This window comes from Phyllostomus discolor, chromosome 5, assembly GCF_004126475.2.
Source record: "Phyllostomus discolor isolate MPI-MPIP mPhyDis1 chromosome 5, mPhyDis1.pri.v3, whole genome shotgun sequence".
In the NCBI taxonomy this organism is placed as follows: domain Eukaryota; kingdom Metazoa; phylum Chordata; class Mammalia; order Chiroptera; family Phyllostomidae; genus Phyllostomus; species Phyllostomus discolor.
The window spans coordinates 65,448,853-65,509,800 of record NC_040907.2 but is presented as its reverse complement, the minus strand read 5'-3'; the positions used below and the strand labels follow the sequence as shown (position 1 = coordinate 65,509,800).

The 60,948-nt window shown below is 38.4% G+C and overlaps 1 protein-coding gene across 1 annotated transcript; it reads right to left on the bottom strand.

Annotated features, from left to right (window-relative positions):
- Positions 1 to 6,542: 6,542 nt before the first annotated feature.
- LOC114497386 (calcium-activated chloride channel regulator 4-like) lies at positions 6,543 to 41,576 on the bottom strand. Its single transcript, XM_028513109.2, has 14 exons — positions 41,355 to 41,576; positions 31,978 to 32,118; positions 31,689 to 31,836; positions 28,222 to 28,330; positions 23,556 to 23,733; positions 23,001 to 23,219; positions 20,812 to 21,036; positions 16,188 to 16,365; positions 14,640 to 14,746; positions 11,993 to 12,208; positions 11,129 to 11,396; positions 9,061 to 9,231; positions 7,699 to 7,932; positions 6,543 to 7,336 (listed from the first exon to the last, which is right to left on the bottom strand). Exons 1-14 carry the CDS (start codon positions 41,511 to 41,513, stop codon positions 6,900 to 6,902), a joined length of 2,790 nt encoding a protein of 929 aa, XP_028368910.1. The 5' UTR covers positions 41,514 to 41,576; the 3' UTR covers positions 6,543 to 6,899.
- Between the last annotated feature and the right edge of the window lie 19,372 nt (positions 41,577 to 60,948).

Sequence of the window (60,948 nt, the reverse complement as noted above, 5' to 3'; positions counted from 1 at the left end):
TATGTTGACTTATGAATAACACTGCAGTGAACATAGGGGTACATATATTCTTTTGAATTAGTGTTTTGGGTTTCTTTACGTATATACACAGAAGTAGAATTGCTGGGTCATGAGGCAGTTTCATTTAAAAAATATATATATATTATTGATTATGCTATTACAATTGTCCTGATTTTCCCCTCTTTGCCCAACTCCACCTTTCTCCCACTTCCTCAGGCAATCCCCCCTCCATTGTTCATGTCCATGGGTCATGCATGTAAGTTCTTTGGCTACTCCATTTCCTATACTGTACTTTACATCCCCATGGCTATTCTGTAACTACCTGTTTGTACTTCTTAACCCCCTCACCTCTTCACCCATTCTCCCCCTGCCACCTCCCATCTGGCAACCATCTGGTAACTAACTTCTTTTCTCTTGATGCTTTTAAGAATCTCTCTTTATCTTTAACAATTGGCATTTTAATTATGATGTGTCTTGGAGTGGGTCTCTTTGCATCCATCTTGTCTGGGACTCTCTGTGCCTCCTGGACTTGCATGCCTATTTCCTTCACCACATTAGGGAAATTTTCTTTCATTATTCTTTCAGATTGATTTCCAATATCTTGCTCTTTCTTTTCTCCTTGTGGCACCCCATGAGGTGAATGTTGGACGACTTAAAGTTGTCACAGAGGTTGTTTAGATTACCCTCATATTTTTTTTGGATTCTTGTTTCTTCTTGTTGTTCTGAATGGTTGTTTTTTCTTCCTCATGTTCAAAACCATTGATTTAATTCTTGGCTTTAACCAGACTACTGTTGTTTCCCTGTAAATTGTTCTTTATTTCATTTAGCATGTCTTTCTTTTCTGACTGGGTCTTTATGCTACTGAGGTCCTCACTATGTTCCTTGAGCATACTTATAACCAGTGGTTTGAACTCTGCATCTGATAGATCGCTTATCTCCACATCATTTAGCTCTTTTTCTGGAGTTTTGATCTGTTCTTTCACTTGGGCCATGTTTCTTTGTTTCCTCGTTTTGACAGCCTCCCTGTGTTTGTTTCTATGTATTGGGCACAGCTACTTTGACTCCGTGTCTTGGTAGTGTGGGCTAATGTAGTAGGTGTCTTGTGGGGTCCAGTGGCATGCTTCCCCTATCACCTAAGCTGGGTACTCCAGGTGTGTCCTTCTTGTGAGCTGAGTATAGCCTCCACTTGTACTGAGCCTTGGTTCCTGTTGGCAGATCAATGGGTCGGATTTACCCAGGCCAGTCAGCTGTAATCATTGGCTGTGACCAGTCACCACAAACCTCTGCTCTCTGTGGAGGATCAGCTGTGCAGGGGCAGTGTGGTGGTGCTCTGACATGGTCTGTAGCTGTCCACTGGGTGTGCTGGTCCTGGGGTTTCCAGGATGGTACAGGTCAAGTTCAGCCCCCACCTGTGTTTTGCCTGGGGCACACTGCCTGAGCTATAAAGCAATCTGAAATGGCTGCTACTTGTGCTGGGTTTAGAGATTCCCAGGTGAAGCTAAGCCGTGACTCTGATTTAGAGGCCACTAGGGCTCAGTGAAGCCAGCTGTTGCTTGCTTGATAGGATTTAGGAGCCAAGACCAGCCATTCTTATGGAAAAGTAGCTTGGGTTGGGCCTGTAAATTGGGTGGGGTGGAGTCTCCTTGGATATCCAAGGTGGGTCACACAATGTTAGTCAGGTTGATGGAGCCTACTAGCTCTCTGGTACGTAAGGGTCAGCAAAGGGACAATGGCCTCTGCTCACCTTGGTGCCAGACACTTCAGTCTCTCCCTATATGCCACTGGTGCCCTTCAAGCTACCATCCTGGTGCTGGAGCTCAGCGGCAGCCAGTCTGAGTAGGTAAATCCATGTGTGCATTTCCTAATAGAGGAACTCTTTAGGACTGTAGCAGCTTCCTCCACCCACTAAATCCCTGCTTATTTTTGCAGCCAGAAGTTGTGGGGACTTATCTTCCTGGAACTCAAATCCTGGTCTGAGGGGCCTGGTATTGGTCTGGGACTCCTTGCTCCTGGGATATCCCTCCTAAATTTTTATCCCATTTTTATGTGATGTGGGGTCAGCCCATTTTGTGTCAGCACCCCTCTTACCAGTCTGGATGGATGTGGTTTCTTCAATTCCAAAGTTGTCAGACTTTCATTCTACTGGAGTTTGTAGTTGTCAGACTTCCATTCAACTAGATTTCTGATGTTCCTGAGTGATGGTGGTTCTATATTTTAGTTGAATTTTGATGTCACTGTGTGAAGAGGTGAGCCATGTCTGCTTACATTACCATATTGACCAGAAGCTCTGAGAATTTATTTTTAGAGTAATGAATTGGTTAAAAATATAAATTAAGACTTAGCTATAAGAATGTCCATCTCAGACAACATTTTTTAAAAGGGTGCAAAATTGGAAAGATTCTACATTTCTTTATATAAATTCTGTTACATTCATATATGATGCATGTATATATCCATTCACATGTCAATGTTAATGATAGAATGTTGAATTCAAATAGCTTGTATGTCATGGAATCAACAAAATACAACTACCCCCAATATGGATGAATCTCACATACATATCTGAGTAAATGCAGTCAGTTACAAAAATATGTCGTATATGATTGTATTCGTATAGAGTACCTAAATAGCTAAAACAATCTATTCTGTGAGAAGTCAATATAATGTTTATCTTTTGCGGAGATAGTGACTGAAAGAGAGCAGAAAGGGGATATCTGGGAGGCTGGTAATGTGTTTGTCCTGATAATGGTTCTGATTACGTGAATATATTGGTGAAAACATCTAGCACATGACAGAGCCAAGGTTTCCCTGTGCTATGCTCTAGGGAGGGACAGGAAAAGATATAAATAAGGTGTTAAATAATATAAATACTTTAAATAACTCTCCTTGGCCTGATTTTATGTTCTCATACTAGAGAAAATACATAAAATAACCAGTTTATTATCCCTTATCTCTTCATTCAACAGTCAATAATTGAGAATTTACTATGTAGCAGGACGAGTTTTAGTTCATAAAGTGAGAAAACCAGCAGGTCACTGCTGTCACGGAACTTATATTCCACAGGGAAAATAAACAACAAACATCCTAACTGTCCATTAAAAATTAAAACATATCAGGTAGTGTTAAAAGCTATAAGAGAATTTTGTAAAGAAAGATATGGTGAGAGTGAGTTGCTGCTTAAGGCTGGGTTGACAGGGATAGCTGAAGTGATATTTAAACAGATCTGAAAAAGAGTCAGCCATGAAAAATCAGGTAGAGGAGACAGAAATGTCAAATAAAAAGAAAATGACTTCTGGCTTTGAAAGCAGGCAGCTGGGTGGGTCAGTGTTGCTGTTTGTGTAGGAGAGCAGGAAGAGTGGCAGGCTGACAGAGCAGGGCAGGGAGGGGCTGCATTTCTCAAGTGGGAAATAAGTTTTTAGCTGCTTTTGATGAGTAAAGCCTGATAGTTTTGAAACTGATTTGAAGGATAAAAGTAAAGCCTGTGCAGGTGTAAACAGGGCCATAGAGGAAAATGGGATTGGAGAAGTATGCTAGGCAGAAGTAAATTCATATAAAATTTGAATCAACCTAAATAGAGGCTGAAGGCTAATTGGGAGTTTAATTAAGAGGACATGTTAAGCCAAACTTTGTTATTGCAATAAAAATGAGGATATAGTTCAAGATGCTTTTTCCTCACTAGATGGGATAACTCAGCATTCTTATCAAGAGGTATATTATTATATTCCTGTGATTTAAACTCATAAAGTAAGGTTGTTACTGGTACTTTTTTGGTGGTCCTTTTGTCAGCTCTGGGGTTGATACCTTAGGACTGATACTCTGGGGAAGACACAATTCATGCTTTCATTTAACAAATATTCACTGAGCAATATGATAGGCATTGGTAATATGATGGTAGGAGATTGTCTCCTGCCCTCAGGAAGCTCACTATCTGGGGGGAGATAAGTAGAATAAGTTGTCAATTGAAATGCAGAAGTTTGTGTTACCCCAGAGGTAAGAATGAGGTGATGTTGTTAGTATAGGTAGCTGGATATTAATAAAGGAAGGGAGCAAAGGGGGTCAGACATTATTAAACATAATAAACTTGGGGCCTGAATTAGATAGTAAGCTTGCTTCACTAGAAAGTTACAGCTTCGCACATTTCCCAGGGCATCCTCCATCCTTAGGACCTAATTACCCAAGGCAGGCAGGAAGGATCATTCCAGGGAGGAATAAAAACAGCAGGGGACACTCCTCTGCTGGGCACATGCCAAGTGGAAGTCAAGACAGTGCCGGGGGAGGTAATTTTACTTTCAGGCATGAGCAGTAGGAACTAAGATGGCAACTACAGAAGCCTGTCCATCTAGCCTGGGAAAAGGATTGGATTGGATAAGGGACACAGAACCCCAGAAGGTCAGGGAAATAGATTGGTTAGGGGTGACTATGTCAGAAGCCCATGAAAGATTGGGAAGTTGACTGGTTAGCTTGAAATGACACTTGCTTCTTCCCAATCCCAAGATAATACAACCCAAACTTAACAAAGCTCTCTTCTGTCTTTCTCTGTCTTACACACGCTTACCACACTCCTCCCATTTGCTTCTGTGTTTTCTCTCCATAGCAGCCATGTGGCCCTGGAGCCCAGGTCCGACTACCTTGGGCACATAGCCAGCCAGAGTATAGCTGGGAGCACAGACAGCTACCTGCATGAGGACAGAGACATAGACAGAGGCCCTATTTCTCAGACTGATGAAGACAGGTCTGAACTTTTTCCATGGTGGGGTGGATGGAGATGGAATAGTGGGAACCCGTGGGCAGTCCTTTGATTTTGCTTCTACAATGAGTCTTACCATATAACCTCAACCTCCCACATGTTAGTCTCCCAAAATGCATTCCCTGTTACCCTCTTAAAGCACCCCTTTTCCACCAGCAGCATAGTGCAAGGAATTTAATCCCGTCAGAGGGGGACTGGGAGAGTTAAGAAATACTTCCCAGGGAAGTGACACCTCTTCTAAGAGCTGAAGGATGAGCATGAATCATCCATGTGACTGCAGGATTTGACAGTGGAGGGGGTGGTGGCAAGAGGCTTTCCTGGAAATGAAAATCACCTCACAGCCTAAGAACGAGTGATCCTGTGTCATAGTGAGAGAGGCTGGCTTAGTGGGCATGAGATCTATGCATTTGTACAGAACCCCATGCTTAGAGGGTCCCTATAGTTGGATTAATACTTGGCTGTTGCCATCTTGAAATTCTTATTAATTTTGAACATGGAGTGTCATTTCAACACTGACTATAGCAATGATAATCATTCAGTTATTTTTCTGAATCTTACTAATTCACTATTAACTACTAGATGCAGTCCTGGAAATGGGTCTAAACCAATGCCTGACCTGGAGGGGAGAGCCCATTACTGAGACCCACCTGAGCATTGCAGTAAAGTATCTGGGAGGGTAATTATAACCAGGCTGGTAGGCTTTAGTAGAGCTGGGGTTGAGGGTGGGGTGGTAAGGACACGAGGAAAATCTAGCTGTTGTGAATTATTTCTATTGCCAACACCCAATTTCAGGCATTTATTTCCTTCTCAGTAAAAGGCCAGGTGTCCTACACTTACCCCTTTTCTTCATGTTCCCCATGTTCACCTGTCACTAAAGGAATTCATGTGCAAATAGACCTTCTACAGCACTGTGTCCAAATGCCCTACTGCACAGCTTGTTTTCCAAAGATTGCTATGAGAATACTCAACCACACCAGTAGTTGGCGGTCTCCTACTTATTTCCTCTTCCCTTGCTTCTTTACTGCTTCCAACTTCAAACACAGGGCCCTTTTTGTCAATCCTGCTAATCATACAAAATTAATTATGTCAGGTCAAAAAGTCTGTTCTATGTTTAGGTGGTAAAAGTGCCTTATGTTTAGGTGGTAAAAGGACTTGGTTTATATGGCTTTCATTTTGATTTACTTCCAAACCTTTAAATAATTCCTGCTAAGGTTATAATAGATAAGGAAGCAAATGATGGATGCTGATCTTGTGCCTCTCAGGTTCCTCAGGGATTTGAATTATGGTGGTGAAACTCTCTGTGCAAAGTGAGATGACCACTAATTGGAAGAGCAGGTAACCATATGCTGGTAATCTTGGACTCCTAAGTCCACCCACTGCATGAATCAAAATTCTCTGGGCGCCATGCTCTGTGTTTCATTTTGTTTGCATCTTTAGGGTCTCTGTAGGCCTGGCCCTGGCTGACCATGTGAACCTGCTCTTCCCAACCTACTTTCTCTCTTTAATTGATCTCATTCATAACTATGGTTGTGACTTGTAGACTATGACTCAGTGATAATTAAATATTTTTAAAATTTTAGTTTTCTTTTTTATCTGACATATATGTGATTATACTGAACTGGAGTAAGAGAGATAGGTTTGACAGGTGGTAGCTGATTTTTTTGCTAGTAGTTCCATGTCAATGAATTGCAGTGAACTTGACCTTGTTTATATTACACATAGTAGTGCATAACTGGAAACTTTGGATGAATACAGTAACATTAAATTACACCTAAAACTTCTAAGACCAAATTCATTTTTATTCAAGTAGAGTTTATTTGCTTTCTTACACTTGTATTTGACTATTCACGTAGATAATTTTTAACATTTTTATGAAATTTGAAGTACTACTGTAGACACCTGTTCTACCAGATAATACACAACCTGATATTAATGTAAAAGGTTTTTATTCATCACTTTTTCTGATGAACAAAACAATGAGTAAATAAACTGATTAAACTTTAGTACTGACTTACAATTTTTCAAATACCCTGGATGTTTGTACTTACAGTATCCCCTCTAGAACTCCTACAATTATTTGTATGACTTCATGATCACACAAGGATAAATTTAAAAATTCAGAAATATTCTTCACTTCTGCTGTTGATGTGTTCTAGAAACTTGTTCTAGGTCTGCTTGAATTTTTTTTCTTGTTTAAGATACAAATGGTGACACTTAAAATAATACTAACAATTACTACAGACCCAACCACTAACAACACCAAAGAAGAAATGTTAATTCCAGAATTAGGATGATTTCCATCGGGGCCTGGATTTGGAGGAATGTCATCAGGGTTTGCCTGAGGAATAAACAAAGCTACTTGTGCAATGTTGGATACTTTTGATGTCAAATTGCTTTTATCCACACTTTGAATGGCAATGAATATGTGGGTTGCATTTTCTTCTGAGATATTTCCTGGTTTAAATGCAAAGTTTTCCTGGGAGTTGGCCTCATTTGGTGACAGCTCAGTAGTGTTTACTTGCAGGGCATCATCAAAATTGTCTCTTAGTTCCAGGATATTTCCACTTATTCTTATGATATACTGTTGAACTGAGAAAAAAACATGCAAATGAAGTTTAGAAACTAGAGCGCACCATGTTAAATTCCTTTTTTATTCACTTTCCTCAAAATATTGTTTAGTGAGGCCAAGTCTGTACTCATATCCAAAGGCTTACTAATGTTTCAATATAAGCAGAATTATCATTTTAAACTTTGCCATTGCTACCTTCTTTGTTTGAAAGTGAGGCCAGTTAAATGTGTCATATTTGATTGATTGAAGAATATGCTATTATAAAATTAATAGATGACTGAATTATCAATCCAAAATTGTTCTCCTCCCATCCACCCTTTTACCGCTGCTTTTGCATGAACATCTTCCACTTAGTCAACGCCACATAACACTTCATCCTTACCTTTTCCAACATCTAAATCATCTCCTGGTGCTGTCCATGTCAGCCTGATCACAGCCCCATCAAGTGTGGCCTCCAGGTCTGTGATTTGACTTGGTGGGTATATGTCAGGCAAAGGAGTTGCTGGAACATCTGAAAGCACAAATGCACCTCCAGATGCTGTTCTGGCGAAACTCTCCAAGTTTGTCTGAGTATCCTCATCAATTTCAGGTCTTGGTGGATTCTTTTCAATTTCCCCTGCATTAAAAGTTTCCTTCATTACAACGAGCACAACCTATTAGTATTTTCAAATTAATTCTCATCCCACTTGTCCTCTGCTTTTATATATGTGTGTATAGTATATATATACTACATATAATATATAGTATATGGCATGTATTATATATATATTAAATATAGTATATATAATATATACAAAGAATGAGGCAAAAGTAAGTTTACAGTTTTATGTGAAACAAATTTATTCTTGTAGTATTTATTAATTATTATATTATTTCCCATATGAAGAACTGTAACCCTACTTTAGCCCCTCCATATATATATTTATGTAACATTTTACTAAGTTTGGTAACAAAGTTATAAGCATCCCTTTGGTGGGAGAATTTGTTTTCTTTAGCATCCTGACTAGGATATTGTGGAATATAAATGGATAAGGACCAGGCTTCCCTGAATGGGAACAATGTTATACAATTCAATATATGCTTTTTTTTTTTAAAAGGAGTTTCTTTATTTCTCAACTTCTCTTTAAGCTGGGAATAAGCCTGGGGAAATTACTACCCACTCGCTTCTAAACACATGTGCCAGATTCTTCCTTCCTTCCTGTTGCAAGTGCTAAGGAAGAAATACTTCAGGTTATATTCCAAATGTCAACAGAAAACCCCTAAAAGTCACAAGATAAGAGAAAAGACAAGGGAAAATTAACAAGAATTGCATTGTTAATCATTATCGCCACTTTGCTCAACATGTATTTTCTTTTGACTTAGTAAATATATTCAAAATAAATGTTTACCCATTTATGTATTTTTCATGTAATCTGAAGGATAAATTCTGCCACTGGTATATGCTTAGGTACATAACAAATTAGCCTATCTTCTTTACCCTTAGTTGGAAATCTGGCATGCCATTATTGCCATAGGTAAGGAGCTCCAAAAGAATACAATGGCTGACATTTATTGAATGCTTACCGGATAACAGACATTGTACCACAGCATAGGTTAATTTGAAGGCAAATCCCAGTATGACAGACCTTCATTCTGGAAGTGGGTAAAGCTATATACTTTCAGTTGTAAAATGTTTGAAGTCTTAATCATATCAACTCACGATATTCCAGCCAGCACTGGGTTTCAGAGATCATGAGTTACTCACCATCCACTACCCAGCCTGGTATATATGCGGCTCTGTTTGGCGGATGCCTTAAGTTTCGTGTGACGGCGTTTGCTCCTCCATGAGCCCGTACCTTTAAGCTATATCTGCCATTTACTGAATAAGCTGTAAAATATCTGGAGTAGACGCCATCATTCTTGAAAGTATCAGCACCTTGTTATAGAAATTAAGGAGTAAATTATTAGTGTAAAGAAAGAGACATGTATTCATTTTTAGAGTCAAACACACAGCCTTTGTAAGCCTATTGCCTAGATTGGGCTCCCCATTTTGTGATTGACCCCTTGGGGAATATTTCCATTACGCTCTATCAACCAGTATATTGTTAAATTGATATCCTTGAGTTATGATCTATAGATTTACATATAACACATGCATAATATTATATATTATTTTGTAATATACATACTATACAAATATACACACTGATACTGATGTGTGCATAATAAATACCTTCACTTTATCAATGTATATGCAGATTATTGTAGTACTCTTAGGGTTTCTCAGTCAAGTGGTTGGTTTGCAGCTCTTACTTTATCTAAACACAATTATGCCATCTCTGTTCAAATCAGAAGGCTCTCCACTAGAGAGAAAGTATATTAGCATAAGACTTAATTCCCACTATAATCACCTATAAATTACTAATTTTGACATAATCTTCTACTACTCCTTTTTTTTAATCCTCGCTTCTTGCTCTTTGATCCATGAACTTCCTGGTTCCTGATAGTGGAAAGACCCATCTTTTATTAGAATAAACTATTGGAGGAATTTAGGAGAACTGTATGTATCACAAGTATATTTCCTGGTATTACAAATACTGAATTTATTCGTTAAATTGCAAACACAGTCCTCAGGGCATTTAACATTCTAAGACAGAGGTTCTTAAAAAGAGGTCCTTGGACCCACAGCATCTGCATCTCTCTGGATTGTATTAGAAATGCAAATTTGTTAGACTTTCTAGAAAAAGGCCCAGCATGATGTGTTATAACAAACCCCCAGGTGGTTCCTTTGTTAGCTGAAGTTTAAAAGCCCTGCTTCAACTCATTGACAATGACCAATATATCCTTAGGTAAAGGCATTCCAAATTAGCTGAGTAACCACCTGGTAAAACCTTGAGAAATCACAAGATACCTGTAAGTTTTAAGCAGCATGGAAGGGGTGGGGGAAAGGGAGGAATTAGAGGAGAGTTGAGGAAAATACTGTCATATCAGATGAAGTCACTGAGGTGAACCAAAGAATAATTTTACCTTCTAAGTTTTCCAAAGGGCCAACTCTTGTTGATGGTAGGATTATTAATTGACTGAATTAATTACGTTGTGCATGACACTGATAGAAATTCTGTGATAATTTAGATGTCTATCAGACTGGTTTTTCCCTTACTCACTGACCTCTCAAAAGATGGTTCAGTTGCCAGAATAAGCCAGAGTCTATGAAAAAGGTCTTCAAACACCACTCATCCATAGAGACCATGGAGACAGCATGGCCAGTGCTGTGTCTTGTTTCTTGCCAGTCATACCTGGCAGGAAAGGGTATCTGATGCCCTTGTGGTGTCCCCTCTTCCTTTGTGGCAGTTCTCCCTGCCCTTGGGCCTCAGTTTCCAGGATTATATTTGCAGTTTTGGAATTACTCTTGCCTGTCCTTCCTTCTTTGCTGGCGACCCAGGTTCTACCACTTAACCACTTATGGCTGCTGAGCTTCACTCTCTCTGGCCAGACTTGATGATGTGCCCCTAAGAAACACTTGTTCAGAATTCTTGATGCTGTCCTCAGCTGCTTGAATGAGACCTTTCTATTTGGTGATAGACATTGATAGTCTCGATGACAAACAATAATGCTGACAAATAACATTTATTGAGTGTTATTATGTATAAGACATTTGCTAATCACTTTGTAGGTTTTACCCAGATAGAATTTCCTGCTGGTACCTTCTGTTTGTCCATAATCTGCATCATTTCTCTTGGTGTCTCTCACTCCCCCACACTGCCACTGGACCCATAGCATATCCTGAGTTATAAAAATGTAAGCTTATTCTTTAAAAAAACCTTGTAAGTTACCTGCACCATTATCCAAAAGTTCTAAAACTTCTGTTTTTCCACTATTTGATTCGATGAATGCTGTCACATTGGCTCCAAGAATGGGTATATTCCCTTGTAGAATTTCCGCATAAACAATCATTGGGCTGGGGAAGCTGTTTGAGTCTTTATTCATTTTAGCATTCACTGTGATTGGAGGCACAGAAGAATTTGCTGCCCGAGAATTAACTGTTATAGTTAATGTTTCTGGGTTTGTTTTGGCTTGGATGCTGTAAGTCCAAACACCCACCTAAAAATTCAATGGAAATATAGTAAGTATCCAAGATCAAACTATTTTCTGCATTTCTATAAATCAACTCTAAAATAAATCTTATAAATATGTTGCAGAATAAACAGGGTTTTGAGATTTTTTTTTTGAGGTAAAAAGATGAGAGTTGAGGTGATATGGACAGGGCATCCTGGCTATTGTCAGGCATGGTGTCCAAACTTTGTGAAATCTTAGCTGAAGAAAGTAAGTTTTAGAAAGTTTGCCTTGGTTTTGCCCTTACTGTTTTACCTCAAATTTCACAGATTCTACCATCTCGTAGTGCTAATAAGGAATGACTATTTGCCTACCAAGTTTCACAGACTCCCTGCATTGCCTCCTCAAGGTTATTATTAGTCTACCTACAGTTTTCCCTTGTATTCCTTACTCTTAATGTATAAGTTCTTTCCTCCTTTTCCTGCCCCCATAATTTTCAGGACCATATCAGCATAGAAAATACATTATATTTTACCTTAATTTTAAAGATGACACAAGTATTGGTACTCATATTTATGATATTAAACAATGTATTTTAAGTTATGAAACAGATTTGTGTGGGAATCAAAAAGCTCATTGCTTACCTTTGCAGTTCCTGGAATACTGAGATAGGCCATTTTGGAGCCTTGCTCCACTGTGAAATTTCCCATTGATGTTCCAGTGGGATCCCAGAGAGAAATAATGGGATACTGTCCTTTCCACGTGATGAGGAAAAATGTGTCCTTTCCCACAGTGCTATCAATTATTACAGTTCCATTCATCCAAATATCATTGCTGAGTGTTAATCCCTTACTTTCAAGCTGTATAAATATATATTTAAAAATTAATGAGTAGAAAGAAGAGTAATTTATTCTTTATTCTTTTTAAAACATAGTTTTTAATTTCTGGCCTGGTGTGAGAACAAGCTTATATAGGCCATACCTCCTTAGGCTTGTGATCTGTCTGAAAGCTGACTGGGCTATGACAGTTGTTAGGTAGAAGGTATGGAAACATAGGGTCTGAGGAAAGGACAGAGGATAATAAAAGCATTAGGACAGGAGAATGTGTTTTGCAGTTGGAGACATGGCCATATTATTTTTTCTCAAATGTTTTGTAAACACCCACCTGAGCCTTTAGAATTAAAGGGTGCTAAAAGTCAAAGAAGAATTAGCTGTAGGATGTGAATGTGTGTGTGTGTGTGTGTGTGTGTGTGTGTGTGTATGAATTGCCCTCAGTTTACCCAACTTCTTGATGACCTAAAGGAAAAGACTTATTGAGGGTGGCTACAATATTTGAGTAGAGACCCAGGAAGGCCAGGACTAGCAAATCCTGGGTCCAGCACTCAAGGATATTTTTTCTGGTGTGAAATCTTCAAATAATTTTTCACACATTTAAGAGTGAGTAACCCTTGACAGTAAACAAGTCCAAGAGGAGTGCAAAGAGGGCAAAATGATGTTTATGAAGGTTGGAATCTTGAGAAGCAAACGTTAGAACCTTTCTCTGAGAGGAGCCTCAAAGAAAGTTTCTCATGTCTTTGTGGATGGCTCTTAGTCAAGCACAGCAGACTTTATCTACTGACCAAGAAGGTGCTTTCCATAGATGTGTCATTTCAGAAAATGATGGGGAATTTCAGTTCTGCTCCAACCCAGTCTTCAATCAAATATACCTCCATATCAGTGCTGAGAGAAGAGAGTGAATTCTACCATTGAAACATCATTGCAGTGACAAAAATCCCAGTCCTGTGTTAGGTAGACATGTCTTTGAGTGGACAAAGTGTTATTGTCCAGTTAAATCTGAAAGTGAGTGACTTTTTTAGACTCTCCATCAGGAAAGTGTAGGAACGTTAGAAGCCTTTGGCTACATAGTAGTAGGGAAAATAGCTGAGTAAAGAGTGAGACGCACCCTCTCCTGTGTATTCTGGCTGCCATTTTAAGTGAGGGGAACAAAACCTTTCTGCCCCTTCCCTACAGCTTATGAAGCATATCTATAAAGCTTTGGGCACTTCCTCTTTGCAAATGTCTCTTTTATGGCTGCGTTTCCACATCCTGCTCTTATATTTAAAATTTCTTTGGAATATTCCATTTTAATGTCCCACTATCCACTAAAAATGACTAAATTCTAAACAGAACACAAAATAATATCTTCAAAATCAATTTTTCCTCTTTACTTGTCAATTTTAAACAGTAGTAGCCTTGTTTTATAAGACAACCAGATTGAAACCCTCAGAAATTAGTTTTATTCTCCTTCAGTTTATTCCCCATACACTGCCAGGCTGGATCCCAGACCACTATTAATCTGTTTGCCATGTAAACCTACAAACCAGAGCTCTACATCAATTTGCACATAGAATCCTAATCCTGCATCCTATAATCTATGTGCTCTTCATTGTTGGAGACTAGAGGAAAATAGGGTTTTTTTAGGTGATCATGTCACATTTTAATATAGGCAGTGATCTAATAAATGGGAAGATGGAAGATACGTCTTCACATAAGGTGACATGACAGACTTGGTGGGAATGGATATGGATAAAAACAGAATTTTGGAAAAAACACTGTCAAGGAAATAGACTGTGTTGACATTTCACATGGGCCATGAATAAAGAATTGAAGTTTAGTCAAAGATTTTGAGTCTAAGTAACAGAAAATGAGGGTGTTATTTAAACATGGAGGAAAACAGAAGTTGAGTTCAGAGGACAGGTGAATAAAATAGAAAGCCAGTGAAAAGAGTGGTCAAAGACATTAAAGCAACCCCTAAATTTTTAGATGTGTAATGATTATTCATTCTACTTCTTCAGATAAATCTCTTTCCAAGATACTTTTCTTCCAATTGCAAACCAAGTTCTTGAATTAATTCATTTAGTTTAAATTTATTTCACAGCAGTGAAAGGTGTGAGAAATCTTAGAAGTATGGTATTTTTTAAGCATTCACAGAAAAGTGGATACTATATTATGGGCCAGTCTATTTTTTTAGTGCAAAAATTTAACATTTTGATGTTATCCTGTAACCCAACACTATGTGAAAGGAAAAAGAAAAAATGTCTGTTATATTACTACTTACTTCACTACTTTACTATTTAATTTGGCCATATCTAAAGAATAATTTCTATTTCATACTTAAGTTTTGATTTAATTAACAATTAAATTTTATTTTACTTTGTAAAATATACAGAACTCAAAACTTGTAACAACCAAGGTAATTTTCTTGTTTATGTCTAAATGCAAACACAAAAACCTGAGGAATAGGAACTCAGACCTGAATAGACTTCTGGGAAGTGGCGGTGTTTCCAGATGCAAGGGTCCCAAAAGCATCAATGAGGCCGTTGTTCACGTCATTATCTGAGGCAAGAAAATGTCTTCCTCCTAAAATGTAAATACATTAAGTAGGCTGCTTTCTAATAAGTACTTACCACAACTTAGTAAGTTTAAGGTAACGGTAAATAAAACAATAGTTTTAGTATATATTATTAAAATATAACCAAACCAGATAGAGGTAAAGAATAACTCTAAAATATTAACTTGAAAGTATGATAACCAGCAAGTGTAAACTACCTTTATACTTCACTTATAGAAATCTCAGCTGGTTGAAATGCATTAAATAATCATAGAATCTAAAGAAAAGGTGTTATAATTCCATATATTAAAGCTCTCAGACTTCACACAGTCCCTTTGAAGAATTCCTATTTTTACTTTATGATACAGTTCTTAACAGTGCTGGCTTTGAGATTTCTAGCCACGGTGGGTCAGAATCTGAAAACTTGGATGGTTAAAGAGCTGCTATATCGAGGTAGCCTGGCAACAGCTGGTAATGAGGGGAGAGAAACACAGTAAGCAATGGAGACAAGTCTCCAAAAGTAGTACTTTTGGAGGGCTAATTGGGATAGAAGTAAAGTTTACAAAGGCCATGAAAGCACTTTGAATCTATGGGAGTTTGCACAACTAAGCATTTAAAAAGCAAGTGTGTGTTTGGTAACATTAGAAACCAACTCAATATACAGGGTGGGGCAAAAGTAGGTTTACAGTTGTCCATATGGAAAATAATACAATAATTAATAAATAATAATACAGAAGTAAACTGTATGTTTCATGTACTCCCAATTGTAAACCTACTTTTGCCCCACTCTGTAATAATTGATATCCTAAAGTTTTATATTGTGTATTCTCTACTATATTTAAGGCACTGAAAACATGTAATCCATTTTTATCACTAGTCTCTGTATCTAAGATAATAGTTGCCAGAGTAAATGTTTATCTAGAACCTTCTTTGTTATTTAGATCTGTTCAGCCTGAGCCTCTGTTAATCTTATTTCCCCCCTACACCTGCAGCCTAAGTAAACTTCGGTCTCCTGGATTTCTTACCACCCCTCCATGTGCCCTGCATCATCATTGCAACATGACTTTTCTACTCATGACCTGATCATCTGTTCTACCCCTTTTCTCCAGAGGAATTCAACGTCTTGTTCAAGGCCCAGCTCAGAGGTCACCTGGCCTCTCATGCCTTCTTTCCCTGACTTGTACAAACCCTGGGAGAATTAATGGCTTCCTCTGCTCACATAGGGTTTGTCTCATAGATAGTCCCCCTGTTATGCAGGAATGTTATCTGATTATGCTACCTGATTAGCAGATTTATTTGTCACTCTAGTCAGCTGGACTCTGAGCACCTTGCAAACAGAGATCAGGTCTGGTTTAATTCTGGTCCGTAGCTCCTGGCACAGTGCCTTCAGAGCTCAAAAGAAGTTAAGTTGTCAGTCTCTACACTTACACATTGCTATTAAAGGACTGGCATATACAGGCCATATTTTACCTGTTATGTCGCTCATCTGTGTGACTGCTGGATCAGCACCTGGTCCCAAAGCAATTGAATGAATGATGGCTCCACTTTTTGACACTTCATCAATACAAGTGTTTGCAGTGTTATCCTCCCCATCGGTCAGCAGCACTATTTCAGACCCATCTGTTTGGGAGTACTTTTTTCTAATGATCTAATCAGAGTACAAATACAAAACATTCCTAGGTGAAGTAGACTTACAGGAAATTAGAGAAAGATGTACAGAGAAAATAAAATGTGGCCCTGGGTGGCGTAGCTCAGTGGATTGAGTGTGGGTTGCGAACCAAGCATCGCAGGTTCGATTCCCAGTCAGGGTACATGCCTGGGTTGCAGGCCATGACCCCCAGCAACCACACATTGATGTTTCTCTCTCTCTCTCTCTTTCTCCCTCCCTTCCCTCTCTAAAAATAAATAAATAAAATCTTTAAAAAATGTGCAGAAAAAAGAGATAGCTTCTATTTTCAAATTATAGAATCTGCAATCAACAACCCCTAAGAGAAGTTAAACGTGACTGTATTTTCTGTCCATCTGCTACAGAGAATATTTGCTCAAGTGAAGTTATGTGGGAGCGGGGCTTTGGAACATCCTACTTGGGTTAAATAACAGTGGCATCTCAGTCTGGGGAAGTCAAGTCAACCAGGCACTAAAAATGTGATTGCAGAGTAGCATTAAATATTTCTCATTTCTTTGACTAGACCTTGCTCTGACAAGCCTTCAGTATATAAAATCTGTTGCATAGATAGCTAAATGCATTATGAAACTACTTGGACATTAAAAAAATCTTAATGGTTTCAAATTAGGGAACCCTCAGTATGCTTATAGAGAAAGGATATGGAAAGTTCTAAGCAGGTCAAGGTTAGAGATCTTGTTATGTAACTTTTATTGTACATCTAAAAGTAGCAAGCACAAAACTAGGTATATTGGTAGTACTCAGAGGATATGTGAATTATGTTTATTGAGATGGAATTCTATTTGTGACTTGAACCCCTTTCCTAGAAAGCCAAACAGTTTTCACTCATATTTCTGAATCTAGGCTCCTATAAAAAAGGATAAAGAGAATTTGTCACAGGATAACAATTACATTTTATCATCTCTGACAGGTTTAATTGGTAGTGGCTTCTTGGCATACCAGTTGGAGAAATTCAGTGCGGGCCAAGTGGAAAAACTGATGGATTTATCAGTGACTTCCATGGGGTTGGAGTAGAGGTGTGTGGATTTGCAGAAAAGGGTTTGCTGTGTGAAATCCCTGACAAACTGAGACTGAGAAATGGGAAATGCTTTTATATATTTACTGCATCACCATCACATTCTCCCTGCACATTTCATTGCAAAATGAAGATCCAAAGATTAAGCAGATTTCTCTTTTCTTCACCTTTGCCTTTCTTGTATTAGTTATTCACTAAGCACTTAATGTGTGTTAGTCAATGTTTTGGTTGCTGGGGATTCAACAGGACTAGACTACATGGCTCCTGCATTCCTGGCAAGAATGGGATGAAATTTAAAAATATTTACTGAATCATCAGAGAAATACAAATTAAAACCACAATGAGATACCATCTCACACCTGTCAAAATGGCTATCATCAGTAAATCAACAAACAACAAGTGATGGTGAGGATGTAGAGAAAGGGGAACCCTTTTGCACTGTTGGGGGGAATGCAGACTGATGCAGCCACTGTGGAAAGCAGTATGAAGATACCCCAAAAAACTAAAAATGGATTTGCCTTTTGACCCAGCAATCCCACTTATGGGAATATATCCAAAGGAACCCAAAACACTGATTTGGAAGAACATAAGCACCCCTGTGTTCATTGCAGCATTATTTACAATTTTCAAAACATGGGAATGGCAGTTTCCATGGGTCCATCAATAGATGAAAGAATAAAATAACTATAGGACATTTGCATAATGGAATACTACTTGGCCATAAAAAAGAGAAAATTTTACCTTTGCAACAGTATGGATGAACTTGGAGAATGTATACTAAGTGAAATAAGCCAGTCAGAGAAAGACAAATACCATATGATTTTACTTATGTGGAATCTAATGAACAAACTGAACTCACAAGTGAAATCGAGACAGACTCATAGATGGAGAGCAGGATGACAGCTAGTGGGGAAGGGGAGGTAAGAGGGTGGAGGAATGGAGCAAAAAAGAAAAAGGAATCATAGACCTGGGCAACAGTGTGGTGATTGCTGGGGGAGTGGAATGTGAGAGGACTAAAAGGTAATATAAAAATACAATAAAGGTTAAATTAAAAAATATTTATGGAGATAGAGGTGAGGGACTGAGGAGAGAAAAGATTAGTGGCAAAGAGAATATATTCTGTCATTTAAGAGAAACAACACAGTGTTATAGTGCTATATTTTCTGAAGCACTTGCTAAGTGTTAAATGTATTTTATACAATGTGTAATTCAAGTTCAAGCTCCCAGTGTGTCCCTAGACCACTATCCTACTACCATTCTTACTCCCTACAGTTTATTTTATACAGGGCAACCAGAGTCATCTTCTTAATACACGAATTGATGATTAGTCTCCTATACTTAAAACCCTTCAGTAAGTTTCTGTTGTACTTAAAATAAAATAAAAACCTCTTATATTTTTTAAGCTTTGAAATATCTAGACATTATCTACCTGCCAACTACATTTTGCACCCCCTCATTTGTCAAACTCCAGTGCCACTAGCTTTATAAATTTGTAGAATAATCCAGTTCTTTTCTTAAGGGATTTGCACTTGCCTCTCTGCCCAAACTGACTGCCCTTTCTCATCCTTCAAATCATAGCTTAACGGTTACCCTTCAGAGAGGGTCTCAGTGGCCTCTCCACCTGAAGGAGGCAGTGCCCCTGCTTCCCCAGTTACTCTGTCTCATCACTCTCTTTGGTTTCCTTACAACACTGTCTTCACAACCTACCATTATTGTGTTTATTCACTTATTTATTTATGTATTTTCAGATCCTTACTGAAATCACATGCACCACAAGAACAGAGAGGCTTTGCTTGGCACATAAGTATATGTTGAATAAATTATATGTTTGCCCCTTACTTCCTACAATAAATATATCTTGAAAAAATTAAAACATGAAAAACCCTATGTGCTAGCTTTTATTACCCCATTTGACCAATGAGGTAATTGATGACTTCAGAGATGACGAGTCATGGTTAGTGCCGCAAGGCTAGGAAGTGATCATTGGAGTTTTCACCTAGGACTTCATGCTAGAAAGCTACACTAAAATGTTATACAATTTATAAGTGAGAGAGATTTAATAGTCTTGGGAACAACAGGAAATGCTACAAGAAGCAGTGAGGAATTTGAAGAATTGGTAGAATCTTAGCTTGTGAAGACGGAAAGAAGAAACATCTTAGACAGAGGAATTGCCTGGTTAAGGGCACGGAGGCTGTTAGTACGTGGTGGGCTCGGACAACAATGTGCATGGCAAATTGGTTACAGCATAGAGCACCAGAAAGGGAGCAATGAGAAAAAAGGCTGGAAAGAGAGATGAGAGCAGTTTTACTGAGGGGGTAAGAGACTTTTGAGTAACATCAGACTGAAGAATTCAGACTTAACTCTATTGACTGTGAGGGGAGAGTGAAGATTTCTGAGCAGGAAAATGACACATTTACATTAATTATAAGCTCAAGATGAAAATTTGGAAAAAATAAGATTTATGATAATAGATGTCAATTATATATTTACTATATAATAAAATTGTTCTCATATCTGAATATATTCCGTTTAATTCCCATAATTTCCTATGAGGTAGACATTCTTATGTGACCATATTCTATAGATAAGGCATTGAGGTGCTAAAAACGTTGCCTAAGATCACATAGCTGGGAAATAGCAGTCAGTATTGTGACGTCAGAACTCACGTTCTCACCCCTGTTCCTTACTCCATGACTAACAGTCCCTGCTACATCTGCCTTAATAGGTAAGCATCTTATTGTCCTAACTGTATGCCACAGAAAGTAAAATGGGGATTGGCTCAAGGTGGCATCTTACCATATAACTTGTCTCATTGCCTTAAAGGTTGATAACTTTTGCTGCCCAATCACAGTTATTTATTTAACTAACATTTATTGACCACTGGCTATTGTAAGGTCAAAAAAACAACCCCCCCCCAACACACCACAAAGAAAGAAAGAAACAAACAAAAAAACAATGTCCCTGACTTCACTGGACTTACACTCAGTGGCATTATTATAGTACTATATTTACCCATCAGTTTCTTCACTGAGTCACTGATCCACTAAGAAAGTCAAGTGAATTAGTTATGCTAAAGTTAGTGAGCAAGTATGGGCAGCAGCAATAATAGAAAAATGTCCCAATAATAAAAAAACAAACATTGCTGGCTGATGTTGCTCAGGTCATGGGGCATTGCACTGCAAAGTGAAAGGTGGCTGTTCCAATTCCTGGTCAGCACACAGGCCTGGGATATGGATCAGAGGTAAGTTGGGGCACATAGGAGAGGCAAGTGATGTTTTCTCTAACATTGATGTTTCTCTCCCTCTCTTTCTCCCTCCCTTCTCCTCTCATTAAAAATAAATAAGTGAAATATTTTAAAAAATCCAAACAAACTATAGAAGCAGTATGAATTTCACCTGAAATGCTGATCGAATTCCAGAGCAGATGGAAGTTCCCCCATCAGCTGCTGTAGGCAAGAGATTTGAGAGCATTTCTCTTTCCTTGGTGCTTATTATTTGGATCAGCTCACTTTTAATGGAGGCACTACTATCAAAGTGCACCATCCCCACCCAGGTTCCATTTCCAATAATCTGCAGCAGGAACTTTGCGGCTTGATTCATTCGATTTAGGCGATCAGAACCCTGAATAAACAAGGCAAGAAAAACAATCAAGTGGTTTTGACAGGAAAATAGTAACAGTTTACATAAAGTGAGTAAACAGAAGCTGTTAAGAATTTCATGTTATTAGTCATTTCTCTTATTGGTAATTGGTATTATTAAAGAAAGCAATTTTAAATTGATAACATTTCAAAAATATAGTTATGTGCATTATGAACACATATAGTATATTAAGGAACAAAGGCTTTTACCTAGCAGTGATTCTTGGCTACTTGGCTCCCAAACTGCAGGTGCAGGTTCAGGGGCTGGGTTGGAATTGCAGGGTGATGATTCACACCTTGGAGACTTCCTAAGTACTGCTGCAGTATGAAGATGAAACCACTTCCTAGGTCCCAGGTATCAAACCAGACTATCAGGATTCCAGCTAGAGACTGAAATTTCCCATCCATTGGAGACTAAACAATTTGAAAGTTAAAACCTTCTTGAGCTGCAGCTAAATTCTGAGAGGCCCCCTTCCACCTCTTTTGCTCCTAACCTCTCCCTGTCATTTCTCCTCTAATGGATTAATCAGAATTGGTTCTCTGGTAACCCACTAAGACTCACATCCCTCTTACCTAGGTGAATGCCCAGATGTAAGTCTCTTCATACATTTGTCTTTTTCCAGTCCCTCAGCACCAATTTATCTGTAGTACCTCCCCTTAACACATGCCCAAATTCCCTTCTGAACTCCCTAGACCCAGATCATAGTGAGAGACTTCTACGTCCCCATCTTTGAGGGCTCCCTGTCACTTTGTTTTACCTTTAAACCTGCCCTTGTCATCTCTCCCCAATGATATTTCTATGTGCTGGTGTTTAGCACTGATGCTCTTCTGAAACCCTGTGCTATTGTGGATTATTCTCTGCCCCTTTGAGTATCCACACAATCCCTCGTTTGTCAAATATATTGTTTCTGATCTTCAGCATGCTCAGTTCTATCTCAAATGTGCCATCCTTCTGGATGCCTTATCACATTATGTCTGCTCTTTTGTAGGCCATTTATTTCAGTAATTATATATTGAGCACCTATATGTGGTAGATCTCACTTGAGGCAAAAGGGAGACAAAGATGAGAAAGGTATGGTTTCAGGTAGTAGAGGACTGGTTCCTAGAATATGGTTCCAAGTCCTAGAGGGGTGCCTCATCTAGTGGCAGACAAATGTGTGATTTCACTATATGTACAGTAATAGAGGTTTGCACAGTTCACTGTGGGAGACCAGCAGAGGGTCTTCAGCCCAGCCTGGAAGGCCAGTCCCTCTCCTGGAGGAGCTGGGTGCCTGTACCAAATCTTGAAGGAGGAGTGTGAGTGAACCAAGTAATGTGGAAGGGAAAGTTTTCGCAATGCAACTGTGAACACTTCAAGGGTATGGATCTCTATTGCTAGAGCCTAGAACCGTGCCATTTACTAAATGATAGTGGAAGGAATGAGTGGCTAAATCTGACCATGTTTTCCTTATGGTGGTGCTTTTTGTTCATTAAGGTGGTGCTTTCTGATCATTAAGAGGTCCTTTAATAGATGATGAAGCAGACTGACTCTGAAAGGAGTTCAGCAATCCACTTTGTCCTCATGTCTGTCAAGTATTTCCAGCAGGTAAAGGGGGCAGAGGAGAAAACGCTTCAATATTTCAATCTATGTTCCAAGCTTCTAACTAAATCTTTACTAATGGACCTAAAAGTCCTCCTGTGTAAACCCTCCGTTTTCTGGAAGAAAAGAAAAAGACCCTCAGGTTTGGACTTTTAAACTCCATTGCCATCCTTTTTTCATTACAATAGTCACTGGCCATTCTGAGGTCCTGGTCCCAGGACATGATGGGACTTATGCCACCATGCAGTTTAACAACCCAGGTGAAGGCAGTGTTCTGGGTGTTCTTAGGCATTCACTCCCCCACCCCACTTGCCCACTAGTTACTATATCTAGGAAAAATGGGCCCATGACTTACTGCATGAACTTACCCCCATGCTTCCAGATTTATCAAGAACTAGGCATACAATTCTTTCTCTGGCCCGCAGCAGTGAGAAGACAGGTGGAGAGGGTGATCCCGCCATAGGTGTGGAGTTCTTTATGTCCTCAGAATTGCTGATTACCTCCCAGGTGCTTCTGTAATCACACTTTTCATTTTGTAGGCTTGGAGCTTCTCGGTTGTGGTTTTTTTCATTACAGAATTCAACAACCTTGAAGGTTAATAAAATGAGAATAATAAGTTTTATATAGAATGCATTTAAAATTTGACTAAAAATTTGATGAAAATAAAAACATCTGATCTGCAAATATGCTTTTTATTTAATGCAATATAATTCATTGAGGAATCACATAATAAATAGTAAGGTGGATTTTCAATAATAGTAATAATAAGTAACACTAATTGAGTGCTTACTATGTGCCAGTCAATGTTCAAAGAATTCTATATCAATACATCTAATTGTTCAGGTCACCTGCACATATATTTTGCAAACAGGGTAACATGTACTTGGATTATAAATATACAATATGAAGTATGACATACTTACAGAATCAATACCTTGCATAAACATTATGGATGTCTTTTCAGTCTGATATTTATCAGGGAAGAATTGACAATCTTTTTCAAACAGTTTTGTCTTAGAATCAATTCTGCATCTATTAAGTGTACAACTGTTTCCTTGACACTTATGAACTCTATTCATACCAGTAATACCTGTGGAACACCTGCAAATAGGTAACAGTTAGTCTTTGAGGCAATCTAACCATTAACATTTTTGAAAATCTTGTGTTTCTCTATTCACAAGGATCCTTACATTAGGATTTTTATTTTTATTTGCCCGCAAAATTTAAGGATTTCTACCAGAGTTGTTTTCCAAGAAGTTTCAGAGGGAAATTTTAAGTGGTATCTCCAGCATACCCAATGGCTGAGTTATCTGCTGAGATTAAAGTTGCTGCTGCCCTGCTTACACAAATGGCTGGAGGCTCCCCTTTTCCCAACAGCTTTCCTGGTGGCCTTGTGGTAGTAAATGCCTCACAGGCATCTAGGCAAGGCAACTTGTGAAACCATTTACTCTTGGTACCACCTTAGCTTCTTCTTCATAGGTTGTTGTCATAGAAGATATCTCCAAAAGAATGTGATGTGACATCACTACAAGTGTTTTGATTAGTCAAGAAGCATTTTTATCCAAAGTGAAATACGGCCTGAGGGAAAGACTGAGGTACTGCCTAGGACAGGACAGAATGGTGGAGGCATTTTAGACATATGTTTTATTGCATGGAACTAAAATTATGTCCACGTTGCATGGATATAACAAACATGCTGGGATGTGAATATATCCCATCTTTTCAATGTGTTTCCAGTTGATATTTAAGAAACAGTGACTAGCTTTTATACAGTCATTTAGGGAGTCTGCTACATATATGTATGCTCCTACTACCCCAAAACTCAGTGAATATTATGTCATCTATATTAACAATCATGATGAATTTTCTGCAGTAGAAACTAGACATTTAGGGGGAATGTGATGTAAACAAATGTAATCAATGTAACACTCTTTAGAATCTGTGTCCTGAAACTGGTGCTATGAGCTGATAAAAGGCCTTCATTGAAATCCTGTATCTTTGAGTTTGTGCATTTTTAATAAGTCCCCAGCTCCAGTGGGGCATCTAAGATTGATTAAATTGATGGCACACAATTTTAGATAGATTTCTTCCACCCATTCAGTTCTCTTGATCTCAGAACTGCAAGGATTGCCTTTTATTAACTGTGATGTTGGATTGGTATTTTAAAATAAATTTTATAAATCCTAAGAAATCCCTGTTGAGTCCTTGAAGCTGGTTGATTTCATTTACAACTTCAGCGTAAATGAGTTCTGGCAGCCATAGTGGAGAGGTGTGCCGCCTTGGCTTCCAAATGTTCCTGGAGTTATCTGTATTTTAAATGGGCAACTAGTCCTTGGAGATACATTTTCTGAAAACAAAACAAAACAAAACAAAACAAAGAAGCACTGTTTTGTAATATGGCATCTGTTATCTACATTGGGACAAAATGAATGGTATTTCAAATAAATCAAAGTAAGGAAAAGAGGATGTTAACAGGCTGAAGTAATTTAAGAAAATTGTCAGAGCAGAATTAAATGACATAGAGACTAAAAGCACAATTCTAAAGATCAATGAATCCAAGAGTTGGTTCTTTGAAAAGATAAACAAAATCGACAAGCCTTTAAGCAGACTCATCAAGAAAAAAAGAGAGAAAACCCAAATAAACACAATAAGAAATGAAAGAGGAGAGATTACAACAGATACCACAGAAATACAAAGGATTGTAACAAATTACTACAAAGAGCTGTATGCCAAGAAATTTGAAAACCTAGATGAAATGGACAAATTTCTAGAAAAATATAACCTTCCAAAACTCAATAAAATGGAAGCAGAAAGCCTCAACAAACCAATAACAGCAAAAGAAATCGAAGCAGTAATCCAAAAACTCCCAACACACAAAAGCCCTGGACCAGATGGTTTCACAGGAGAATTCTACAAAGCATTTAAGGAAGAACTAACACCTATCCTTCACAGACTATTTCAAAAAATCCAAAAAGATGGAAGACTACCAAACTCTTTTTATGAGGCCAACATCATCTTAATCCCAAAACCAGATAAAGACACAACAAAGAAAGAAAACTACAGGCCAATATCGCTGATGAACATTGACGCTAAAATCCTCAACAAGATACTGGCAAACCGCATCCAACAGTACATTAAGAAGATCATACACCATGACCAAGTTGGATTCATCCCAGGTATGCAAGGATGGTACAATATACGCAAATCAGTAAATGTAATACATCACATAAACAAAAGCAAAGACAAAAACCACATGATCATATCGATAGATGCAGAAAAAGCATTTGATAAGGTACAGCACCCATTTATGATAAAAACACTCAGTAAAGTGGGAATAGAGGGAGCATTCCTCAACATAATAAAGGCCATATATGAGAAACCTACAGCCAACATTATACTCAATGGGCAAAAATTAAAATCTTTTCCACTAAAAACAGGAACAAGACAAGGATGTCCACTTTCACCACTTCTATTCAATATAGTACTGGAGGTTCTAGCCACAGCAATCAGACAAGAAAAAGAAATAAAAGGAATCCAAATCAGAAAGGAGGAAACAAAACTGTCACTGTTTGCAGATGACATGATAGTGTACATAGAAAATCCTATAGACTCCACCAAAAAACTGCTTGACCTAATAAATGAATTTGGTAAAACAGCGGGATACAAAGTCAATATCCAGAAATCAAAGGCATTTCTGTACACCAACAATGAAACAGCAGAAGCAGAGATCAAGAAAAAAATCCCATTTGAAATAGCAAAAAGGAAAATAAAATACCTAGGAATAAACCTAACCAAAGAGGTAAAAGACTTGTATTCAGAAAACTACATAACACTGAGGAGAGAAATCAAGGAGGACACAAACAAATGGAAACATATACCGTGTTCATGGATTGGAAGAATTAATATCATTAAAATGTCCATACTACCAAAAGCAATCTACACATTCAATGCAATACCGATTAAAGTACCAATGGCATATTTCACAGACATAGAACAAACACTTCAACAATTTATATGGAACCATAAACGACCCCGAATAGCTGCTGCAATTTTGAGAAAGAAGAGTAAAGTAGGAGGAATCACAATACCTGACATTAAACTATACTACAAGGCCACTGTAATCAAAACAGCCTGGTACTGGCATAAAAACAGGCACATAGACCAATGGAACAGAACAGAGAGCCCAGAAATAAACCCAAGCCTCTACGGTCAATTAATATTCAACAAAGGAAGCAGCAACATAAAATGGAATAAAAATAGCCTCTTCAACAAATGGTGTTGGGAGAACTGGACAGCTACGTGCAAAAAAATGAAACTCGAGCACCAACTTACACCTTATACAAAAATAGATTCAAGGTGGATAAAAGACTTAAATATAAAGTGTGACACCATTAAAGTCCTAGAAGAGAACGTAGGTAGGAAAATCTCAGATATTTCACGCAGAAACTTTTTTACTGACTTGTCTCCTAGAGCAAGGGACATAAAGGAAAGAATAAACAAATGGGACCTCATCAAAATTAAAAGCTTTTGCACAGCTAAGGAAAACAGTATCAAAATAAAAAGAGAACCAACTGTATGGGAAAACATATTTGCTAATGATACCTCAGACAAGGGTTTAATCTCCAAAATATATAAAGAACTTACGCGACTCCACTCTAAGAAGACAAGTAACCCAATTAAAAAATGGGCAAAGGACTTGAACAGACAATTCTCCAAGGAGGACATACAGAAAATCCAAAGACACATGAAGCGATGTTCAATATCGCTAGCCATCAGAGAGATGCAGATTAAAACCACAATGAGATACCACTTCACACCAGTCAGAATGGCCATCAGAAACAAAGCAACAAACAACAAGTGTTGGAGAGGTTGTGGAGAAACGGGGTCCCTAGTGCACTGTTGGTGGGACTGCAGACTGGTACAACCATTATGGAAAGCAGTTTGGAACTTCCTCAGAAAACTAAAAATGGATCTGCCTTTTGACCCAGCAATTCCATTGCTGGGACTCTATCCTAAGAACACTAAAACACCAATACAAAAGAACCTTTGCACCCCGATGTTCATAGCAGCACAATTTACAATAGCTAGGTGCTGGAAGCAACCTAGATGCCCATCAGTAAATGAATGGATCAAAAAACTATGGTACATTTACACAATGGAATTCTATACAGCAGAAAGAAAGAAGGAGCTCATACCCTTTGCAACAGCATGGATGGAGCTGGAAAGCATTATGCTAAGTGAAACAAGCCAGGCAGTGAAAGACAAATACCACATGATATCACCTTTAACAGGAATCTAAACAACAAAACAAAACAAAACAAAAAACTAGCAAAATATAACCAAAGACACTGAAATAGGGGATAGTCTGACAGTGGCCAGAGGGGAGAGAAGAGGGAATTTCAGGGGGGAATGGGAAGGGATTACAGGAACAAATTTGGAGGACACATGGACAAAAACTAAGGGTGGGGGGTAATGGGGGGAAGGGGGGAGGGTTGGGTGGAGGGGCTGGAACGGGAGTAGGGGGGAGAAAACTGTACTTGAACAATGATTGAAATAAAAAAAAAAAAAAGAAAATTGAAGTGGTCGTGCCTTGTTGCTTCAATTTTTTTTGACGAAGCACTGTAGTAAGGTTTCTTTTCATTGTACTCATCAAACACTCCCCAGCGGAGATGGGCCCACTCATGGACAAACAGTCTACCTGTGGGAAAATATTCCAAACACATGATCAAAATTCAAGTGACAAAATTCATCCTTCACATATTTTAAGAAATGTCCTAGTTATATTTGGGTTTTAAGTAAGTGACAATATTTATTTATTTTTGTTTGTGAAAACATATAGCATTATCTTAAATTATAATATTGTATATAGTATATCATCTTTTACTTCAACATGTGAAATCAACAAAACATTTATTATGTGTGTATGTATATTCTATGGATGAAATAGACTGGGCTTGGTTCTTGGGGGCAGGGGACAAAATGTCTTAGATATTCCAATAGTTTTTGGTTCTACAAAGTTTACTCCTGTTTGGGAACCACCCTGCCTGGTTTCAGAAGCTGTAACCACCCCCCCCCGCCCCCCGCCCCCCCCCCCCCCCCCCCCCCCCCCCCCCCCCCCCCCCCGGCTAAAGCTGAGTGAGAGACCTTGGGACTCAAGCCACTAAGGAGACAAAGCTTATCTCCTTGGCAGGGGTGCTGCCTCTGCCCCCTTTTACTTCACCCTGCTTGGCCCTGGGCAGATGACTGATTAGCCAAAGATGGGTAAGATTCCTCAAAGGAGAGATGACCTAAGACAGGTATGGTCATGAAGGGGCCCTCAGGGAAGGACTTGGGGGGCTATAGAAAAAGGGAGTGATGGACCCTCACTCCTCAGCTTTGACACAGCCTGAGTCCTCATTCTGTGCAAGAAGTCTCCTAATCTCTTGGCTGCCTTACTTCCCCTGCCTGATTTAAGCCTGAAACAATGCTGGAGGGTGGTGTAGCCCTGGGCAGGAATAGGCAGTTGGTAGGAATCAGGCCTAAGAAAGAATGTCTAAAATCCTGTGAAACCTGCTTTGTTTAGAATGCCCTCAATTTTCTCATAAAGGTCCGAGCATGAAATGAGTTTGTTTCCCAAAGTGTTATAGCCCTTTAGCTAACTGACCCTGACTCAGAATAAGCCCTCATAGTTCTTTGTACTTATCTATTATTTGATCATTACTGCCTGACAATGATTGACGAGCTTTATCTGTATTCCTATGCAAATTGAACCCAATAAAAGCCCATTGAGGAACAGGCTCCTGGCCCTTCTCCTTTGAGAGATGGGACACCTTTCCTCCCCAAGCAGATCATGTCTTGGTAGACTTATTCTCAGCTGTGGTGGATGTGGGAATCCCTGAGGGTGGAGCCCCCCACCCACAACTCCTACCAATAACATGAACAGATATGTAAAATTTGTGGTACTAAAATTTCAACTAAATGTTAAAAATGTCTATTAGTATTCCCTAGGGGAATAAATAATGAAAAAAAATGGAAACATTGGTATAGATCATATATAATGTTGAGGATAGCTAAATGAAGTGGTTAATTTATAACACTTAGGACTTACAAGCATTAATTATATGAAAATAATTATAAATTATATACTTAACACTATACTAGGTACTAGGAAATATAAAATGAATAGGATATATTCTTTATTAGGATGAACTTACAGGGAGTCAGAATGAAAACATTTTTTTTCTACAAATTTCAGGGTAAACGGAAAAATAAAGGTAAATCCACAGCTTGATGGAAGAAAAACCAAGTGGAATTTTGTTTTATTAGTATTAGCAAAGCTTCGAGGAAATAGACATGGAGAAGGGGAAGTTGGAAATACGAGGTATGTCATTGTCTCAGTTCCAGCTAGCCTGTGCTCATTCTGACAGCATTCTCTCTTTGTGTGTCTACTTTTCCTATCTACTGTGATGGCAGTCCCCAGCAAACCAAGCTAATGCCAGGATGGTTCAAATATACTTCCAGGTAATTGTTGTTGTTGTTATCATTTTATTACTTCTTGCATATATTTTGAGGACTATGTTCTCAATCTTACTTTTCAAGAGCCATGTTGTTGTCAGAACACTGTTTTTTTTAGAATGTGAGTTTTTCACAAACACATGTTTAACATTACAGGAGAAACCTCTGTCTAAGAGTGAGGGGAAAACTGTCAGTTATGGAATAGGGCTGAGGGGAGGGTTATGAGCAAAGAGCAAGAGCTCAAGTGGGGATGTTATCTTTAAAAACTGGAGAAAATCCTCCTCCAGATTAGGTGAAGGCTGGCATGAGTTTAGAAGTAGAGAAGAAAAAGGCAGGGGTTCTGTTTTCTTAATGAAGGCATCTGTTGATTGATGATATTGAATGAAGTGACTGGAGATCTTGAAAAATATGGTAGAAGTTTTAAAACAGTTGCTGAGAAACGAGAAAGGGAATTGGGAAGAGGCAAGTTCCACCTTGCTGAGTAGCTTTGGGGGCTTCACTAGTTTTAAAAATGTGCTTTTGTAATGATACCAATTAATTTTGTAATTTTCTTTCACAGTCTTGGAAACATTAACAGGGACAAATGGAAACTACCTGGAAATTCATCAGAGATGATATGGCAAGTTGGGTGAAACATAAGGATACAAATGGTGAGGGACTTGAGCTATTTATACTTTGCTGGACATGCTAGGTAGGGACAAAATTAAAGCTATAAGGGAGCAAAAGATTAGAGGTGCCAAGGAGAAGAAACATGGTCAGACTAACATATGGGGGAGCATCAAGATTGGGATGGGATGAGATGATGGAGCTTTCAAGACTGGGGTGGGGGGCGGGGAACAGGTTCAGGTAATGATGAGAGCCAGAGCTAACTGAGTGGCAGAAATGAGAGACTTAGTGAATGCTCATTGAATGGACAATGGAAGAAGGAGAGATAATCTTGGGGTTTGTGGATTCAGGCATGTTTTCCTGTTTAGCAACATGTGAAATAATGTGCTTTCATTCATTTGAACCAATGATCTTAACTTTTGGATTGAACTAGATGAAATTGCCATTTTTTTTTATAGGTGCAAGTGATCACTAATAGATGAGCACATCTGGTTCAACCAAAGAAGTTAAATGATAATATCAGTAACTACAGCCCAGGAGTCTTTTCTCTTGGCAGGCAACTGTCATCTAGGCTTTTTTTCAGCTTTTCATGCATTTACCTTCCATCAAGGTGGCATGTGATTGATTAACATCCAGATGCGGAGAAGTTGAAAATTAAGATCTGAAAAGTATGGTTTGTAAGAAAAAGACTTATTGTTGTTCTGTGTTCAAATCCCTGTAGACACTCTACTGAGTACAGTTACTTGGATTATCTAATTTAACATTCACAACGATGCTATAAAGTAGTAACACCTCTATTCAACATTTCACAGGAAATAAGGGCAGAGAGGCTAGCTCACTTGTTGAAGGTCACACAGAGCCAGTAAGTAGGGGAGCTCTAAGGCTTGTACACTTAACCTGGGTACACAGCTGCTTTTTGGAATCATTGCAAACTATATGTTGACCTAAATTCCTACCTGTTGGTCCATATTCACTTTGTTTTTTCCCAAGTACAAAGTCAGGGGTGAGATGAATGTTTTTTCCTTTTTCTCCACATTCTGTGAACTGCTTGGTGTATGGTTCATCTCTACCTGGTAGGATAGGTGGTGCGACTAAAACATCAGCCTGAGAATGTTTAAAAAGATGTTTAAAACATTAGGAGTATAAAAGATAACTTTTAGATTGGAAAACTCTGAAACAATTTGCAGCACAGTGGAGAAGAACCAGAAAATATAACATTTTAAGAAAAGTTTTTTTGACTCTTACATGTTCATAGCTTTCATATTTTGGTATCTTGTACAGAGAGTTTTCCTTCCAAGTGTCAGGAATTAATATTGATACATTTTTGAAATGAAGTCTTTTCCCTGTGGCTTCAAATAGGTAAGTAGAAGCTTTGGTCACCATGTCCTGTTACAAAGCAAAAAAATACATGAGGATGGTCAAGTGAGAGTGAGCTAAATGTGCAGAGGTTCATCACAGGCATTTACCAGATTGAGAGTGAACAGAACAAGCAACTGACTAGTGGGCAAAGTCTCTGCTTCAGAATTCTAACTCTACCACCTTTCAATCCAAATTTATAGCTTAGTCTTGCACATTTAAAGGTTTTGAATATAATTCTTCATCAAAAGGCAAATGTTTCTATTTGGTGTCAGGAGAAATTGCATAATATGATAAAGAGCACAGACTTGAAAATCACCTAGTTGGTCCAATGGTGGCATTAGCACTTTCTGGCCAATAGATCTTGGCCACTTTATATAACACCCTGAAGCTTAGTTTCCTCATCTCTTAAATGGACTATTGTTACCTATCTTTAAAGTTGGTATAAACCAGAAATGACTTATAAAGTACTGTATACATAGACAGTCATAAAACTGGTTGATAGCATTACTCTTCATTAATCAAGTAGAGAACAGTCTTAACTGATGCATGCTTAGAACACTTTGTAGGCATGGGACATAGGAGAGGTTTTGCATTACGTACCCATTCCCCCAGGGGAAGCACAGTCAGATTGGAGCCTGGGAGTGGGATGAGGGAAAAATTTGTAGTAGAGGTAGAGCTTTTTTAAAAAATTAATTAATTAATTAATTAATTAATTAATTTTTTAGAGAGGGAAGGGAGGGAGAAAGAGAGAGAGAGAGAGAGAAACATCAATGTTTGGTTCCTGGGATCCGTGGCCTGCAACCCAGGCATGTGCCTTGACTGGGAATTGAACCTGCAACACTTGGGTTCGCAGCCCGTGCTCAATCCACTGAGCTGTGCCAGCCAGGGCTGAGGTAGAGCTTTTTGATCAGGGACAGAACTTGTTGCTTTCCTCTCAAGGTGAAAACAATGTCATCTCATATTGTTCTGTATTCTGAACTCCAAAATACAATGATTAATAAGAGAAATAGTTCTACTCTAGATCTTACTGTCTAATGGAGGAAATAGATGGAGGAAAGGGTCTGATGGTAATTTAATCTGTATGATCAAACCCAGTGAATAATTGAGAGATCCTAGGAGCTAGATGATGTTGCCAACCTCTTCATCTTGTGGGCAACATCTCAGTCTATATTGCTGTTTTCTTCAAGGCAGGCTCTTATCATCCATGATACTTCCTGGCCTAGCGTAAGCCCAGAATAGGACTCTCCTTCTTCAGGAATTCCAGGACTCTCTTTTCTTTTCTGCCGAAGGCAGGCCAGTGTGCTGACTCATATGTACTGAAGAGAACAGAGCCATTAATTCAGAGAACTAAAGTCCCGGATGATCAACTGAGAGTCAGGAGAAGGGCTTTGAGAGCACCCATGGTAGGTTGCAGGTTACTTCATCACTGGCCTAAAGCAGATAAAAGAATTTTCATCTGTTCCCTAAGGATGTTTTCCCCTTTCCTTTTTGTTTTGGTAAGTTCAGTTTTCAATGAGTTGTTTCCTTCTGCTTGAAGTGATGGCTCTCTCTGTGCCCATGAGCTAAAAATGTATGTGCTGGTTGAACTCACCAAGAAGAAAAGGGAGAGGAATGAAATAAAATCAGAAGTGAAACAGGAAATGTTGCAAGTGATACCAGAGAAAACAAAGGATTATGAGACTATTGTGAACAATTTTGGACAACCTGGAAGAAATGGAAACAATCCCTAAAAACATATAATATGCCAAGACTGAGTCATGAAGAAATAGAAAATCTGAACTGACCAATCACTAGTAAGAAGATTGAATCAGTAATCAACCCCTCCCTGCAAAAAAAGTCCAGGATCATACAGCTTCACTGGTGAATTATACCAAACATTCAAAAAAGAATTAATATGAGTTCTTTTCAAACTTTCCCAAAATAGAGGAGGAAGGAACACTTCTACACTCATTTTAAGAGGACAACAATATCTTGATACCAAACAGATAAGGATGCCCCAAGAAAATAAAATTACAGGCCAAAATCCCTAATGAACATAGATGCAGAAATTGTAGAGAAACTATTAGCAAACTGAATTTAATGATACTTTAAAATGATGATACACCATGATCAAGTGGGATTTATTGCACAGGTGCAAGGATAGTTTACCACTTGCAAATCAAACAACATGATACATCGCATTAGCCAAATAAAGGCTAAAAATCATATGATCATCTCATTAGAAGCAGAAAAAGCACTTGACAAAATTCAGCACTCTTTTATGATAAAACTCTCAACAAAAGTGGATATAGAAGGAACACACCTCAACATAATGAAGGCCATTTATGAGAAGCCCACAGCTAATATCAAGAAAGCTCTCAACACCCTTTTCCTGAGTCATCATACTCAGAGATAAAATATGAAAACTTTTTCTCTATGATGAGGATCAATACAAGAATACCCACTCTTGCCTCTTTTATTCAGCATAGTATTGGAAGTCCAAGCCAGAACAACTAGGCCAGAATAGAAATAAAAACATCAAAATCAGAAAGGCAGGAAGAAAAACTGTCACTATTGGAAGATGGCATGATATTACATATGAAAACCCTAAAGAATCCCACCCCTCAAAACTGTTGGAGCTTTTAAAGGAATTCAGTGAAGTTCCAGGGTACAAACTCAGTATATGGTACATTTCTGATAGTAGCAAACTGTCAGAAAGAGGAATTAAGATAATAATCCCATTTACAAATCAGAAAGAATAAAATGCTTAGGAAAAATTTTAAGTAAGCAGGTAAAATTACTGTATACTTAAAACATAAGACATTGATGAAAGAAATTAAAGAAGGTTAAAGAAATGAATGGAAAGGTATTTCATATTCATGGCTTAAAGAATCAATAATTTTAAAATGTTTAGACTTCTGGTCAAGAAGGTGGTGTAGGTAAATACACTTTGCTTCCTTGTGCAACCACAGAAAGAATTACAACTAGACCTCAAAACAAATAACAACCAGAACCATGAAAAAATCAAGCTGTATGGAAGTCCAACAACCAAAGATTTAAAAAAGCCACATGTTTCCAGATGGGTAAGAGTTGGGGAGATTCGGAGATGGGTGGAGAAGCATGGAGATACTGTGTGGCACAGGCGGCAGTGGTAGCAGAACAGGAGGTCCCACATTCATGTGTGGTGGATAAAAATGGGGAGGGATACCTCGGGAATGAGGAATCCTAGCCCTAGGTGAGATCACACAGTCCAGGAGTCTGGTGCCAGGAAGATTAATCCCCATAACTTCTGGGAATAAGAACTAGGGTGGGGTGTTGGGGCAGCAGAAGAAACTGCAGAATTTTCAGGAGATTCTGCCTAAAGGGCCTGCATGGACTTAGAACCTATGTTGTCCCCCCAACTCTGCTCCAGGATTCAGCACCAGGGTAACAACTGGAAGGGAGCTAGTTGCATACAGGGAGTAAGTGATGTGACTAGAAATAGAGCAAGTGATGGGCAAACTTCCAGAGGCCAGGCAGTGGCATCATCCCCTGTTCAAGTCCTGCCCCCACACAGAGGCACAAATGGTGAAGTGAGTTGCCCCATCTTGGGGATTACCTAAGGCACTGCCCCACACAATTTATAAGTGCCTTTTCCACAGTAGGCCATGCTACTAAGACAGGGAGTCAAAGCAGCTCTGCCTAATACACAGAAACAAACACAGGGATGCTGCCAAATTGAGGACACAAAGATATATGGCACAAATGAAAGAACAGAACCAAACCCTAGAAAAAGGACTAAATGAAATAGAGATAATCAACCTATTAGATGCAGGGTTGAAAACACTGGTGATCAGGATGCTCAGAAACTCATTAAGTAAGGCAACAACACAAAAAAGACACAGGAAGAAATGAAGGTTACACTAAGTGAAATAAAGAAAAATCTACAGGGAATCAAGAGTGAAGGGGATGAATCCAGGACTCAAATCAATGATTTGGAATCTAAGGAAGAAATACACATTCAACTGGAACAGCAAGAAGAAACAACAATTCAAAAAAAGCCAAGGGCAGTATAAAGAGCTTCAGGGACATCTCCAAACATGCCAACATCTGAATCACGGGGATGCCAGAAGGAGAAGAGGAAGAGCAAGAAATTGAAAGCTTATTTGAAAAACTAACAAAAGAAAACTTTCCTAGTTTGGTGAAGGACATAGATGTACAAGTCCAACAAACAAAATGAGTCCCAAACAAGTTGGACCCAAAGAGGACCACACCAAGATACATCATAATAAAATGCCAAAGGTGAAAGATAAAGAGAGAATCTTAAAAGCAGCAAGAGGAAAGCAGACAGTTACCTGCACAGGAGTTCCCATAACTCCATCAGCTGATTTCTCAAAAGAAACTTTGCAGGCAAGAAAGGACTGGCAACAAGTATTCAAAGTGATGAAAAGCAAGGAACTACAATGTAGATTACTCTATCCAGCAAAGCTATCCTTTAGGATGGATGGACAGATAAAGTGCTTGCCAGACAAGATAAAGTTAAAGGAGTTCCTCATCATCAAACCATTATTATATGAAATGTTAAAGGGACTTATTTAAGAAAAGAGAGATAAAAACTACGAACATTGAAGTGGCAACAAATTCACAACTATCAAGAACTGAACCTAAAAAGCAAACAAAGCAAACAAGAAGAACAGGAACAGAATCATAGATGTGGAGATTTCATGAAGGGTTATCAGCTGGGAGAGGGAGGAGGAGAGTGAGGGAAAAGATGCAGGGATTAAGAAGCATAATTGGTCGGCACAAAGTAGACAGGGATGCTAAGAATAGTATAGGAAATGGAGAAGCCAGAAAAGTTGTATGCATGACCCATAGACATGAAATAAAGTGGGGGGGGTATTGCTGGAGAAAAGGAGGGTACTGGGCAGAGGAGGGCAAAGGGAAAAAACTGGGACATCTGTAATAGCATAATCAATAAAATAGTTTTTAAAAATGTTCATACTAGCCAAGATAATCTACAGATTCAATTCAATTCCCATCAAAATGCCAATCGCCTTTTGCACAGAAACAGAATAAACAAACAACCTAAAATTTGTATGATCCTGGGTGGTCAAAGAAATTTCAAGGAAGAAGAACAAAGCAGGAGACATTATGTTATTTGATTTCAAAATATACTACACATCAGTAGTAATCAAAGGAGTATGGTACTGGCATAAAAACAGCCACATAGTTCAATGGAACAGAATGAAAAGTCCAGAAATAAACCTACACATATGTCATCAATTAATTTATGACAAAGTTGGGCAAGGACCATCTCTTCAATAAACGGTGTTAGGAAAACTAGACGGACTCATGCAGAAGAACGATACTGGACGCTTTCTTACACTGTATACAAAAACTAACTCAAATGCATTAAAGACTTGAATGTAAGACTTGAAACTATAAAACTCCTAGAATAAAACATAAGTTCCCTGATTTAGTCTTGGCAGTGATTTTTGGGGGATTTGATAACAAAAGCAAAGATAATTGCAAAACAACAACAACAACAAACTGATTAAAAAGTGGGCAGAGGATCTGAAAAGACTTTTTTTTCCAAAGGAGGCATACAAATGGCCAATAGGTACATAAAAAGGTGCATGACATCACTAGCCTTCAGGGAAATGGAAAGCAGGACCACAAAGAGTTATCATTTCACACCTGTTAGGATGACTATTATCAAGAAATAATAAATGTTGACAAGGATATGGAGAAAAGGAAACCCTTGTGCACATTTGGTGGCAATGTAAATTGGTGCAGTCACTATGGAAACCAGTATGGAGGTTCCTGAGAAATTAAAAATAGAACTAGCATTTGATATAGCAATTCCAGTACCAGGTATTTATTCAAAGGAAATGAAAACACTAGTTTGGGAAGATACAGGTACTCTCATGTTCCCTGCAGCATTATTTACAATGACCAAGACACAGAAGCAACCTAAGAGTCCATAGACAGAGAACTAGATTAAGAAAATGTGGTATGTATAAATAGTGGAATATTATTGAACCATGAAAAAGAAGGACATCCTGTCATTTCTATCAACATGGGTGGACTTTGAAGGCATTCTGCTAAGTTAAAAAGCTCAGATGGAGAAGGACAAATATTGTACAATCTCACTTATATATGGAACCAAAAATAAAGAAAAAGAAAAAAAACAAAAACTATATTATGGTGATGGATATTAACTAGGCTTATTTTATTGATTGTTTTCCAATATATACAAACATCAAATCATTACACTGTACACATGAAACTAATATAATATGTCAATTATATCTCAAAAATTTTTAAAGGTATATATGGAGGCTTGAATTATGGTACCAACTGGAAATGTAGGGTTGCCATATACAGTTGTGTGGGTTATACATTGTATAACTCCAAGGTACTTTATTTACTTTGGAGTCTCCATGTCCCTTTGGACAGTCTTGGGTGGTGGTATGTTCTTGGTCATGGAGCTATTTCATCAACCCTGTAGCAGATGACTGTGATCTCTTGGGGCATACTAACTTGGCTAATAATTGTTCCTGCAGGTTTTTCAAGCAGAAGTCCTATAATATTCATTCTAAATTATTTCTAAGAATTCCCAAAACATTCCAGTTGGGGCAAAGAAGATTAAAATATGAATGTTTCTAAAAGTAAGTACTCTCAAATTAAAAAGACACATGAATACAGAAATAAAGACAGCTGCCAGTGGGAGAAAGATTCTTCCTTTGCTCCAGGCTGCAGTCATAAAACCTCTTAAGACTTAAATTCCTTTCCACTCAAAAATCTTAAACCATCTAATTTGTGTGTAGAGGATGTCCAACTAAAGGAATAAATGTGTTAAACTAAAAAAAAAAAAAGAAAGAAAGTTGGCAATTGACATCTCAGACCATAAATTATGAATCGATTTATCATAATAATATTTTTGTGGTCAGATATTATCCCAGGAGTAAAGTTTTGTCCACATGGCGGTTCACCAGTTACAAAAAAAGAGAGTGATATTTGTCACCTTGCACAAGTCATAACTCAAACTCTGGCCTGTAAGTAAGTGTTCAAAGCCCATGTGCTAGATCTCCACTCTGACTGTGCTACTCAGAGAACCTTTGAAAAATCATTTAATTTCTCCAAATCTCAGTTTTCTTTTCTAGATAATGTGGATGATAGTATTTTACATGGTTGTTTGATATTGTAAATGGAAGGACTTTCTAGCAGGCTGAGAGAATGTCAGGAAACCTCGTATAAGCTGGGAATGTCTACTAACAATTGAACTTTTAGTTACACTTTCAGTAGAAGACCATTTTAGCAAATTTTTTACTACTATGATTAATTCTTCCAAATATTGATTTCTGAAGTTCAGTGTATTTGAAACTAATCAACAGTCCCTAGAAACTGAGAAGCTGTCATTCAGAATCAGCTACATTAACTGCTGTTCAAGATTTGTTCTTTAGAAAAGGGATCTTTACCTTCCTTTGGCATTCAAAAGGTATCAATAAGTGAACATCGCTATGCTGCAGGAGTTTACACAGAATGAGCGATAAATGGCAACCCCATAATCACTGCTCACAATTCAGGTCATGCCTATCTGCTTGTGCTAGATAACAGTACCCATATAAAAGGCTAAAACAGTGAGCTTAAGGACACAATAGTGGAGGAACTGAATGTATGGACATAGTGGATGTTGATGACAGGGCCAGGGGAAACAAAGATTGTAACACCAATCTTTATTACCAGGAATGTTACAGTTGAAAGAAACTTTAGAAATGCAGTCCTTGGTTCAGTTCTGGAGCCTCTCTCTCCACTGTCTGCACTACCTAAAGAGCTCATTTGTTCTCATGGTGTTAAATCTCATCTACACACTGATGACTCCCCAGTGTTTATCCCTACCCAGATTTGCCTTCTGAATTCTGATTTCTATCTCCATTTGCAAGGATATCTAATAAGCATCTCAAATTCAAAATGTCCCAACCTTACTCCTGATATCTCAGCTGCCAAATAATCACTTAAGTCTTCCCCTTCCCAGTTGATGATAATTCCCTCTTTCCAAGTGGAGAGGCCAAAACCCTTGGAGTCTTCTTTGACACCTATCTTTCCCTGCTACTTTCACCTACTCCACATACATCTAAACCATCAACAAATTTGTCTGTGATAGCTTCAGAATATGTTCAGAATCTCAGGGGATGATCTCTACTGGAATATCCGTCTTCCTAGTTACCATCACTTCTCATCAACAACAGCTTCCTAGCAGGTATCCCTCTACACCTCTATGCTGTGCAGAACTGACACAGGATGAGCGACAACTGAAAGCCCTCTACCGAGTTTCCTCACCACTACAGTCAATGTGATTCTAGAACAGGCATGAGAGAGCACACCTCTCCTCTGCTGAGAATCCTTCCATAGATCCTGTCGGATTCAGGGTACGAGCCTAAGTCTTTCCACTGACCTGGGCTTCTGCTACCTCTCCAACTTCAGCTCTCCCATCCTTCCACCTTCTCATTTACAGCCATTACCCTGGCTCCAACAAGAAAGCTATCGCCTCCTGCTGCTGTACCCTCTATTCCTTCCCCCAGATTTTCAGTGGGCTCTTCCCTCACTCATCTTAGGTCTCTGCTTAGAGGACACATTGCCAGTAAGGCTTTCACTGACCACCCTACCCCTAGCCCAGCCCAACAACACTGTGTACCCTCTTTTGCTGATTTATTTGACTCCATAGCAACTTACTACCCACTGTCCTGCTATACACTTACATGTTTTTATTATCTGTATCTGAAAAGAAGGTACATTGCATGAGGGAAGAATCTTTTCATTCCCTGTTGTCTTGCTATAAGCATTCAACAGTTGTTCAAACAACAGGTAAGTCCAAGCCCTGGCCAGGTAGCTCAGATGGTTAGAGCATTGTCCTAGTATGCCAAAATTCTGGGTTTGATCCCCTGTCAGGGCACATACAAGAATAACCAATGGATGCATAAATAAGTGGAATAACAAACCTCTCTCTCTCCCCCCACCCCCAAAGTTAATAAATTAGGAAAAAAAAGACAAGTTCAATTGCACATTTATAGATGAACAAACTTGGGATCAGTGAAACCCTGGGCCTCATATTTGATTTTACATGGAAAAGGGGAGAATCTCCTATAATGCCTCCAGTTCTCACTGTCCATGCCAGCATTGTCCTCACTGCACTGTCTACTTGTAAACTTTCTGGAGCATTCAGAAATTTCCATAGTAATTATTAACTACTAACTTTTTTCCTTCTCTATAATTCAAACAGAAGAAAATTCCATTTTTCTTACCTTTATTTGTTCAATCAGTATTTCATTTTCTGGCACACCGGGGTCTATAGCAATAACCATGCCTTCATAGCCATTGCTATTCAGCTGAACAAGGGAAGCTTTGGACCCCTGCAGCAGGCATAGGACTAAGAGGAGGACAGAGCTTCTGAATAACACCATTGTTCCTCTCAAGGTGTTCCTGGCCCCAGTGCTGGTTTGTTCAAGAGGCTAGTCTATCACCTTCTCTCTCTCCATGTATATATATCCACACTCTTAACTCAATAGGTGTGGCTGCTTACGGGATAAGATTGCATAAAGGTTAAGAGTTACATAGTCATTTTGTTGTACTGTAAAAGTGATCAGAAAAATAAAAATGATCAGAACTTGTTATAAAGTACACATTTTTGACTTGGGAAGATTTTTCTGTGTTTTCTAATTTTGTTTAATTTCCTAGATATGGACATATACTTTGTATTTTCTGTAGAGTGCAATGTGAAAATTAATAAAATTTTATGATTCAATGAATACAAACAGTAATGCTAATGTTGTTTTTTCAGTTTTACAAAGCAATTTAATTATTTTTAGATTATTTACCAAGGATATAAATAATGGAAGAGAATATAAGATTATTAAATGTAAATAACATCAAATTAAGTAAGATGTCTTTGAAATAGAAATTAAAAAGTTGAAATACTTTGATAAATTAAGGAAAACTTGGCAGTTCTTAGAGTAAAAATTTTAAAACACCTGCTCAGTAAAGAATGAATAGAATCTGCTTTAATATAAGCATATAAAAAGCTTCTGGTAGAATGATAACTGTAATTTTTAAGAAAAGAGGCTGAGAGTGTGCTGGTTCCTATTAAAGCAGAGTGAATAACATTAACAGTTAATATTTTTTTAGTGCTAACCAGCACAGAGATTCTCTCACTTAATCCTCACCACAGCTCTCCAAGGTTAAACGTGAATATTATCTTCATCCAGTATGCAGAACTGAGATACACAGACTTTCAGTAACTTGCCAAGATCACATAAGTAGGAAATGACAGAGTCAGGGTCTGTGCCAAGCATTCCTACCTCAGAATGCATGGATTTAATTACTTTATAACAAGGCAATGTTGTTCTGTAAGGCAAATACTATGACAAGATTTTTTTTTTAAAGGAGGAAGGGGGTCAGTTTAGGAGTTGTGATGATGAATTAAGCATGTCTGGTCCTAAAACAAAAATAGCCAGTACTCATCAGAAACTCCAAAGAGAACTGGAAATATGATAGCAGAAAATGTCTTTAAGTTAAAAGTTTAGATAGGAGGAAAGTTGTATTGCACTTTTGAGCAAGGAACATCCTTAAGATAGAGGCTTTGTCATATGTACCCAGACTCTGCCCTTTGAGGCAGCATCCCACACACCCTCCTTCCATTGCTTCTGGGATATTATGTAATAATTACATCACCATGGATAGTTGGCTAATTATTAATTTTAAAAAAGAGAACAAAGGGAGTTACACATTGAGTTTAATAAACTGGGGAGCATAAGCCTGTTTGCTTCCCCAGAAAGCAATAGCTTCACATCCCAGGGGATTCCAGCATTTCTCCACCAAGGGGATTTACACTCCTCCCACCTCCCCTCTGGTCTGAGACTGTTGGGGGCAGCGCAATGGCAGGAGCTTGACCAGGGAGGCCTGTCAGTGTAACCAGGGGTTGTGAACCTATCAAAGGCTTGCAGAAACTTGGGAACTTGATTGGTTATTTTGGAAAAGGACCTGGTCTGTACCAACTCCAAGCTAATATAATGTCAGGGGAACAAAGAAACTCTTTCTTGTGACCTGCACTCACTGTGTTCATGCACACGTTCTCTGTCACCAGGGAGCACATGGCCATGTGGGCCCGCAGCAGATGATGTGGGCTCCGAAGGATTAAGCTTTAATATGAACCAGAAACTCTGGACACTGGCTTTTCATTTTGCCTTGTTTTGGCCAAGATATAATCAGATGTTTCCCCAAGTTAAGATGGAAGGAGATGATACATTGGAAATAAGGGAAGATTTCTACTCGAAAAAACCTTGCCATTCCACAATATGCTGTGCATGGGTAATTGGAATGTTTTCCTCGCAATTCCATGGAAGACCCTGATTTCCACTGGCAACAAGTGTACATGCACAGAATTAATACGTTGTACGAGATATAGGGTGGAGCTGTTGGCCCTGGCAACCCCAGGGAAACCATGATTTTCTGGAGGGGAGAGGGGACTGTGTATTTAAGAAACCCCTCCTGGGCAGTCTTGTCTGGTTCTCTCACTGACCTCTCTTCCATTTATCTCTTCCTCTCCCTGAGCTCTGGATTGGGGCTTCAGGCATGCTCCTATCCCATAGAGTTGGTGCTCAGGAAATTGTTATTGACTTATGGATGAATCAGTGAGTGATTATCATTTTAACCTAAAATAACAACATATCACAATCCTGAAACAGAAGCTTGTCCAAGACCTTTGAAATGTTGGAGAGAAGTGGGGGACTCAGATCTCCTCTAGTGTTTGGGGCAATGTCTAGACTATTTTGAGGGGATGCTATTAGTCCTTCAATATTATTGGGAAACTCTTGATTTTAAGGTTGGAAGGGAGATCCTTCCATGTTGTCAGAGGACTTAGGGAAAGCTCCCTTCAAGCAGGGGGCACATGCAGCTCCCTGAAAAAAGACAAATATTTATCACATTTGTCTTCTGCTTTGTCCTGGTGGCACAGAAAGGAGTGATGCTTCATGAACTTGTGTGAGAAAATTCCTTCTCAGAATTAAAGACAAATGTCTGCCCTTGGCTAAATTTCATCTCTTTTTCTTGGTGTGTTTTGAATCCACTTTATAAAGAGGGGAGTGGGCAGCCTCTCTGGTGCCCTCAGCCATTGCCGTCTGTAACTAGCTTGTCTCTTGACAATTCCCAGTTGGTTGGCTCAGCTCCAAGTGCCACTGTTTCCATCAACCCAACCTCAGGTAGACATTCTGGGTGGAGGCTGTGTGCTCACAAATTAGGAAGGGCTATGCTAAGAGTGCCTGAACTTTATTCTGCTCAGGCAAAGAGGCTCACTCAAGGTACTTAAAAGGGTTGTGCTTCCTTATCTAGAACTAGGACAAGAAGGACCTTTGAAAAAAAGTAGTCATTATCCAAAATATCCAACCTGTGATTTGAAAGATACTGCTGTTATAAAAATACCACATTTTTTCAAGTGAACTGATTTAAAGATTAAGAAAATCATAGAATGGGTACATGAACACAGCAAGAACCCTTAAGCTGGTATGTAAAGGCATGAGGTTAGGAAATGTAATATAGGGTAGTTTGTATAAAATTATCTCATTTATTCAAATAGTGAATACAAATTTTATAATATAGAATAGTTATAGTTATAACATAAGCATTTCCTTATTGTTGAACATTTATGGGCATTTAGTTTCCAGTTCCAGGATTATAATGTAGGAAAAAGTTTTCTTCTTATACCTTCACTAGCCCCATAAATTACACATCTAAAATTGTTTTTGCTGCTTTTGATTACTATTGTTAGTAGTACTCATTTCATTAAGATCTGTCAGTCATTGCTTTGACTACTTTTAGATTTATAATGTAGCTCTTTTTTCTAGCTTCTCAAGTTGATTGCTAGCTAGTTTATTTTTATTTATTTTATTGTTATTTAGGAATAAATACTAAAACAAATACATTGATTAGATTCTTCACCATGTCTCATGAGTTTTAAATACATTGCATTCCACTTTAGACATTCTATTTTGCGCCACTGATGTACTTGATATTTATTGCTACATAGTTTAGTATTTTAATTTTAATTTTGATTTCCTTTCTAATTGCACATCAGATTGGGTAAATTTGGAACATTTAATACTAAGACTGGTTTGTTAATTCCCCACCGTGTCCTTAAATATCATACAGTAATTTCATGTTTGGTTGGATTAATTTTTACTTTACTTTTAAATAAAATGTCTAGGTTTATGTATGCAATATTTATGAATTGATAAATATAATTTAAGTTGATAAATAGAATCACTATGAATTGGTTCTGTATGAAACTTTCATTATGTATAAAACTCTTTATTCAATTTTAAAATGTAGTTTCTGCTAGGTGTAATTATCAGATCATAATCCCAAAAGGAAAATAGTTGATACAGTTTATTTGATAATTGATTCCAGTGGGTGACAGTTTCCATTAGAGAGTATTAATAGTTTGGGTGAGGATTTAGGATCTTAGGAGAATTTCCCTTTATTGTATTAATAATTTCCCATCCTAATCTCTTTCTGTCTCAAACAGGCATCTTACTGCTGTGATAAGGAATGGTGGTGTACACAGCTGAATGAGTAACAAACAACACTCTTTTCCAAGAGGCATAAAAGAAACAGATTGGTCTGATTGTTACCAGACAGGGACCAGCTCAGATTGTGTCTGTCTCAGACCGGCCTGAAGTGTGTGGGTTCTTGGCTTTGTAGAGCAAAGGCTTCACAACATGAGTCCAGGTGATTAAGAGAGAACATTTATTAAAGCTGGGGACAGTGAAAAAAAGGAAGGACTTGGGGTAGAAGAAGCAACAGGGAGAGACTAGGCAGTGCTCTGCTTTGACTCCCTAGAAACGTTATTGGAAGGAAGTGAGCTGAGGTGGGGCTGCTGTTAGCTCAGTGGGAAGTGGGAGGAAAGGGGGCCTTGGAGACAGGATCTGAGGTAAACCTGGAATGAGCTGCCAGTGCTTGCTGCTCCCCTGGTTGCAAATCTTGCGGGGACTCTTAGAGTTGAGGAGGAAGTAAAAAGTTCATGCTTGATGAGGGGCATGGGCATGCACAGATATTCTTTATTTTCAGGGGTTGTCTTTCTTCTGTGGGTGAGAATATTAGGGCAGGGTTTCAGCAGAATATTCATCAGATTTCTATGTGCATTTTTAATATGCTGATGCATTAAAATGGGCATATGGGGGTAGCTTGGGATTATTCTTTGGTAGCTTTACTGTTTTACTTTAATCTTGGGTCTGCCTGGCTCTAATGGGGTTTTTGTCATTTGTTCCTCTAACGTCATCTGTCCTTGGGTTTAGCTGGCACAAATGGCATTAATTAGGTCTCTGTTCTCTATTTTCCCCAACTATTCATTCTCTGGTTAGGGAGGAGAGGTATAAATCATTTTCACTCAAGTGTCCTTGGTTAGGGGAGATAAGACCTTGTGATCCACTTTTACTTGTTCCAATTATTTGGCCATGTTTAATATTTTTCTCCCAGTTTCCTCATTCCACTTGCCTAGGAATTTCCTTGCTTCTCACTGTCCTGCCTCACTTTCCCACATTAATTTATCAATGAGAGGAGATGTACCTTGTATTTTTCACAGGGAGAATGAATACACCAAGTCAATAAAATGGGATATTAATTTTATGTTCTTTTTCCTTTTTAGGATTCCATCCCTAATTCTTCTCTTCTCTGAGAATGTAACTGAACAATACTGACTTCTCCAGGGAGAGTCAGATTTCTGATTACTATAGCAACACAGTGGTCCCTTGTCATGGGACTTAAAAAGAGTTTTTAAAAATTTATTGATTTTAGAGACAGAGAAACAGAGAGAGAGGTAGAGATGTGGGGTGAGGGGGAAAAGAGAGAGACATGGATTTGTTGTTCCACTTACTTATGCATTCATTGGTTGATTCTTGTAAGTGCTGTGACCAGGGCTTGAAGCCACAACCTTGGTGTGTTGGGACAACACTCTAACTAACTAACTCACTAGGCCAGGGCCCTGTCATGGGACCTTTAAGTCATGGGTCAGTAACATGCTAAGAGAGTAATAACAGCTCATTCCTTTTCTTGTGAGAAGAGGATTTGGGTTATTACTATTGAGCTGGGAATGTGGTCTATGATTACAGAAAGAATGATATCTGGAATATTTTCATTCAAAAAATGAAAAGAGCTTCTTTTCAAATTGCAAAGGAACACTGGATTTCTATTATGAGTTATTTATGATTAACACAGAACCTGGGGTATGAATGGGTTCAAATTCATTGTGTGAGACTTAGTTTCTTCTTCTTTCTCTTTTTGATCTCCATGTCCATGGCATGTTTATTCTGTTCTAGATTCCTTGTGTTAAGTACACATTTGTAAGGTTCCTCCTGTCCTGCCTTATGGAGGTAGATCTGGAAACTAGTTTCTCTTTCCTTACTTCTAGTGGCTAGTTCCCAATTTGCATGAGGTTGTGATTCCTTCTGTACCTACTCAGATAAGTGTCTGCTTTGCAGACTATGTTTGGGGGTGTGGTGGAGGGAGTATCTTTTTGAGTTCTAGACTGGGAGAGAAGCATTAGAAATCCCAGTTGTGGCTTCAGGTCAAGTGATTTTATTAGTCCAACTTCACTACTGACATAGCCAATATTTTGATGATCTGTTTGACCCTTCTCTCTATTTCCAAGTCAATCCAAAGTCTGAAAGGGAAATGGTTGTTTTGTCACTTGGAAACTCAATACATTAAGTAGGGAACAGTGTAAAATCACATTTTTGTATGTTCATGGGACATCCCACCATTAAGGGGCTCTTACTGGCACTCCTTTCTACTTAGTGCCCCACTTTCCCACCCCACCCTCATTCTCTGCTTCTCACCCCTTTCTTCCAGGATGGTTGAATACCTGGAACTCCAAACAGGTTCTCTTTATTCTATGAAGTACTTCAGCTCTCTCCTGCTTCTACTTCCAAACTTGCACATTCAAACCCATTAGGAAGAGGGATTTATGATTAGAAAGAGCTATATAGTCTTACATAAATAAAGGAAAGCTACCTTTTTATAGGTTTCCCACATGGGGATGGGCAGTTGAAGGCAATTCAGTTTCTTTCGCCCCCAAGGAGGAACTGTGCCCTGTTCAATCTCTATACATTATTTTCAATAGAAAATAATGCTCTGTTTCTATATCCTCAATTTTTAAGGAGCAGCATGACAGCTAAGGGGGTGAGGTTTTGGAGTGGAGGGATTGCACAAAAAGAAAAAGAACTTATGGACATGGACAACAGGATGGGGATTGCTGGAGGGAGGGGGTGTAAGGGGACTAAATGGTTTTGGAAAAAATACAGTAAAGATTAAATTTTTAAAAATCTCATAAACAGGCCATTTGGCAGTCCTCTTACAGATTTCTTAGGCAACAGTTCTGGCTCCAATTCATCTTGCACATCACCATGTTATCTTATACACAACACCACCTTTCCTTTCTCTAGTTCTCCAAGAAATTCAGATTGGCATAATTCTTTACTTACTATTCAGAATACATCACAATCTAGTCAATTTATCATTTCCAGTTTTCTCTCCCAATACTACCTATAATAAATCTTCCCCTCTAATCAGTGAGGTCTACCCATATTTTGTGAAAAATTATTTTTACTTTTGACTCTTATGCCCTTGACCATACTCATTTTTTAAATTCCTGCCAATTCTTCAATACTCACTTAAATTTTACTCCTTCATGAAGGTTTCCCTGATGAACTCAGCCTGTTATTTCTCTTGTCTGAAATTCTGTTCCCTTTGTCCCATAACAGGAAATTCTGTACAGGAAACCCTCCAGACTTCAGGATTTAGGAGCTGAGGTTTCAAATATCCACACAATAGAATTTTAGTGCTAGAAGGTACCTGAGAGACCATCTAGTTCGACCACTGAGGTTTTAGATGAGAACATGTGTCTTAGGAATGTAAGTGAGATAGTGGCAAATCTTGAACCAGAGACATCTGACTTGTAGTCCTGTTTGACTGCTTCTCATGGGTTCTTCCTCATGAACACTGAGCCAGCCCTTTTGCTCTCCCTGGTTGTTGCTTCTCCCTGGTTGTAAGTAAGGACTTACAGATTCATCTCTGCACAGTGATATCTATAATCCATTGTATATATATATATATGGAACACATATATGTATGAATATATATATGCCTGTAATGATTAGGGAGAGCTGATATATATGTATGTATGTATGTATGTATAAATTATTATATAAATTTTAGGTGTACATTATAATTGAACATATGTGTACACAACAAAGGTGTCACTCCAAAAGTCTAATTACTGTACATGATCAGACATTTGGCCCTTCCTCCCTTTAGCCCACCCTTCAATCCCTTCCCTCCAGTAGCCACTGATCTATTCTCTGTTTCTATTCACTATATTTATGAGTTTATTTTTGTTTTGTTTTGTTCATTTCTTGTTTTTTTAGATTTTACAACATCATATAGTGTTTGTCTTTCTTTTTCTTATTTCACTTAGTATTATTCTCTCTCACATGGACCGCAACCCAGGCATGTGCCCTGACTGGGAATCGAGCCTGCAATGCTTTGGTTTGCAGCCCCAGCTCAATCCACTGAGCTACACCAGCCTGGGCCACTTAGTATTATTCTCTCAACATCCATCCATATTGCCACAAAAGGCAAGATTTTATTCCTTTAAAAAGTTTTTAAAATGATTTTTGTGATTTATTTGTAGAGAGAAGGGAAGGGAGGGAGAAAGATAGAGAAAAAAACATCAATGTGAGAGAGAAACATTGATTGGCTTCCTCTTGCACACATCCCAGCCTGGGAACAAATCTACAACCCAGGCCTGTGGCCTGACCAAGAATTGAACCAGTTGCTTTTCACTTTTAAAAGGCTGCCCAGCTGAGCCACAGCAGTCAAGGTAAGTAAGCCTTTATTCCTACTAATGCTTAGTAGTGTTCCATACCTGTATTGTATCTTCTGTATCCACTCACCCATCAGTGCACACTTAGGCTGCTGCTTCCATACTGGGCCAATGTAGATATGCTGCAGTGAACATAAGCATGCCGGTGTCTTTTCAAGTTAGTGCTTTTTTTTTCTGATAAATACCCAGAAGTAGAATAGATGGATCATATGGCAGTTCTATTCTCAATGTTTTAAGGAATCCCCATAGTGTTTTCTATAGTGGCTGAAACAATTTACAGTCCCACCAGCAGTTTATAAGTGTTCCCTTTTTCCCACATCCTCTCCAACACTCCTTATTTCTCGTCTTTCTGATAATAGCCATTCTGACAGGTGTGAATTGATATCTCATTGTGGTTTTCATTTGTATTTCCCTAATAATTTATGATTATTAATTATAATCATAATTATCCCTGTGCCTCTTGGTCATCTGTAGGTCTTCTTTGGAAAAATGTCTATTTAGTCTCTCTGTCCATTTTTTAAGTGAGTTGTTTTGTTTCTCTTGTTGAGTTGTATGAGTTTTTAATATATTTTAGATATTAACCCATTATCCAATGTATGATTTATAAATACCTTTTCCTATTCAGTAAGTTGCTTTTTTTTTTTTTTAAATCTTCACCAAAGACATGGTTGTTGATTTCAGAGAGACAGGGATGGAGAGAGGGAGAGGGAACAACATCGATGCAAGACAGAAACATTGATAGATTGCCTCTCAAATGTGCCCCAACAAGGGACCAAACCCACAACCCAGGTATGTGTCCTGACTGGGAATCAAATCCCAACATTTCACTTTAGGGGACAATACTCCAACCACCTGAGCCACACTGGCCAGGGTCATTGGGTTGCCTTTTTGCTTTGATGACGGTTTCCTTCATTGAGCAGAAGTGTTTTAATTTAATATAGTCACATTTGTTTATTTTTGCTTTTGTTTTCTTTGTATTTGGAGTCAGAGCCACAAAAATCATTAGCCCAAAAAGCTGTTAGAACTAATAAACAATAAATGAATTCAATAAAGTTGCAGGATACAAAAATCAATAAGCAGAAATCTGTGGTGTTGCTATATACTAACAACAAACTATCAAAAATAAAAATTGAAAAAAATACTATTTATTATTGCATCAAAAGAATAAAATAACTAGAAATAAATTTAACAAAAGATGTGAAAGGCCTATACATTGAAAACTGTTAAGTCACTTATGAAATAAATGGAAGAAAACATAAATAAATGCAAAGACATTTCATGCTTATGATGGAAGACAACACTTACAATGTCAGTACTCCCTAAAGCAATCTACAGGCTCACTGTAATCCCATCAAAATTCCAATGGTACATTTCACAGAATGAGTCCAAATAATTCTAAAATATGTATTGGACCACAAAATATCCCAAATAGCCAAAGCAATCTTTTGAGAAAGGACAAAGCTGGAGGAATCATGCCCCCTGATTTTAAACTATACTGAAGCCATGTAATCAAAACAGTATTGTATTGGCACAAAAACAGACACACAGACCACCAGAACAGAGTCGAGAGTCCAGAAATAAATCCACACATATATAAGCAAATTATTTACAACAAAGGAGCCAAGAATGTACAATGGAGTGAGGACAATCTCTTCAATTAATTGTGTTGGGAAAACAGGATGGTTGCATGCAAAAGAATGCAGCTGGGCTCATGCCCCTGTCCCCTCCAGTGCCTGGAGGGCACACGTCATTTGTCCTTTCTCTCTCTCTTCCTCACTAATGTCTTCCTAATTCAAACCTTTGCATCTTAAACAAAAAAGTACAATAACTTGGACACAGTGTTTCATGCAGTGAACAGTTTGGAGTATTTAATCTTACTTGACCTCTTTGTAATTTTTGATGTTGATTATTCCCTCTTTTTTGAAACTGCCCCTTTTGTTGGTTTACATGACATATTCCTGGTTATCTTTGTAAATCTCTGCATGTTCCTTCCTGTCTAGTTCGCAATACCTCTTTCTTTATCCCCCATTTAAGTGCTGACTTTTCTCAAGAGTTCATTTTTGGTTCTCTTCTCTTTATCTGTGTTCCAGTTGGTGATCTCACTCCCACGCATGGCTTTTGTTATCCTCTGTATACTGATGAGGACCAACTGTACCTCCAGCCAAGATTCCTCAAAAACAACCCTAGGTGCAAAGAGAAATGTAATGATATTGTCAGAGTGTTGATAGAAAAAAGTTAAGCCTATAATTTCAAATTATCACTTAAATATTGGAGTGAAGTAAAAATAATGTAAGAATTTGTAGGCCTCAGACTACCTAACACATACTCTAAAAACACTCTTGGAGGAAAATCTCCAGCAAGAAGCAAAATAATTTTTTTAAAAATCCATAAGATAGGAAAAATAAATAACTTAGTAAACTTTCTTGTCTAAAGATGCAATGAACAAATACAGCAACATTTTATTAATTCACATTTAAATTCTAGAAAAAGTCAACATGGGAGAGGTTGGTGTTAGAATCCAGGTAGAAACAAGATCCTGGTAAACATTTCTGTTGGAATTGAAGGGGATATGAAGAATATAAATATTGATAAGTATTTGAATTCTTTTACTACAGGAAATAAATAAATGAATAATAAATATGAGAATGAGTCTGGATAAGTTGAGATAATGACCAGAAGATGAAAATCATAATGTGTAACTTCCAATCCAGCAGAGTAAAATTTAGTATATTCAACAGAAGTTAGGAAAGGAGAATAACAGAAAAAAACAAAAGGAAAAATGTAAAATAGAAAATATGGAAAAAGTTGGCAAATAATTTCTAACACATCATTAAACCTATGTGAATTGGTTCAACTCACTTGGTAAGACAGAGATTCTCAGCTTAGATTTTGAAAATATACAATAAATACAGACACATTGAAAATGGTAATGTTTTAACAATTCCTAAATTATCTATGTGTAAAAGAAAACGTAAGGAAAGTGTAAGTTAATAATAAAAAAGAAAAAATCAGTTGAGTCTGAAAGATTTTATTTTACCTCATAATTTTGCATAATAGTTTACTAGCTCAAAGACTGCAATTTCTGTGTTTACAGAACTTTGTCTCTATCCTGATTCCTCCCAATATACTCATATTCTACAACACAGTCTTGTTCTACTACAGTGTTTTTATGATCGTTTTCCCACTGCCTACGCCATAAAGTTCAAGATCTTTTTATTCATGTTCTTTCTTGATTTGCAGCTTAGCTACTTCCCTATTGCTCCCCACCCAGCCCCCTGTCCTCTCCACTCCCTGCTTTAGGCATACAGAAAGGCTGACACATTTCCAAATGCAACATTCCATCTCTCATTTCTATGCCTTTGTCTCTGGCTCTTTCTGACTGGAATTTCCTTCTTCCTTTACTTCTTCAAGACTTACTTGAGGTGTCATCTCTTCCATGATACTTTCCCACCTATTCTCCTGTAATTATATGATATCATGTCACATCACATGAAATCACTTTGTCTATCTCATTGACTAAACTCTAAGTCACTGGAGCAGCAGCAACTATGTGGTCCCAGCCCCCAGCATGAGGCCTGTCATACAGTATAAATTGTTCTTGATGCATAAATAGATCTGTGTCAACAAATATTATGTTCCAGGTGCTAGATGATACTAGACTCAGACCAATAGGTAAGAAATAAAACTTTAGGGAATGAGTTCTGTGTATAAAGGTTACAATGAGTGGGTTTTTTTCAGTACAAAAAAAAGAATTAAACAAAACAAGTTATTTTTTTTAATATTAATTTTATTTCATGAGTGTTTTAGTCAGCACTCTGGTTGCATGTGACAGAAAACCAACTCAGATTATTTATTTATTTATTTATTTGAAGGATATTGGGCAAATCTCACATAGCAATGCAAAGCTGAGATTGTCCCCATATCTCAAGTTCAGTGGGAACTGGAGAAATTAGGGATGTGAATTTAGCTGGGCCTTTGCTAATTTCTTTGACTGTTGGCCACATCATCTCATATCTCTTTCAGCAGGAAAAAGTGGACAGACTAGTCCTGAGCCTCACAATACATGCTTTTGCTGCTACATTAATCATCTTCCCTACTTCTGGTTCAAAAGCCCTGGAGAAGACCTCTGATAAGCTTGTTATGAGCCAAGCTCATAACAAGCTCATAACAGAGCTCAGGATGATGCCCCATCCTGAGGCATCAACTCAGAAAACTCTGATCTTCCTGAGTCAGGTGCTATCCTGGGTGAATCAGTGACAGCAAGGAGGGCAGGGGCAGATAGCAAAGATATGAGAAGGGGGACAGTCTCAATCCTTGCCACCTAATGTGAGGTCCTCCAGTGTTATCTGGAAGTTGTTAGAAATTAAGAATCTTGGGTCCCTGGGAGGAAAGAAGGGGAAGGGCCTAGTTAGAGAACAGATGAAAATGACCCCTGAACATGGACAACAGGGTGGGGATTGACTATGGGAGTGAGGGGTGAGTGGGGCAGAAGAGAGCAACGGGGGGATATTGGGACAACTGTAATAGAACAGTTAAAAAAAGAATCTTGGGTCCCTGAACCTACGGGACCAGAATCTGCATTTGAACTAGCTCCCCATGTGACTTATGTACACACTCAAGTTTGACAAGCACAGGATGCATTAACCAGGGACAGGTGTTCTCCACTTCTTCTGAGGTTGGAGGATTAGCACTGATTTTAAGTTGTTGTAGAAAGTATTTCAAGGAAATGTTTATGAGATTATTCTAAGTATTTTAAATGTAAAACACAGTGTTTTGAACAATTTTGGAATTTTCTCTTTTTAAGCAAATTTACAGAGAAGTATCATTCATTATTTTTCTCTGGGATAATGTTCGTTAGATATGCAAAGAAACAGACGTTTCACCTTCCTTTACTGTTTCATCATTTTTATACCAAATTCATCTACTCTTATGTCATAGCCCAAAGACTAATTACTGGCTCCTAGAAATCTCCATTTTCTAAACCAGGGATCTGTTTCCTGCTTGAGCCCAGCCTCGTTATGTTTTCCCCAGATGGTCTTTATTCAGCAGTTGGATGTTAAACATGATAACTCCTAAGACATGGTCCTGTGGTGATATCAGTACACTTTCTGGGATTGTTATTATTATCATATGACCTGCAATGTCATTGACCAGGATTATTCTAGTGGCACGGCAATATTAAGGAATATGATTTGTCTGTCTATGTTGAAGCATTTCCCTCTCATTTTCTGAACAGGTGGCTGTACTGTTTCCAAAGCAGCAACTATCCATTTGAATTGTAATGAAACTAAAGTAGCCAAATGCTCTTTCCATTTGCTCCCAACATATATTGGAGGCAGTTGAATTGTTTCTTCTCCAGGAAGTAGGTCCCTGAGAGAACTAGGAACTGGTTCTACCACAGATTATCCGGGAACCGGTACATGTCAGTTTTGCTGGCAACTTTTTCCTTTTAGATCAGATTCTGAAACTATCTGGGTGAGGATTTCCTAAACCCTGAGAAGGTCCCAGGTGAAAACACCTTGGTTGGCAGATGCATTAGTCTGCTCTATAGGCTGTTCTGGGATAACCAGTCTCAGCCAGACTGGTATTCCTTGTTGTTATTTATAGGGGTTTACGGTAGCCTTGATTGTATGGCAGCGGTCAAGAATAAAACACTGTCACTGAAATTTCCAGATAACTGAAGCCGAGCTCATTTGGTGTGAAAACTTAAATTGAACTATTCTCATGCCTATATTTCTGAGGGAGAGTCTTTGCAGTAGAATGTATTGAAGGTAACTTGGATTAGTAATGGAATTTAAGAGTGAGTGCAGGTGGCAAGTGTTCAGGAATGCCATCCAATAGGCCCCAGGATCGTGTGTTACAAATCTTTGTCCGAAAGGATGAATTTTTATTGATATAGACAAATATTTTCACAGAAGGGAAGTGCCGGATTTTAATTTTTTTTTTTTAGTAATAAATTCCAACTAAATTCACATGGCAATCAGTTACGGGGAGACGGAGTGGAAAATGCTCATTTTTTACATCTTCTCAGAGAGGTTCTTAAGTTTGCCCTTCTGTGCCACCTTCTGCATGATATTAGAATTAGTTTAGCTGCAAACTCTGGATCATCACTCTGTAAGTCCACATGTGGCCTCTCCTCTGGAGGCAAATGCAGTACTTTTGAAATGATTTCATGTCAGAGGCGTGTGGCATTCCGTGTGTCCCGGCGTGACGCACCGGCCCCTCGGGGCACTGCTGAGCCGCTCTCCCGGTGCTGCGGCGCTGTGTCTTCTCCATGAGCCTCCCTTCTTGCTCTTTTCTGTCTTCCACGTGCCCATTTTCGGTTTTCATTTTGGGTTTCTGGTATCAGCTTTTTTTGGTTTGTTTCTCAACATGTTTTGGCTTTTGTACTAGATTGTTTCTTTTTTATATGTAAAAATCTTTGTACTGCTTATAAATAGTACATGTTTATTGTAAAAAAATGAAAGACATTATGAGGCTTAAGGAAGTTTTAATGACCTATTATATGTTCTTTCCTGAATTATTAAGACGTACTCTGTATTCATTTATGTATTTTAAAATAATTTTTATTCTTCAATTACAGTTGTACCATATTATATTAGTTTTAGGTGTACAACCAGTGTTTAGACATTTATAATTTATAAAGTGCTCCCCTGAAAAATCTAGTTCTCATCTGACATAATACACAGTTATTACAGTATTATTGACTATATTCCCTATGCTGTACTTTACATCCCCATGACTATTCTGTAACCATCAATCTGTATGAACTGCTTAATCTCTTCACCTTTTCCACCCAGTCCCCCAAACCTGCTCCAACCTGGCAATTGTCAAAATGTTCTCTGTATCTATGAGTCTGTTTCTGGTCTGCTTGTTCGTTTATGTTGTGTTTTTTAGATTCCACATGTAAATGAACTCGCACGGTATTTGTCTTTCTCTGTCTGATTTATTTCACTCAGCACAATACCCTCTAGGTTCATCCATGCTGCAGATGGCAAGATTTCACTTTTTATGGGTTCCATATCTTGGCTAATATAAATAATACTGCAACAAACATGTGCATGCATATGTTCTTTTGATTTACTTTGGATTATTCTTTACTTGGATTATTCTTTGGGTAAATACCCAGAAGTGGAATTGCTGTGTCTTTTTTTTGCCTCTGATTTGTCTGAGCATTGCTACCCCAGAATATTTTTTTTATTTCCATTTTCCTGAAATATCTTTTTCCATACCTTTACTTTTAGTCTCTGTGTCTTTTGATCTGAAGTGAGTATCTTATAGATAGTATATGTAAGGTCTTGTTATATTATCCATTCAAGCCACCATATGTCTTTTAATTGGAGCATTTAATCTATTATATTTAAAGTAGTCATTGATAGATATATATTTATTACCATTCTATTATTTGTGTTTTTGACCTTTTCTTCTTCACCTTCTTCAAGATTGTTTAACATTTCTTATAATACTGGTTTGGTGGTGATGAACTCCTTTGCTTTTTCTTGTCTGGGAAGCTCTTTATCTGTTCTTCCATTCTAAATGATAGCTTTGCTGGGTAGAGTAATCTTGGTTATAGATCATTGCTTTCCATCACATTGAATATTTCTTGCCAATCCCTTCTGGCCTGAAATGTTTCTGTTGATAAACCAGTTGACAGTCTTATGGGAGCTCTTTGGTAGGTATAAGAGTTTTTCTCTTGCTGCTTTTTAAAAAAGATTTTATTTATTTATTTTTAGAGAGGGGAAGGGACAGAGATAGAGAGGGAGAGAAACATCAGTGTGTGGTTGCCTCTCACACTCCTGTTACTGGGGACCTGGCCTGCAACTCAGGCATGTGCCCTGACTGGGAATCAAACCAGCGATTCTTTGGTTTGTAGGCTGGTGTTCAATCCACTGAGCCACACCAGCCTAGGATTTTTTTTTTAATGATAGACAAATGGGTTTATTTCTGGGCTCTCTATTTGGCCCATTGACCTATGTGTTTGTTCTTATGCCAGTACCAGACTGTTTTGATTACAACTCTAGCTGCTTTTAAGACTCTCTGTCTTTAATGTTTGGCATTTTTATTATGATGTGTCTTGTTGTGGCCCTCTATGATTCATCTTGTTTGGGACTCTCTGTGCTCCCTGGACTTGTGTGTCTATTTTTTTCACCAGGTTAATGAAGTTTTCCATAATTATTTTAAAAAATTAATTTTTTTATTTTTATTGTTGACGTTATTACAGATGTCTCCCATTTCCCCCCACCTTTGTCCACCTCCATCCAGCCCCCACCCCATCTCCCCTAACCTTCACTACATTATTGTCTGTATCCATGGGCTATTCATACATGTTCTTTGGCTAATCCCTTCACCTTCTTTTATCCAGTCCCCACCACACCCTTCTCTTCTGAGATCTGTCAGTCTGTTCCGTGTACCTGTGCCGCTGGTCTTTTTGTTTGTCAGTTTATCTTGCTCATTAGATGTCACATATAAGTGAGATCATATGGTGTTGCATGTGGGTCACCGGCCAGCAGTGACCACGGAACGCTGCGGATGGCTCGCCGAAAAACACGCAAGAAACAAACAAACATGCACAGAGACAAACTAGTTTCTGTGGGGAAGTAGGGACGAAATGGCCACCCCCCTAGTGGGGGGCGCCCTGATTTACCGTCCATATCTGCTTTTATTGAGCTCATTTTGCATAATAATTCAGGTAAAGTACAGTACTCATCAGGGGGAAGTAAGGAACTATAGAAAACAAAGAACTCTGCTGGTCTATTGAGTCAGGGTCAAAGAGCTGTAAGACTTTGAGGAACAAACTAACTTCCTCCTTGGACCCCTCTCATTCAACTGAGAGCATTCTAAACAAAGAAGTTTTCACAGTAATTTACATGTTCTTTCTTAGGCCTGATCACCCAGGGAATCTGCCCTTTTCAGCACAGAGCTGCACCACCCTGTCATTGTTTCAGGCTTAGCACGGGAACTAAGGCAATAAGGAGATTTTCTCCCAGACATGAGAACTCAGGCTATGTCAAAGCCGAGGAGCGAGGGTCCGTCACCCTCTTTTGCTGCAGCCCCCCAAGTCCTTCTTTTGGGGGGCCTCCCAAAGTGATCATGCCTGGCTTAGGTCGTTCCCCCCGTGGGGAATCTTACCCGTCTTTGGCTAACTGACCAAGCTTTTTGGGGTTCAATTATGAATAAAGCAGCAGAAGCAGCATTCCTGCCAGGGAGATAAGCTTTTGTCTCCTTGCTGGCTTACGGTTCCAAGGGCATTCCCTTAGCCTTAGCCTAGGCAGGGATTTTAGCTTCTGATACCAGTCAGGGCGGTTCCCAACAATATGGTATTTGTCTTCTCTGACTTATTTCACTTAGCATAATAATCTCCAGTACCATCCATGCTGTTGCAAAGGGTGAGATTTCCTTATCCTTTTTTTTTTTTTTTTTTAAGATTCTACTTTTAGAGAGAGGGGAAAGGAGGGAGAAAGAGAGAGTGAGAAGCATCAGTATGTGGTTACCTCTCATGTACCCCCTACTGGGGACCTGGTCTGCAACACAGGCATTTGTCCTGACTAGGAATCGAGCCAGTGACCCTTTGGTTTGCAGGTTGGCACTCAATCCACTGAGCCACACCAACCAGGGCAGATCTTCTTCTTCTTCTCCTTCTCCTCGTCGTCGTCGTTGTTGTCCGCCTCTTTCTTTCTTTCTTTCTTTCTTTCTTTCTTTCTTTCTTTCTTTCTTTCTTTCTTTCTTTCTTTCTTTCTTTCTCTCTCTCTTTCTCTCTCTCTCTCTCTCTCTCTTTCCTTTCTTCCTTCCTTCCTTCCTTCCTTCCTTCTTTCTTTCTTTCTTTCTTTCTTTCTTTCTTTCTTTCTTTCTTTCTTTCTTTCTTCTTTTTTAGTGCTGAATAGTATTGCATTGTGTAAATGTATTGTACCACAGCTTTTTTTATCCATACATCTGCTGAAGGGCACTTAGGCTGTTTCCAGGTTTGGGCTATTGCAAATAATGCTGCTGTTAACATAGGGGTATATGTAGTCTTTCTGATTGGTGTTTAGGATTCTTAAGGTATATTCTCAGAAGTGGGATTGCTGAGTCAAAAGGGAATTCCATCTTTAATTTTCTGAGGAAACTCCACACTGTTACCATCAGCAAAATGAAAAGGGGAGCCCACTGTATGTGAGAACATATTTGGCAACCTGAGAAGGTGTTAATTTTCCAAATATTTAAAATAGTTATATAACTCAATACCAGGAAGACAAACAATCCAATTAAAAAGTGAGCAAAGGACCTGAATAAATACTTCTCCAAAGAGGACATACAGATGGTCAATAGACATGAAAAAATGCTTAATGTCACTAATCACCAGAGAGATGCAAATTAAAACGACAATGAGGTATCACCTCACTCCTTCCAGAATGACTACTATTAATAAATCAACAAACAACAAGTGCTGGCAAGGATATGGAGAAAAGGGAACCCAAGTACACGATGATTAATTTTTTTCAAAATTGGTTTTCAATTCCTTGGTTTCTCTCTTCTTTTGGCACCCTCATGATGCAAATGTTGATATACTTGAAGTTGTCCCAGAGGTTCCTTAAATTATTCTCATTTTTTAATTCTTTTTTATTTTTGCTCTTCTGACTGGGTGTTTTCTGCTTCCTTATCTTTCAAATTGTTGATTTGATCCTCTGCTTTACCTACATACTATTTATTCCCTGTAGTGTATTCTCTATTTCCGACTGGCTCTTTTTTATATTTTTTATCTTTGCTTTTATGTTTCCTATCTTTTTGTTGAAGTTCTCACTAAGTTCATTTACTCTTTCCCTAAGTTCATTGAGCATCTGTGTAACTAGTGTTTTGAATCCTGCTTCTGTTAGTTTGCTTGTCTTCCTTTTATTTAGTTCTTTTTCTGGAGGCTTGTTCTGTTCTTTTTATTTGGGACATGTTTCTTTGTCTCCTCATTTTGCCTGCTGCCCTGTGTTTCTGTGTATTAG

Excerpts from the sequence above, each read along its gene's own strand:
- LOC114497386 (XM_028513109.2), bottom strand. The coding sequence starts at position 41,513 with ATGGTGTTATTCAGAAGCTCTGTCCTCCTCTTAGTCCTATGCCTGCTG. Across the intron at positions 28,331-31,688 it reads AAGTGAATATGGACCAACAG|GTAGACTGTTTGTCCATGAG; the intron begins GTAGGAATTTAG and ends ATTTTCCCACAG. Across the intron at positions 21,037-23,000 it reads ATAAATCTGGAAGCATGGGG|GGTTCTGATCGCCTAAATCG; the intron begins GTAAGTTCATGC and ends TTGTTTATTCAG.